Source organism: Phodopus roborovskii, unplaced genomic scaffold (genome assembly GCF_943737965.1).
Source record: "Phodopus roborovskii unplaced genomic scaffold, PHOROB, whole genome shotgun sequence".
In the NCBI taxonomy this organism is placed as follows: Eukaryota; Metazoa; Chordata; class Mammalia; order Rodentia; family Cricetidae; genus Phodopus; species Phodopus roborovskii.
The window spans coordinates 34107573-34161855 of NW_026126480.1; the positions used below are offsets into that span (position 1 = coordinate 34107573).

Sequence of the window (54283 nt, forward strand, 5' to 3'; positions counted from 1 at the left end):
TAAACATTGGAAGGATGAGCAAACAGCCGCGATCACAACGGGGCTGATCTGTTGGGCTAAGGCAAAGATTCGAATCCTGAAGTCCCTGGACTCATAAGCCAAAGCACCCGACCGCTGCGGACGCGTGAGGTGGGGCATGCAAATGGCTAGGCGACAAAGAGAGGTCCGGCGAACCGTGAGTGAAAATGAGAGGACGGAGGGGCGGGGTATGTAAATGACCTGCACGGGGCGGGGCATCACATGTAAATAAGGGGCGCCGGGCGGCGTAGGAAGCCGGGCGAGGTCCAGCGCGCAGGAAAGCCCCGCGCGGCGCGTGGAGCTTGAGCGCACAGGTAGGAACGGGCGGTGGGGAAGGCTCAGGACCCGCCAGAGGTGGGCGCGGAATAGAGCAGGGCTGGGATCAGGGTCCGCGGATCCTCGGGTGGCGTGGGGCGCCTGGGCTCCCTTTCCGGGCAGGGTCGCCTGCCGTCGGGCGCGGGTCTGAAGCAGGTGGACCGCCCGCCTGCCTGCTGGAGCCCAGGCAGCCTTGGCGGGCCCCACCAGGACGCTGAGGGGGATCTTCTAAAAGCTGAAACTGCCAGGCTCCACCCAGGTTCCGGTTCAGTAACCCAGGAACCTGAGTGTTTATTGTGGCAAACTGGACGTTGTATAAGCGAGCCAGCCAATCTGTGATCCAGATGCTGTCCCCAAACCAGCACTCCTGTTATCTGCCTTAACCCATCCCTCTGGGAGGTGTGGGGCCCACTGTGACCTTTTCCTCCACAGTTGGTTTTTGGGAGCCTGGGGGTGTTTGCTGGGGGCGTTCCATCGTAAGATCTGATGAGGGAAACTGAGGTGTGGGGATGTGTGTGACCAGATGAGAATAAAAAGATTCCACAGCCCTGGCAAGAGCTCTTAGGAATCAGCCAGAAGAGTCTTGGCCATATTGGGGGACACTGAGGCAGAGATGGGAGGTGACCATTGTGCCATCAGTTTGTTCTCCAGGTCATCCGTGCTCAGCTTGCTGTTTTAGGCTCTGCTAGCTGACTGAGGGAAGAACACACAAGACAGAGGGTTAGGGTATAATGGGCAAGGCACCTCTTCCTAGGGAAGTGCAGTTCCTGAGCCAGTTTGGGGTGTGGGAGAACACTTTGGCAGGTTGAGACTCAGAGGCAAGAGAAGGCATGCTGAGCTGTGGGTACAGCATGTGCGCAAAGGCTAGAAAGTAGGAAAGCTCACTCTACCGCCTAGCTTATGTAGAAGAGCTAGATAGGTAGACATCGCTGCAGGAGGTGCTAGGTGCCCTGCTGGAGGGTTTGGGTAAATAAGTCATGGGGCAGATTGCTGGGCCTGGTCCTGCTCTTAGATCTTCAGAGCAGGGATGGGGAAACCCGGGTGAGTTGCCCAAATGACCACACAGTGGTAATTGGGCAGGGTTGTGATCAGCTGATGGTTTTCAGTATCTGGGCTGTGCTGTGAAGTGCTGAGCTCTTCTACAGTGCCATCCCAGACTGAGGAAGCCAGGGAGGCTGTCCCTGAGGCAGACACAATGGCCTGCTGCTGCACTTGGAGATGAGTGAAAAGAATGCTTGTCCTCATCCATACTGCACACTACTTTGGGGCCTGGGGAGGGGACTCAGCTGGGGTACACGTTCACACTGGGCTTCACACTCGGCATGTGTAGTAAGAAGCTTGTCATTGTCTCCATGGCACAGGAGGTCTTCTTGGGCAATTGAGGCTTGGAGGTTGAAAGCCAGAGCTCCTGACCCAGCAAAGGCTTGATTTGTTTCTTGTGTGCTCCAAGCTCAGTCTCTGTTGTGATGTTCTGAGGACACTCTGGCCTTGTGGTGAGGGTACATGAGGTCATTTACACCCCATTCAAAAATGCACCTAGGGGCAGCAGGCACTCAGGGTTAAGTGAACAAATCTTTCACTTATTGTTACCCACAGGGATTCATTTAGCAAAGTGAGACCACTGGCATCCAGTTATGTGTGCAGTGACTTTGCTGTGGTCCCACATCAGACAGTGACAGAGACAGGGGCTGAAGGCTCCCTTTCTCCCCACCTGGCACTGCCCTGTGCCTGTGTCTGCTGTGACAGGACATTATTGAGTGTTCCTTGGTTGAGCCTCTTAGGTCTGTCTGGCTGTGTCTCACTGGATTTCCATTCTTGGCTGTTGAATCTACATGAGGCTTGCTTGGGTGGACACCCAATCCAGGTTCAGACATCCAGCATGGATCAGGGCATCTTGGAGTCCAACGTTCTGGTTCTCTGAGCCCGAGGCTGTGGGTGGGGGTAGAACTAAGGACAGGGGCCCAGCTTTAGCTCTGACCTTGCTGTGCCTACCTGTGTGAGCTCAAGAGAATCACTCCTCCTCCCTGAACCTCCCATTTGTCAGGGTATCCGGGATGAGAATGGTTATGAAATGGTGTTTTTAAACCGTCACTCATGGGAGAGCAAGGCAGGTGATTGCCTTCTCCCACTTAGGGTGACATTGCTTTTCCAAGCTGCTGCTGGCTCTTCTTTCCTCTAAGAGACCAGGTGTGCTAGGACAAAGATGGGATGTTTGACAAAGTCCTTGCAGTTTAGACTCCCTGAGAGGAACGACTCTCACACCAGATTCACACCCCTGCTCCACTGTTCCAAAGAGTCAGCAGGGTCACTCCCTAGCACCACGCTTGCAACTGATTGAGGGGTGATGCCAACCCTGTTGGGTCATGAGTGGCAGCTCATACAATGAGGAGAAATGGTTGTCTAAGCTCCTGGGGTTTCACAGGCACCTCCTGTCAGTGACAGTGCCAGGCAGGTGTCTGGCAGAAAGATGGGAGGAACGAAGATCAGTAGGAGTCTCTCGAGGGGCGGCACAGGGCTTCCTGTAGCCTGTGGGCTACGGGTGCAGTTCGGTCTCTTGAGCACAGCGTGTCTTTCTAAGAAGCGCTGATGTCAGGCAGTTCCAGGTGCTGCCACCACTGACTCATGCTCTGGGGCCCACAGCCTCTTGGAGGCAGCGAAGCCTCAAGTGGGGGGCCCCAGTTGAGGGATTCCTAGATGTGTGGGCATTGGGAAGGGAAGGAGTGGGTTTCATGGGGTTGGTGGGAAGATGGGGAAGGGGATGCTCTGGGACTGAGAGCCTCAGAAGTAGTTACAGAATGAAGGCCAGTACTCATGGGTGGGGTGTCAATCAGTAGGCCAGAGTCAAAACCCAGAATGACCCAGCAGTAGAGGCCCCCAGGAAGCTGACAGTCCTAAGAAGGTGGCTCTAAGGAGTTAGCTCTGGAGTTGAGATCCCAAGTAGAAAAGAGCTAGTGCAAAGGCTCTGTGCAGTGAGCAGGCTCCTTGAGTTTTGCCCATAGCAAGGAAGTGGTGGGATTGGGTGGGATTGAGGGAGCTGGGAGGGGCAGGAGTAGAAATCAGGGGAGGTGGGAGGAGCCAGACACCTGTATTATCTTACTCAGTTTGTTTAAGCCCCGGGAGGCAAGGGGCTGTAAGATACTCAAATTTTCCGGATGAAATGACAGAGGAGTTCAGTAGCTTATTTAGGGTCACACAGGAAGCCTCCCATCTTCACCACTGGTTACAAACAATGAAAACTAGTCACAAGATGAGCACCCCCACACCCAACATGCAGCTAAGGTCAGCTTTTTAACTTGGCAGTGCCCAATGGTCTTGTGAATGCTGCCAGGCCTCCATCCAATCAGTTTACAGATTATTGTTAAATGAGCCCTTTCCCCTCAGTCCCTTGGGGGATGGGGCGGGGAATGGGGGGGACAGGCTGGTGTGGAGACCTGGCAGGTGACACCAGTCACCCACAAACCTACATGCTTAACCTCTGTTCACGCTCCCTGACAGAGGAGGAGAGTTTAAAAGAACAAGATTGTCTTGGCTGGATCCGGGAAACATCGTTTACAGGTCCATTTTGGAGAACTTGGGCAGTCTGAGGTTTCCTAGGGCACCCAGAGCAGGTGTTCCGCCTTTTGAAATGAGGAAGTGAAACCCGGGGAGGACAGCTGTGGCCATAACCATGAGCTGGGTGTCCTTCAACCAGCAGTCACAATCTCCTGTCCACTTGCCTCTGGGACAGGGAGGTCCTACCGCATTGCTCTGGGGATGACCACTGAGATCAACTGTTTGGAAACCTCAAGTTCCTGGCTCTGGTTCAGCTCCCTTGGAGGTACCAGCCATTGCCCCTCTCCAGCCCAGGGTTCCTCTGGTACAGATTGTTCAGCTACAGTTATTCTAGGTGTTCCCTCTAAGACCTTTGGTGACTTTTAAGTTCATAGGGCTCGAGTTGGTTGGAGTCCTGCGTTAAAGCCTTTGTAGTCAGTGTTGAGGGAGACCATCACCTCTTTGATTCTGGAGCGCGTCCTATCATGCTGTCTGCGGTCATAGTTTACGAGAGCCTGCAGCCCTCTTGGAGTTTGTTATTGTTGGGCTGAGGGACCTGCACTCTTCAGTGTTTCTTCCCACCTGAAATGTATTGTTGGGGCTACAGTTGTTTTTGGTCTTTCTTGTTTTCCAGTATACTTTTGGCTAAATAAGTCTGAGCTGTCCGTCTGTCTGTCACCGCCAGAGAGGTGCTAATTTCTTCTTGTTTCTGCCGAGGGAGCTTGGAAGTGGTGTGTGCTTTTGGAGTGATTTGCGGCAGGTGGAGTTTTCTGTTGTCTCTGCTGCTGGATTTGTGGTTCTCCAGGCTGCTGTGGTAGACTCATGAGGCTTCTGTCTCAATGGTGGGGGATTGGTTGGTCTTTTAAAAGAGGATTTTTTCCTGACCATTTTTTTTTCTGGATGTTCTGATGTGTTTGAAAGGATGTGTGCATGTGTATTTTGCATATATACATGTACATGAAGTCCCGTGTCTTCCTGGATTGAGGTCCAACTTGTGTGCACAGCTGGGTTTACCTCCCAGAGTTTGCTGGTGGTGTTTGTCTCCCTTGACAGCTTGACTTGGGGATACCTGTCTCTGCTTTCCTAGTGTTGAGATTATCGGTGAGTCACTACACCCACCCAGCATTTACATGGGTTCTAGGGATCCGAACTCTGGTGCTCATATTTGCACGGCAATCACTTTAACCACTGAGCTACCCTCTCCACCCCCAATGATAGGTGTGTGAAGTTCACCACATACACCTGTAATCTCAGCAGTTGGTCTTCCGAGGCAGGAGAATCTTGAATTCAAGGTCAACCTGGATGACCTAGCAAGTAAAAAAAGATGTATGTTTTCTATTGAGAGCAAAGTCCTAGAAAACACCTCTGTCAGCATGGGCCCACTAACCATGCCAGCTGTTAATGTGGGCTCTGTTCCCCAGCTCAGGGCTGTCCTTCGGTTTCTGTTGGTCTTGGCCTAGCTTTTGAAGTGCAGTCAGATGCACATCAAGCAGGCACAACAGACTTTGGATGTTACCTTCTCCCTCCATGTGAATCAACCTGAGCTCTTCCCTGCCACATTTGAAGTGTCTTATTCTCTGGCAGTCACTCGGTGCCTGTCACCCTTGCTTTTCCTCTGGTGACTTCCTGCCAGTTTGCTTCCAGGGGCTAGACTAGCACTCCAGTCTGCTCAGGAGCCAGGATCCTAGCATATTGCTTTCCTGTTCATAGAGTGGGGTACGGCCTGCTGCCCAGCCTGTCTGTGGTGGGTGTGTAGCTCTGCGTGGTGGAACTCTTGCCTCAAATGTGTGCTTATGGGCCTGGGTTCGGTCCCTAGCACCTAGCATTGTGGGAAATTAAATGCAGTACTGAAGAAGTCAGGCATTGCAGCCCATCATATATGTGTTCATCCTCAGGCACAATCTCCTTGGCTGGCATCGAGGCGGGCACAGGCAAAGGCCCGTTAGTGGGAAAGCACCTGGCCAGGATGAATGTTGTGAGACAGCATATGACTCCAATCTGGCCACCTCATCTTTCATGGATGATGTGGACCTTGAGGGACTTTTAGTTGAGAATTGGCAAAGCTCAAAGACTGGAAAGGAAAGGGATGGTTAGACAGTGAAAAGTAAACCGAGGCTTGTCCAGGGTGGTGAAGGAGAGCAGTGCTGGGGAAGGAGGGGGAGTGAAGGAGACCATGTAGGTGACCTTTTGAGTGAGATTGCCCCGGGCATACTTGGGGACCTGCGTGGCAGAGTGGGTGTGGATTTCAAAGGAACATGGTAGTAGTGGGGGGCTCTAGAAGTTCTAGAATCTTCTCTGATAGCTTGATGAGCAGGTTAGGAGGCATCTTCAAGCCACCTCTCTTCCCATCACCATGGTGCCTAGTAATTTGGCACAGGAGTGGTCACAGAGACAGAAAGGGTGAACTTTCCCTGGTGCCAGTTTTGGTGGGCATGGGGTCCGCCTTTGCCATTCTTTTCCTCTTGCTGGGGTCTCTAGCGTCTCAGGTCAGCTTCTACCCACTGAACACCAGCTAATGATGGTGGCCACATGGGGACTACACGCTTAATTTAGTTATTTAGTAGTTATTCAATTATTGTTGGACACAGGGCCAGGCACAGGCTAGGCAGTGCTCTGTTCGCAGCTGCAGAGAGCCTACTACTGTTTTCTCCAGGCTCTTAGGTCTGCGTAGGGGTTTTCAGGCACAGTGGGGTGTAAGAGGCCTGTGCGAATGCTTGAGGGACCTAGACAGCACTAAAGGGTCCTAAGGACCCCACAAGCCGAGGTCTTTGTTGATCCCACAGTAGACTGACCCTAGAGACTCCTCTTTTTTCTTCACTTTGCCCATTTCTATGAGATAACTCTCACCAGATCAGGCTGGCCTTGAACTCCTGTCATGGGCTGTCCTCATGGCAAGCTACAGGGCACCCCCTCATGGTCTTTCTGTCTGCAAACAAAGCTCTGGCTAGTATCGTAGCCTGCACCTCCACAGCAGGCCCTCTGTGTGACTCCAGTCACCAATTTCCTGAGGACATGGTCCTGACTTCTCACCCTGAGATCCATGTCTGTCCATTGCGTCCTCCACCCCTACCCCATGCTGTGTGCAATGGAATTGGAGGCCTTGTGCTTCTGAGCCTGTATTCCACAGCTGGAAGGAAGCCTGTGGCTGTGAGACTCATCCCTGCCACAATGGCAAGGGTCACTTTTTTAGGTATCAGGCTTTTCTCAGTGGATAGAGGTGTAAGCCTTTCCCTCTTCCCTGTAAGTCCTGTCCCAGGCCATGGCCACCATCTTTGCTTCTTTGAACCTGCCCACTGAGGCAAGTGAACCTGTTCCTATTTCCTAGGGTAGGAGACTGCATTCTGACCTCAGCCTGCATGTCTTGGGCGGTCAGGGTGGAGTTGTACTTTGTCCCAGAGTCTTGACCTGTATCTTAGGTGCTCTGGGGTCCCTGCTCATGTGAGAGGTCCTCTGTGCCAGGGCTCAGAACAGTGCAGGGTTGAGACAGCAGGAAGAGTGCAGACAAGTGCCCCTTGCCCTCACCACACCTGTCTGCAGCTGGCACACAGGGATTTACCTGCTTCTAGTGTCTCTTGCTGTGGGTGTGGGGGAAGGGCACAAAGTCCTACTCACCACTAGACAAGTTTTCTATGGAAGGCTGTGAAAAAATGGAAAATCCTGGGCCAAGAATTACTTAGTCAGGGTTCAAATCCCGGCCATAGTAGTCACCAACTATGCACCTTAGGCAGATTCAGAACCTCTCTGGGCCCAGGTTGCTCCATCTCTAAAATGGGGCTGATACTCCTGGATTGCCAGTCTTCTTAGTTGGTGTCAGGGTTCAGTGGGTCCCTAAGAGGGAGGGAAGCATCAGGGGTAATGGTGCTGGCTTCTGCAGATCTCTGGGAGTGGCCTAGTAGAGGCCAGACTGCACTAGACAGAGTTTAATCAGTGTTCAGGAGCCAGGCATCCTGTTTCTGGGGGCAGTAAGTAATGAATGACATAATGGAGCTTGATCATAGCTCTGGCCACAGCCCAGAGATGGAAAATTTTAGCATAGGAGGGCCATCATGTGTCAACATGTCTCCATGGAAGCCCTCTGTACCAACCGCAGATGTCCTCACAGGGTGTTGGAGATGCTGCACAGCTCTGGCTGCTGTGGAGCTGCCGTGCAGCATGCCACCAGAGTTCTTGAGGAAAGGTTTGCACAGGGAGAGTCAGCCTGAGTGGATGCTGAAAGGAGCTGGACCTAGGTGCTGCCTCTGGCTTCCAGAATTTTCCATAAGATGGGTTTTCAGGGATCCTGGGCCGAGTTTCCTGAAGGCCTCCCCAAGGACACTGTTGGCCTTGTGTGTTTACAACTGTCAAATAACACTTAGAATTTGATGAATATGATAGTTCCCCTTTGCAAGGGCTTAGGGCTGCGGTCCACAAAGGGAACCCAGGATGCCAAGCCACACCTGCCCCTTCTGGAGGAGGTTCTAGTCATTATGTAGCCTCCTGGGCTTTAGCACCTATCTCCTCGGGACTCTCCAGCTGTCTCCAAGCCACTGAAACATCCTGCCCCGGGACCAGTGGCTCCTTGGACTAGTGTCCACAGTTCATGCTGTCCCTGTAGGCTCTTCCATGGCAGAGTGTATGAGCACATGTTCCTCTGCAGTAGTCATCAGATGTCACTAGCCCTGCCCTTTCTGCAGCTCCAATAAGGCCTACTTCTCCCACTTCTTTAGAGTCCTCAGTGGCTCCCTATTGCCCCCAGACAGTCCTTGTCTCTCTGGCCTGGTAGACAGTGCTGCTGACCACACCTACAACTCACTCCAGCCAAGAGCTCAGCTGTAGGCAGGAAGTTCGGGCTCTCACTAGTACTAGTATCAGGTGGGTTAGTCACCTTCCTCTCCTGCAGGCCTCCTTGAGAATTTTCAGAATCTGTGCAATGGGCTTAGGAATTGTTCTGTCCTCATAGGAACTTTGGAAGTTCTCAGCTCATAGACATCTGCCTGCTTCTGCCCTCCGATGCTGGGATTAAGGCGTTTGCCACCTTTGTGTTAGCAATTCATGATGGTGAGGTCCTAAGTCCTTCCACCATCATCCCCCCTCCCCCCGACCCTGGTGAGAGCCTTGGGACCTCTTTCTGGCACTGACCTGGCCTGCACACCACCAGCCATAGAATCATTCCTAAAATCTCATGTTTGCTTAAAACTCCCCAGTATCTTCTCATGGCACTCTAGTACTTGTTAAAAGAATAAGAGTGAGGCCAACTGGTGGTGCATGCTTCCAGCTGCTCAAGAGGTAGAGACAAAAGGATCACAAGTTCAAAGCCTTCCTGGTCACTCACAAGGGCAGACACACACACACAGCTGGGCATTAGCTCAGCATGCATTGGACCTTGGTTGGGTTCAGTTCCCTGTACTAAGAAAGCAATAAAGCAGTTGAACAGCGATATCTACACTGTAGGAAGTGGTACATGGTAGATGCTATGAAGTACTTGCGACCAGAAAGGGTACACAGGGAGGCAGGTGGCATCTATGGGCTTTTTGGCTGCTTCTTGCTTCAATGACAGCAGGAGCACGCTGTGCCAGCCCCTCCCTGGACTGAGCCGGAACAGATAGAAGCCCTTGCCTGCATTGCCTCCTTGTCTGAGGTGGGGCTGCTGACGTGGCCACCATTTCTGGGAACCCCAGTGGCTGCTGCCTGGGAGCTGTGTGTCCTTGGCTCCCAGCCAGACCAGCCCAGCCGCCTTGAAATCGGGAGGAAGCTGCAGGCCTACTTAGACTGGAATCTTGGGTCAGTAGCTCCAGAATCCACTACAGCCCCTTGAGCTTGCTTCCTTTGTATGTGCAACTTATTCTATTGGCCCCTGCCCCACATTTGCACTGTATTTCGAGAGGCACCAAGGTGGTCTGGCTCTGGGACCACAGCAGGCATCTTACCAACTCTGTTTCAGTGCCCTTGCCAGGGGATGAGATGCTAACGGCACCTGCCTCATAGGGTATCTAAGAAGTAAACAGTCAGGATCACATACACCTATCTGGGCAGAGGCTTGGCCCAAGGTCTGTGTTCAGACTGCTGAATTTGTTCTTGCCTAATTTCTACCACTCACCCTCTAACAGGCAGTTAGTTACTGAACACACACTACATAATATGCCAAGCAGTATTTTGGGTACTAGGGACAAATTAATGATAAGGGCAGACGCAAATGTCTAGCATTCATGAAGACATACACCTAGTAGCTCTGGTGACAAATACACGATTTAAATGACAAGTTTCCTTTCCTTATCAGGGAGGGGTTGAGAGTCTCATGTTGTACTGACTGGCCTTGAATTTAGAATCTCCCTCTGCCTCCCAGATGCTGGGATTACAGGCATTCGCTGTCATTGCCTGGCCACAGGTTACCCCATACACTTCTATTTCTCAAACTGGGAGCATTCTAAGGGGGTTCCACATCTTCCTCCTGCCCCAGCTTCTTTGGTAAACCTTTTGTATGTTTTGTCTGATTTCTCAATGAAGTATCATACTCACTTGTAGGATCTTTGTATATTAAAGACTCTTTGTATGTTGCTTCCTCTTGTCTTTTTCTTGTTTTTGTGTTTCCCTTTTGCATGACTGAGGATGGAATTTAGGGCCCTCTGCAGGCTTCAGCATGAGCTTTACCACCAAGCCACATCCTCAGCATCCTTCTTTTTCCAGTCAGATTTCTCCACCATCCGTGTGCTGGGCCAGAGATAATTTTGCTTAGCCTCCCTTGTTGGGGTAGAGGTTGTGCCAGGCTGAGGCAGGGATGACTGCTCTGTGGTGACAGAGCAGGGAGAGCCCTCAGCACAGGGGAAGGGCCAGATGAGGCTCATAGGAGTGTATCTGGGCCTGTCAGTAGGAAGGGAGCTAGTGGTCACTGTCCAGAGGGCCCTAGAGGTTTGTGGGGAGGGTGAGTAGAGTCTTTGAAGTCATGTCACGAGAGACTTGGAGTTTATTTTTTCTACTTTCTTAAATTTAAACTTTATTTTCAGATAATTGAAGATTTAATGCAGTTTTAAAAATAACAGAGACACATTAAGGGCCCCTAAGCCCTCAATGTCCCCCAGTATTGAGCTTGTACAAACGTGCATGTGTGCGTGCGTGCGTGCGTGCGTGCGTGCGTGTGTGTGTGTGTGTGTGTGTGTGTGTGTGTGTGTATGTGCTGCATGTATGTACATGAAAGTGTGTAGAGGCCAAAGGTTGCTGTTGAATGTCTTTCTGTATCACTTTTATCTTACTTTTAATGATCTATTTATGTGTATTTTTATATTGCCTGACTATATGTCTGTGTGCTTCATGATATATAGGCCAGTGCCCCTTCTGGAGGAGGTTCTAGTCCTTGGAGGCCAATGAGGGTACTGAGCTCCTTGAAACCAGAGTCACAAAAGGCTATAAGTTGACATGTGGATGCCGAAGTTCTCTGTGCTCTTAGATGCTGAGCCATCTTTCCAGCCCCCTCCCCATACACACCACACTTTTTTTTTTTTCCGAGACAAGATTTCTCTGTGTAATAGTCTTGGCTGTCCAGGAACTCACTCTGTAGACCAGACTGACCTTGAACTCACAGAGATCAGCCTGCCTCTGCCTCCCTAGTGCTGGGATTAAAGGCAGGAGCCACCACCAATTGCAGCCCATCATTTTTTTGAGACAGGATCTATAATAACAGTAATAGCTTGGAGCTCACACATTAAACTGGACTGTGGCCAGTGAGCTCCAGGGAGGAACTGTCCCCTCTCCCTGAGAACCAGGGTTGCAGACACACACTGCTAGATCTTACATGGGTCCTGGAGACCTGGGTCCCTATTACTGTGCAGCAAGTGCTTTCCTCCGAGCCATCTCCTCAGCTCCTCCCTGTGTTGCTTTCTTACACATCCATATACAGAGTCATAGCCCGAGCACTGTCCGCATTGATTCCTAGAGCTCCTCCTAGCATCGCCATGTCGTTAGGCACTCACTCATATTTAGGCTGTGTGACGATCACACAAACATATGGGCCACGGTGAAGACCCAGGACATCGCTCAGTACAGGAGCTCACATTGAGTCCTTCAGCAGCAGTTTTGGGCCCCCTTCCAAGCCTCGGGCCCGAGCTCCTACTCCTAAGTATGTGATTTCAGCAGTGGTGTGTCTGGGTCTCCTGTCACCCTCCTGTCACAGGAGCCTGAACTTGACTCTTCCTTAGACAAGCTGCTATGGGGTGCCCTGGTCTGTGGCCCAGATGGAGCTGGGCAGGTCTGGGCTTGTTCCTCATTTAGGAATGACTATCCAGTGTGTGGAGGGCAACCACATTCACATCAACAGCCAACTGCTCCAGATATCTTGCAGCCCCAGAATGAGTTTTCAAAAACCCTGTCTATCAAAGACCATTGATGTCATTACCTAACAGCATTGCCTTTGCTACTGAGTCCACACTTGGGGCTCCAGGGGCCCCTAAAATGGAATGAAAGGTGTATGTACCTTGAGTATGACTTGCACCCACGCTCACAGAGTCAGCCATCCCTCAAGCCAGAAATTAGACTTCTAGAAAGTGGCTATTAGCAGTACCTTCACCATAAGAGAGAGGCAAATTCAAATCCCAGGGCTCCTATAGCTGTCTGACCTCAGGCAAGTCACTCAACATCCCTGTGCCTTTGTTCCTTCATCTGAACATGAGGGGACTGATAGTACCTCCTTGATAATGCTGTTTTGAGTGGGAGAGAGATGGGGGGGGGGTAGAAGAAAATTTAGCCTGGAGCAAAGAGCTGCTTAAGTGAGTGCAGAAGGAGACTGCAGGAGGCCAGAGCTTCACAGGCCCCCCTCCAGGACATCAGGTCCTCCTAGTGTTCCTCTCCAGTGCTGTCACCTCCCTTGTCCTGTGTCTCAGACTCTGTTAATAGGGACCCATGAAGAATGTGGTTCCTAAACAGCTGCTGCACCATGGTCCAGTTATGAAGCCCTTGACATTTCCACAGCTAACCTAGGTGCCAATTCTTCCCCAGGGCTGTTCATATTTGAAGTTGGCAGGTGTGAGGATCACTTTTCTTGGCTCATTTTTATTTCATTGTCAGGCTCTGGCTGTCCTTGGAGTTTGAAGCAGATGGCTTCTGGTTTGGATCTGCCTCCTTGTGGGTTCTGGGGCCTGGTAGCCCAGGTTGGCCTTGAAGTCATGATCCTCCTGCTTCGGGCTGCTAGGTGCTGGCATCTGGTGCTCTTCAGGCTGGGCTTCCTGTATCTTGCCCTGTCCATGCATTCTTTGACCACTCCCTTAAGCTCATCTGTTGTTCACCTTCCTGAAATTGTCCATTTCTCTGTGGAGCTCCAGGCCCCTCAGTGTGGAAGTGCAGACTCCCGTGTAATGAGAGTCACGGTATGATGGACTGGTGTGAGTGCAGTCCCTAGGGTTGTAGTGGGGCTGGAGAAGTCTAGTGCCTAGGGACATGGTAGCTGCCATGCTGTCACAGTGTAGCATTGCCTGCAGGCTGTGTCACACCCTGAGTGCTTCAGATCCAAGTATGTGGAGCACAGTGACATTAGGGATTCTCAGTTGGTGACAATGTGGACATCTCTGCCTCGAGTGTTCACTGCACCACCAAAACAGTGTGGCATAAGCCTTTGGTGGCTGGAACTGCATGTGTGTGTGGCTGGGTGTCCACCCTGTGTCTTGCTTCCTCCGTGTGGCTCTGCCAGGCCCAGCCTGCCAGGTCCATGCAGCAGAGGGCAGAACCCAGAGGCTAAAGAACCTGCTGCAGGCTCATAGCTGCTCAGGGGCAAATGGGCCTGGGGCTGCAAATTTAGATATGACCCTAAGATAGAGAGACCCAAGCAGGGGGGGACACTGTGATTAACCCACTGCTGCTCAGAGGAAAGTGGCACAAAGCACACTCTTCTACTTCCTCTTTCCCCTCGCATCTCCTCTCCTCTTTTCTCTCTGCCATGCCTTTATATTTCCTTTTGCTTTGAGCCTCCCTTCCCCCCCCCCAACTCCCACCATGCTGGAGGTGGAACCCAGGGCCTGGCACTTGCTAGGCAATCTCTAAGCTGTCCTCTAGCTCCTGAGCACTTCTGGACCTGGGATCTTCATGTCCTTTCCCTCCCTGTGACCTCCCAGCCTGGGTTGTCTTTATCACTGAGCCAGTTGAAGCACTTCCAGACTGTTCCAGCAGGTAGTGTGGGCCCTGCTGGTTATGTCTGTTCCTTTAAGCTGTCAGTAGCCCCTAAGATGGGGCTGTCAGTAGTTGGCCACTTAGCAGATAGGGATGCTTGAGTGTAGCTTGCTCAGGTTCCCAGCTGGTTTGGGAGGGAGCCAGGATTTGAACTTCAGAAAGTTGTGAATGTATGCTACTGCTCTTCTGGGACAGTTGAACAGTGGCATGGTCTCTGGCTCTGTGTGGACAGGGCACAGAGACGTGGGGGCGAGAGGCAATGTCACAAGGGAAATGAGTTCCACTGCACCCAGGTCAGCACTCACCCACTCTTTCTTCTGCAGGCACCTTTCATCCCCAATGGGGTGGCTTCATACCAAGTTCCTGACCTCTGTGAGCTGCCTGATTTTGCTGTGGGTGGCTGACTCCGGTAAGCACCACCTCTCTGTCATTCATTCATCAACCGGTAATGACACGTCAGAGTTCTGAGGTTCATCGATGAACATGACAAAGCCCTTGTAGAGACTGTGTGGTATTGGAAGGGGACAGCTGATGACAAATGTCCTGAATAGTTAATTTGCAGTGACACTAATTAACAATGAAAATTGAGGTTGTCCTGGAAATGAGAGCTGAGTAGGGATGGGGTGGAGGGGGGGGGGATTGCAGGTTATATAAAGCAAGGTGCTCAAGGATGCTGTCTCAAGGGACAGTGGGTTCAACCTGAAGGAAAGCAGGGGCGGGCATGCCAGTGTGTGAAGCTGTGTTCTTGGTGAGGCCCCCCGGGACAGAGCCTGCCTAGCATGGGGGGGATGGGGGAGGGTGACACACATGTCACGGGGCCACTGAGTCAGAGGACCTTGGAGAGTCTGAACTGAGGACCTGGTGAATGAGTGAGACCAGGTGGAGTGGAGGCCTGGGAAGAAAAGAGGTTTCTGGATCAATCTAGAAGGTCAGCATGAGGACACATGGGAATTGACTTCAAGGTTGCTCATCCATGTGGCCAGGTGTGGCTTTTACCTATCAGCTCAGCACTTGGGAGACTGAGGCTGGAGGACTGTGAGTTTGAGGCCAGCCCGACATAACTATGGAGACACTGTAAAAAACAAAAACCGGATCTCAAATTCTACCCCAAACCCAGACGAGGGCAGACTGTTCTGTGTGATGGGGAAGGCCAGAGCAGCTGTTGGAGGAGTGGGTCAGGAGGTCAGACTTTTGTTTACTGTGTGAACACTTAACTGCTTGGCGGGCCACACCCACTGGCATGTCTAGCGTGACTTTGTCTGGAACATGGCCATGCAGGGCTTGGGTCAGAAAGCTCCCAAGGGCCCCAAATAGCAGTCAGAGCACCCAACAGTTAGCAGACCCCCACAGTCACTGGCTGTCCCACAGGGCCTGGTCTCTGAATTGTCCGCAGAGAGCTGACATGTGAGTGTCTGTCCCCTCCTCCCCTCTCTTCTCTTGGCTGAGCCTCTTGTACACTAGAGGACAAGAGCCTGGACAGTACAGAGCAGGGTCAGCCCCTTGCCTTAGTGGATAAGGGGATGGGGGAGGGAGATGTGTGGAGTGGGCAACTCTACGGGGCTTCACCACTTCCTCTGTGCTTTAGGGTGGATGCTACTGGGATGGAGTGGCACCTTTGAGTGTGTGTGTGTGTGTGTGTGTGTGTGTGCGCACGCGCGCACACAGGAATGGGTCCTTGCCTTTTTGCACTAGCCTCCCTCTTAACCTTGGTGCTGGGAGACCCTTGCCATGATTCCCCTGCTCAGGCCCTCTTGTCTCTGCAGGGAGCATTGAGGTCCTGGGTGAGCCCACCTGCTTCTCTGACTACATCAGCAATTCCAGCTGTGAGTGGCAGCTGGGTGGCCCTATCGACTGCAGAGCTCAGCTCAACCTGTCCTACTGGCTGGACTTCGAGTTCTTTGAGTAAGTGGAGTAAGGACACAGTGCCCAGAGGTCTGTCCAAGCCTTTGCTGCTCCCAGCAGGCACCAGGATATGTTGTGCTATGTGGCTGTGGCAGCTTATTGGGTGGTGTTTGAAGTATCCTGTGTGATATTACAGTTGAGCCGAGCTTGGAGCTTAGTGGTGCAGACCTATAACCAAGCTGAGGTAAGAGGGCCAAAAGTTCAAGGCCCACCTGGGCAACTTAGTGAGATCCTGTTGCAAAATTAAGCAGGGGAAAGGCCTTGCAGCTCAGTGGTAGAGTACTTTCAGACGAATAACCTTGAGTTTAGTTGCCAGCACCCCACACCACCCCCCACAGGGTACAGAGGACACTGTAGGACTCTGGATCCACTATCACTGTATTCATATGGCTAGAATATTCAACTAAATCATCACTTTTCTAACTTCTTGTGCACCCAACATTTAGCAAGGGCTAGAACTAGATCTTGTCTCAAAAAAAAAAAAAAAATCACAAGTGAGGTTGGCAAGATGGCTCAGCTGATAAAGGCAAGTGCATGATGGTTTGGATTTAACCTCTAGGATCTTCATGCTAAGTCGAGAGAACGGTAGAAGTTTGACTGATGACCCCCAAACACACTTAGCCACGGGACAAGACTCTGTGGAGTTTGTTGTGTAGATGGGTGGTAGAGTGTGCAGGCATGGTGTTCAGGGCTTATGCTGTTCAATTCCCAGGCACCCAGGCACTCTGTGAACATTGTGCCTAGGACAAAACCAAGTCCATAGACCCAGTGCTCCAAAGACACACACAGACATGGCCCTAATGCCTTCGGGGTGAGCCTCCACCCTCCTATTGCCTTAAGGCAAGTGAACTGTGAATTTGCACATTGGCACAGTCCAGACACTAACAAACTGTGGACCTTAGGTTAATTGGCCACTACTCGTTTTTGTTTGTTTGTTTTTTGAGATAGGATCTCTCTATGTCTAGCTGTCCTAGAACTGGCTATATAGACATCCTGGGCTCAGACTCACAGAGATCTGCCTACCCTGCCTGTGTTGGAATTAAGGGCATGTGCTATCCCAGCAGGCAGACTATTGTTTTTATTAATAAAGTTTTAGTGGCAGGTACTGTCTCATTAATTTTCATCTTGTCTGTGGCTGTGGCTTTAGGGCTACATCAGAAGTTTGTTGTGGTGACAGAAACTATATTGTCTTCAAAAGCCTTTGATGTCATATCTGACCTTTTACAGAAAATGAGTTTTGGGCCCTGGTCTATGAGATGTAGGTGGCCTATCTAGGTGGCCCATTGGCAGGATTACACTGGTGTGTACAGGACAGGAGCCTGTGGGAGGTGTGCTGGGCTTATCTGAGGGATGCTAGGACACCATGAATTTCTTAATGCTCTTGAGCTAAGTCCTGGGACTGAGTTCTACAGCCAGATCAACACAGGAGTGTCCAGAATGGGGTGAGTCAGGGCTGTGGCCAGCAAGATGCTAACCCAAGTCAGATGCCCCCCCCCCTGGTCCTGGTTGCTTTGGTCTTCCTATCAGGCAGTTGGGAAGCTGGTAACCATGGGAAGTTCCCTAATCCAGCCTGTGTCTGCAGAAACCTCACGTGCAAGTTCCCTAATCCAGCCTGTGTCTGCAGAAACCTCACATGCATCCCAGAGAACAGTGCCAGCTCCAAATGTGTGTGCCACATGAACACAGATGCAGTGATCCAGGCAGACACCTACCAGCTGATCCTGTGGGCTAAGGAGCAATTGCTGTGGCAGGGCTCCTTCAGGCCCAGTGACAATGGTAAGCCCTGATTGGCAGGGTGCTCCAGCACAGGGAGGTGGGGTGCATGCTAGCTTAGGTCAGCTGCTGGCTTGTCACGTGGCCTTGACCATGGAAGGCTGGTTCTGCTCCGGCACTAGTCCTTATCCGGAGTTCCTGCAGCGGTCTCTAGCAAGAACTTGCTCCTAAGTAGTTAATTTATTTATATTACCAAGGACAGAACCCAGGACTTCACAGATGCTAGGCAAATGCTTTGCCACTGAGCTATACATATCCATGCCAGTGTAGTTACAATAGGAATCCAAAGCAAGAATTTGTTGCTGGGTGACCCGGGGCAAATCAAATTACTTAACTTGTACCTCAACTTGAAAAAGAGATTGATTGCCCTCATTTTGTAGACCAGAGAAGCCAGGCAGCTTGCCCAAGGTCACGCAGCTCTCAGTACCAGAGACAGAATAGAAGACCACATCTCTCCAAGATCTCAGGGTTTTGCATCCATGATTAGAACTGCTGCTCAGGCTACTGGGAACCTATGAGTTATTAGGATTAACCCATGAATGAGTTTAAGGTCATTTTCATATTGACTTTAATGTGCATGCTACAGTTGTGATTTTATGGATATGATTACATAAGAAGTGATGAAGCTGGGTAAGGTAGCAAACTCCTGTAATCCCACAATTAGGAGTCAGGAAGGAGGCTCAGGAGTTAAAGGCCAGCCTTCCCTAAAACAGAAGATGAGATGAAGTTGTTAATCAGGACATCAAAACAAAATAGATTTCAGGGCTCAAGGCCCTCATATAGGCTTCCTTCCTCCCCAGTGAAGCCCCCGGCTCCGGGCAACCTCACGGTCCACTCCAATGTCTCCAACGCATGGCTGTTGACATGGAGCAACCCGTACCCCATGAAGAACACACTGTACAATGAACTCATCTACATGGTCAACATCTCCAGAGTGGACAACCCTGAGGAAGTGAGTGGGCACCATGGGTCCCTGCCATTGACTGGGAATGGGGCTGGGAAGGATGGCTCCATCTTTGGAGTAGGGAGCTTGGGAGGTGCTGTGGGGTAGGACAGTGAACTAGAGAGCTTACTCCTCACTGGGCTCTGCCACAAGCACATCCTTCCCCTTCCTGGCCCTCCATTTTCAGTGTGTGGCAGTGTTGGCCAGTTTTCTATCACTAAGATAAAGCACTGAGATAATCAACTTTAAGAGGCAAGGTTTACTTAAGTGTGTGAGTTCCTAGAGACCAGTCCCTGGTTATGTGGTCCCTTCTTCATTCCAGGCTAGTGTTGCAGCACCATGACAGGAATGGAGCAGAGCCATTCACCTCTTGGTGGCCAGAGACAGAAAGAGAGGGACACACACAAGCACGCACCCTCTGTCCTAATATCTCCTAAGAGCATGCCCTTGTGACCCACTCTCATACTAGGCACCACCATCTCACAGTAGTTCCATCCAGGGACCAAGCCTCTATCATGTGGCCCCTAGGGAACTTTCTGGATCCAGACCATAGCCTCAGGAAGAGGACCTATCCCCGCCATCTTAACTCTTAGTGAAGGGTTTGAGGCCATACCTGCTTCCCAGAAGGGGATGCATGCATGAGGTTATGGGTGGCAGAGTGCTCACTTCAGGCTAGGCACATTCCTGGACACTTTTGCTTTTGTCATTCATGGTGACCTGTCTTCTGTGCATGGGTCTCAGCTTCTTGCTGAACACATATTCATGCCTAAAAGTAGAGTTGAGCTAGGTGTGGTGGCACATGCCTGTAACCACAGCCCTCAGGATGCAGAGAAGGATGGAAAGTTCTAGAATAGTCTGGGCTACATAGACCTTTCAAACAACAAACAAACAAACAGAATCCCCAAAATTTGCTACACAGGGATGTGTCATCAGACAGACAAAGGCAGGTTTTCTGCTGTGGCTGCTTGGGCCCCTGCAGGTAGGGGTCATTTCCTGCCACCCATGTCCTCCTATGTAGCATTCCCAGTGATGAGATGACCTCCAGAAACCAAGGGATTTCCCTACTGAGGCCACTTACCCAAGATCCTACAGTTTAGCCTTAGTGTACAGTGTGTCCAATCCAGTTTCATCCATTGTCCAGATAATAGCCGATATCCCATGGCTAAGCATGGGAGGCGTCGGGAGGGCTGACACCTCTATGTCATTCTGTCAGCAGTGACAGGGAGGTGGGAATGACCACATGCCCAGCAGGAAGGGACCACTCGTGACAGCAGCCAGGCTGGGAACCAACGCACACATCCCTGGCAGCTGTGCTCTCATACCTTCTCTTCTGACAGTTCATAGTCTATAATGTGACCTACATGGAACCCAAGCTGCAACTCCCAACCAATACCCTCAAGTCGGGGGTGCAATACATGGCACGGGTGAGGGCCTTGGCCCAGAGCTTCAGTGGCACGTGGAGTGAGTGGAGCCCCGGCGTCATGATATACAACAGTGAGTATCAGGGCCCCGGGCCGTGAGGGTCTCTAACCATGTGCACTCTCTAGTCAGGAATTTCCTTTGGCTGAACCTCAGGGTTTTCAGTCCTGGAATGCCTCTAGCAGTACACCCCTGTGGACGTGGTATGGTAGTCAGAGGCTGCGGTAATGAACAGGCCCACAATTCCGTGGTGGTCAGTGTTCAGTCCATTGTGAAACAACGCTGGTCTGAGTGCCTCAGACCATGTCTGAGTCCTTGTATTTAGCACAGTGTAGCTGCACAGGCAGGGCTAGGGAAGGCTGTGTGATTGGTTCAGTGGTACTTCTGGGGGCGGGGCTTGTACAGAGTGGGCACAATATATGGCACACTTTTTTTTTTTCCAGCAAATAGTGACAAGCTGTGATTGAATGACCTTGGGGCTCCTGCAGTGAGTCAAGCACATGGGGATCTGGGAGCATTGGGGCTGACATAGTCAAAAACAGAAATGCAGGGTTCAGGAGATGGTCTGTGCCATGCAAGCGTAAGGACCTGAGTTTGAATCCCCACAACCCATGTAAAAGCCTGGTGCAGGAGCATGCATCTGTAACCCTGACAGAAGCAGGAGACTCCTGAAGCTGGTGGCCAGCTAGCCTGTGTAGACAGTGGTGAACACAGACCCATCTCAAGCAATGTGAAAGGCAGGGACTGACATACGTGTGCTGCAGTCCTGCACTCAGACCCTAACGCGTCACAAACAAGAGATTAAAACCTGATTTAAAAACAAAAACAAACAAAAAACAGGTCGATCCAGATGAAGGCCAGTGCCAGGAAGGAAGGGAGGCAGAGTGAGGGTGGAGGAGACAGATATCCTTAATCAGTGAACAAGGGATGCCTATGCTCACGCTGGATGTGTGACCTTTTTAATCCTGTGGTCCTCACAGCCTGTGAGAAAGATGTTTCTAGCCCCACTGAACAGATGAGAGTCTCAGGGAGTTACCAACTTGCCCCAGACTGTTCAGCAAGGACTTGATAGAGGAGGCTTTGAACTCGGGCCCTCCCACTTGTCAGAGCACCTGACCTCAGAACTTCAGAAAGTAGGAGCAACAGCTTCGAGCTGTTGTGATCTGGACTTGGACCAAGGGCAGTAAGGATGCAGGTGTGATCAACCCTTGGTGCATGAGAGGAAGAGTTAGGGAGACAGGTGGGGGCCTGTGTGCAGCCAAGTAACCAAGGGTCCCAGGGGAACCCGGAGTGAGTGGAGGCAGACTGCACATGGCACAGGGCGGGCTTCCAGTTCATGGCTGTCCTTCACCTTGCAGACTTCCCACTGCCCCTGGTGCAGCGCCTCCCCCTGGGGGTTGGCATCTCCTGCTTCTGCATCCTGTTGTTTTGCCTGTCATGCTACATCGGCATCATCAAGTGAGTTTCTGCTTTGGCCGGTGCCTCAAGCAGGCCCTTCTGCAGTGCTAGGTGTGGATACCCTGGTTATCTGTCCTGGCTGCCATAATATTCAGTTGCTGAATGGCCACTGTGCTGGCTGAGACAAGGATGGCAGGGTCCCTAGTCCAAAGTCTGGAGCGTTTTCCACAGTGGCTATGCTTTGGAGAAGAGAGCAGGTGGTCAGGGATGGGAGGGTAATGATGGTGGGTACTCTGGAGGGAAGGAACTGGGGAGGGCTGGGGAGGGATCTTTCTTTGGCACAAAGGAAATGGAGTTGTCCCTGTGTCCCTCTCAGTGTCCATGATGTGGTCCAGGCATTGGTTATGCTGTGGGAACAGGAGTTTGGGCAGATGGTGTGAATATAGTAGGATATGACTGAGGCCTATTGGAGGTGCTCGCTAGTAGATGGCTGGCAAGCTGCCCATAACCTGACTCTTCTGTAGGCTCAGTGTGACTGTGAGACCAAGACCTCCAAGGGAGCCTGGGCAGGGCTGGTAGACGGGGAAGGTCTGTTTCTGAGTTCCATCTTGGAATCCGGGCCCTGGGCCATATTCTTTGTGAAATGAGATTAATAGTAACTGAGGATTGATGCTATGTGGTGTCCACACTTGGCTGAGTCTGCTGGGAATGCCAGGTCCTCTCTGGGGTTTGCCTTTCAGGCCCAAGTCACCCTGAACTAGGCTCTGTTGCCCTGAGCCTCAGTTTCTCTGCTTTGTTGCCCTTCCCTTGACCCACCCTATGTCCCTGCACCTAGCAGCCTGCAGTTCTCAAAGCCACATGGCATGTTCTTGGCCATGTCCCCACCTGGGCCTTTTTGGGCTATTCCCTAGTACTCTCAGCCCTGCTTCTCCTGCCCGCCTTCCTCTCTACACTTGTACATTGATGTCTTTTTATTTTTTAAATTGTTTGGAAGCCAGGGCCTCACACATCCCACTGTATCCCTGATCTCCACCCTAGTCTTCTACTTTGCTTTTGCCTCAAGACAGGTCTTGCCAAGTTGACCTGGCTGGCCTCAAACTCACTTCAGCTCAGGAAGAAAGGTTGACTCTTCCTGCCCAGACTCCTGAGTGGCTAGGATGATACCCACTCAACTGTGCCTGGCTGTGGTCTTGCTCATGGTGAAAGAGTACCACATGACCATGTCTGCCTGTGCTTCTTGTTTCTCTTGAAGCCTACCCACCCACAGGCACTTTGCTGGCCTCTTTGTCTGCCTGAGGCCCTGGCCTGGCACAGTGATTGATGCATAGTAGGTATTCAGCAAATCCTGTGAGAAGTCAGACACAGGAGCCAGGCAGTCCAGGAAGAGAGGGGGAGCCTTCTTCCCCATGGTTCTTGGCCTCTCAGGCCTGTTAAAGCCAGCATGACAGAATGCTCCTGCTACTCCTAAGAAGAGTCTGTTGGGGGAGCAGCATCCTTGCTGTGTAGTTGAGTCTTTGCTGGGGCAGAGGCAGCCTCCCCAGACATTGTCATAGTGTGAGTGTGCGAAGCTGCTCTGCCAGCATCACACTCTGGGCCCCTCTCCCTATTTAGAATGGCTATGGTGATGGATAAAGTCATCCTCAGCAGGTTAGGACAAAGATTGTCGTTGCATATCCAAAATGGAGGTAGTGTGGGCTCAGTATCCCAGTAGGGGCACTGGTCAGGATGCTTGTAAGGGTATCTTGGCCACCTCACATTCAGAGACCAATGCACTTCCTTTACCCTCAGAATTAAGAAGACATGGTGGGACCAGATTCCCACCCCAGCACGAAGTCCCCTGGTGGCCATCATCATTCAGGACTCACAGGTAGGAAGATGCAAGTGTTCTGTAATGTAGCTCCCGGCCATGGGTGGGGTGGGGGCGAGGAACAAACCACTGGGACTCCAGAGCCAAGGAGGGTAGTGTGTGGGTGGTAAACTGCACAGTGGACAGTTGTGAAGCCCACACCCATGTCCATGTGAGCCCAATATTATTTCTGCCGTGTTCAGCGAGTCCTGTGGCCAGGTCAGAGTCAAGGATGGGACAGGGGAGCTGGAGTGTCTGGAGTCATTTGCCACCTCCAATGCACTTTCATTCGTGGGGAGCTAAGGCTCCAAACACAGCCACTGTCTGTGAAGACACTGAGCCTTCTGTAGCTGGTATGGACTGGCAGAACAACACCCCATTCTCTCATTGACTGTCTGTTTTAGGTGCCTCTCTGGGAAAAGCAGACCCGAAGCCAGGAGTCAACCAAGTGCCCGTACGTATCTGAACATGAAGTTGGGTTGTAGATTTTGTGGATTTGGGAAGTGTGAGAATGTGGTAGTTACTAGGCTGATGGCGGGGTCATTCACCTTCTCTGCACCCCATGCTCCGCAGACAGCTGCCTTCTCTCTTCCTGGTGGCAGGAAGCAATTATGGGTTGCTGCATCCCATTCTACAGTGAGAACAGACTGGGTATTGATAATAAAGTCAGAAATCATGTCTGTAACACCCCAATATTAAAACACGGTGATGTTCTGGAGGATGGAAAAGGAATTTTTCAGTGGTGGTGAAACTGAACCCTAAATCTTATTTCTGCAGACGCTGGAAGACTTGTCTGACCAAACTCCTGCCCTGCTTGCTAGAGCATGGCCTGAAGAAAGAGGCAGAGTCCCCAAAGGCTGCCAAAACCGGGCCTCTCCAGAGTCTTGAAAAGGCAGCCTGGCATCCTGTGGCGGTCAGCAGGACGGTCCTTTGGCCAGAGAATGTCAGTGTCAGTGTGGTACGCTGTATGGAGCTGTTTGAGGCCCCAGTAGAGAGTGAGGAGGAAGAAGAGGAGATGGTCAAAGGGGACTTGAGCCTGTTACCTGAGAACAGTGCAGGTGGCTTGCAGGAGGGTCAGGCAGACATCATGGCCCGGCTCACTGAAAACCTGTTTTCAGACTTGCTGAAGGCTGAGGATGGGGGCATTGGCCAGTCAAGTCTGGGGGAGTTGTGCTCCCCTCTGCCTTCAGAAAGTGGGCAGGCTTCTGTGGCCTGGCCCTGCTTCCCCATGGGGCCTGAGGAGGCCACATGCAAGGCCACAGAGCAGCCTTCACACCCGGGCCCTCCTTCAGGCACGCCAACCCACAGTGCAACTGACCCAACGTGCACACAGGTGCCACTTGTCGTCACAGATAACCCTGCCTACCGTAGTTTTAGTGACTTCGGAAGCCCATCCTCGCATCCTGGAGAGCTGGCCTCAGAACAGCAGCAGGTTGCACACCTGCAAGAAGAGGACCCTCCAAGCCCAGCTGACCCCCACTCTTCAGGTCCACCTATGCAGCAGGTGGAAAGCTGGGAACAAATCCTTCACCTCAGTATCTTGCAGCATGGGGCAGCTGGCCATGCCTCAGCCCCTATTAGTGGCTATCGGGAGTTTGTGCAGGCAGTAAAACAGGGTGCCATCCAGGACCCCAGGGTGCCTTGCTTTGGGCCCAGTGCAGATGCTGGTTACAAGGCTTTCTCTAGCTTGCTCAGCCACAGCTGCACGGACACAGCAGGACCGGGGACTGTCAGTGGGAATGGAGGTTACAAGCCCTTCCAGAACCCTGTTCCTAACCAGTCCCCTAGCTCAATGCCCTTATTCACCTTCGGACTGGACATGGAGTCACCACCCAGTTCTCTGAACTCAGTCCCACCCAGCAGCACCCCAGAATGCCTTGGTCTGGAGCTAGAACTCAAAGGCGGTGACAGACTAAAGGCCCCTCCTCCTGCAGATCAAGTGACCAAGCCCTCTGGGGACGACCTGGGCCTTGGCATTGTCTACTCTTCCCTCACCTGTCACCTGTGTGGCCACCTGAAGCAGCACCACAGCCAGGAGGAAGGTGGCCAGATCCACGTGGTTGCTAGCCCCTGCTGTGGCTGCTGTTGTGGGGACAGGTCACCATCCCCAGGGAGCCTCTCAGGAGCCTTGGAAAGCTGCCCTGGGAAGATGCCACCAGAAGCCAGCCTCACCTCAGCACCCAGGACACCTTCAAACTTGTCAGTGGAGGGTAAGACCACTGGTCATGCTATTTCCAGCCATATCACCAAGGTGCCTGCAGGCACCCTGAGCATGGCGGTTTCTTAGGTGAGTGAGCGTGCTGTTGTTGAGGTCTGTAATGAGACCAGGGTTCATCCAAGCCAGGAACGTACCTCCTAGGAGATGATAGCCCAGCTGGCAGGCTTCCCTGAAATCCAGAGAATGGTGAATTGAAGATGAGAACTTAGCCTGACCCTGGAGCTTGGAGCCTGGCTGCCTTCCCACCACTGCCCTGGGCTCTCCTCACAAGGGGTTTGAGGGCTCCGTGTTCTGTATCTCACAACAGTACTGAGGGTCCTAAGCCCCCTGCTCTCCCAGTTGTTGGTACCCTACCTGCTCAGGCCTATTTTTCCCCCACCAAATAGATCTGTTGCCTAAGGTCCATAGCAGTCCTGGCACAGCTGCTTGACTCTCATTGAGCTGAAAGTTGAGCCTAGACACTCAGAGCTGGCAGGAGGCTGCCAGTGGCTTGGGAGGCACTAAAAATGGGTAGAAACAGTAGGTTCAAGAAGGTCAGCTATTGGAAAACTGCTGTGGGTTGAGGCTGGAGGCAGAATATGCTGTCACAGCTAACTCGGTTGTGGAGAGCAGCAAAGCTACAAGAAAGTTTTGATTGCCTAAAGTAACCACAGTCACTGCCAGTTGCTGATATGCTACCTGCAGCCAGGGCTCCTGAAATGTGGAGGTGGGGATGCCAAAAACCAGACGCAGCTGCCCAGGGGACGGTCCCAGTGTACACCGCTGCTGGCCGTCAAGATGAGACCACAAAGGAATGGGGCTGGTTGTGGTTGGTGGCCAGGTGGTAGCAGAGAACAGACTGAAGTCTGACTGCTTTCTGGAAAGATGGGGCCAGATTGAGCAGTGTCCGTATGTCTTTGCCTTTGCTACAACAAATATGTTTGCAAGGAGGGCAGGCCAGGCCACGTGGAGCTTAACGTCAATAAAGACTCTTTATCTTGTCAGTTCCTCTTTATCACACACACACACATGGACACACACACACACACACACACACACACACACACGTGCGCGCGCAACAGGCCTGCAGTTTTACAACTCATTGAGGCCTCCTGGCAGCCTATACAAAACGGCTGAAATGTAGTAGTCTGAGAGTGCATGAGACAAGGTTCCAGCAGTTGGTTTTGGGGGTGACTTGGGAATGGGACAGGGCCATAGCTGTTCCATCCTGCACCCTCCAGCTCCAGCTGCCACAGTTAGGCAGAGGTGTAGGGTGGAAACCTGGCAGGCCAGCAGAGAACCTTCATAGTCTGTGTCTTGACAAACACAGGAAAGACAAGAGAGGTCACTGAATGAGGCTTAGAGAAAACCATATTTGAGGTAAGCCATGGTACCTGCAAAAAGCCAGGGAGAACTCAGAACATGCTGGGTAGCAGATGGCTTATATCCAAAGTTTGCAGCACAAAGATCTCGTGTGGTCAAAGCATCAGAGATTGGGGTCTTGGCTCTGACTGCTAAGAGGAGAAGCCAACCTCAGTCATTCACATCTCAGCACAATGTTTTTGAAGACAAGCCTCATGATGGCTCAGACTGACCTCCAACTCACATCATTGTCTCCTGAGGCTGGGATTATAGTACTACTACACACGACGCCCCAGAATAATCTTACCACACTCCTAAGCAGGAGCTGAGAGCCTCCTAAGGTATACCTCCTGTGGGGTTCCCTCCCACCTTGCAGAAGCAGAAGTCTGAAGTTAAAATCCCCTGAGGTTCATATTTGCATCCTGCAGGGAAATGACTGCCACAGGGATAAGCTGTCTGTCCTAGACAATTGTTACCAGCCCACCCTTAGAACTTCCTCTGCATTGTGCCTCTTATAAACTCCCTTCAGCTGGGTGTGATGGTCTGTGTCTTTAATCCCAGCAGTGTTTGAGCCTAGCCTAGGCTTTGTTGTGAGATCCTGTCTCAAAGCAGCCTCGTGGTCTGGCATTTGACCTTCAAGCTCTAGTCTCTGGTCCTCTGCCCCCCCCCCCCCATACTGCCTGCATCAGCTCTCCTCACTTGCAAATCCGGGAAGCTGCAAAGGTCTATGCAACAATGCTGGCTCTGTCAGCACCCTCTTCCCATCTCTTGGGTGCCCTCTGATAATTTAGGTGCCAGGTATGTGCTTTTGGCACTTGGGTTCTCTGTCCGGCTGTTTCCTGGACTCCTCGAGATCATCTTTCCTACAGTCGTTTAACATAGAGAGTGCCAGCCCGTGCCCTCCTGGCTCCCATGCCCAACTAGCTAAGGCCTACCCTTTGTGAGTTCCAACTGTCACCAGTCTTGGTTCTTCATACTATTATCCAATTTATCATTATCCATACTATTATCATTATCAGACAACTTCTCCGTGACAGGCAGTTGTTAAGTTTTCTCAGATCATGCTCACAAATCTGAATTTTATTTTAAGCTTCCAGGAAGAGCTTGCTTCATTTCTCACCGACAAGCTCCAGAGAAATAGCCTACAGGAGAGGCCAGTCTTGGCTCATGTTTCTGGGTGTTCAGTCCACAATGGTGGAGAAGGCATGGTGGCCGCAGCGACTCAGGCTGCAGTGGGGTTTGTGTGCACCTTAGTGACAGGAACTGGAGGTAGCTATCGCCTTTAAGGCCCACTGGTGACCCGTTTCTGCTAGAAAGGCCCAGTATCCAAGACTCTGCCATCTCGCAAAAACAGCCACCAGCTGGGACCAAGTGTTCAAACAGAAGCCTGAGGGAGTACATTTTACATCCAGTAGTAATAGGACACTGGCTCAGTTTCACCTCAAGAAGGGATTTTGTAAACAAGTGAGTGTGTACGATGGCTCTACCTCACAGCTGTGTGCTGAGATGGAAACGGAGACTGTTTCCTGTGCTATCACCCAATCCCACACACCAAGTGAGTTATAAAGAAAAGCGGTTTATTTTCAAGGGCAGGATCTATCCAGGGAGGGAGGAAGAGGGGGAAGAGAGGGAGAGAGGGAAAGAGTGTGTGTGTGTGTGTGCGCGCGCGCGTGCGTGCGTGCGTGCGTGCGTGCGTGCGTGCGTGCGTGTGTGTGTGTGTGTGTGTGTGTTCGTTCGTGTGTCTGGTTTCTGTATACAGCCACTATGATTCATTCAGTCATGGCCTACTTTAATGAGTTTACCTAACCTTGATCCCCTACTAAATATCACAGTGAGTCATTTCCTCCTTTTACTCCATCTCCAAAGGCATTCAACTCCAGTGGAGCTTCCCAGAGGGGGACACACCACATTCAAACCACACAGGAAATGCTTCCCGTTGCTTGGTCGGTGCCTAGAAATGTGGCTGGTTTGATTGAGGAGCTGAAATTGTCGCTTAGAAAAAAAGAAAAAAAAAATGAACACGGTTGTTTATTAGCATCTAACTTTTGTGTCTGTTTTTATCAACGGCCTCCACCTAGAGGGGATAGGGAAAGAGCTAGAAAAGTTGGTATGGCATGGCGGGGTGGGGTGGGGGTGCCTGCAGGCGGTGGGCGCGGTCAGCCCGGTACTGCAGGCTGGGATTTTCCCAGCAGCCCGGCTGCCTAGGAAACACGATGAACTCCATGGAAGAAAACGCTGCTTTGGCCTTATTCTGGTTCTAGCCTCGTGGGCGGCCGCGGATCGCGCGTGTCCTGTTCAACCTTTCTGACATGGATTCCACATAAAGATCATTAAATAAAAAACGAAAAAAAAAAAAATCAAACCACCCCAAATCACAGCAAGTTTCTGCCCTACCAAGGCTGTGCTGAACTCTGTGGATTCGCAACACATGTGACGTCTCGGACTAGCGTCACCCCTGAGCTCGGGTGACGTTAATGTTCGTAGGACCGTAGGCATAGTGCGGTCACCACTCGGGTGCAACGAAAGAAAAAATGGGGGTAAGAGCAAGTGACACCCAGTGGTTCCTAGGTCAAGAGGGCCCAAAGTGGAAGAGGGGTCAAGGGAAGGGCCGTGCCCTGGTCCCTGCTGCCCCCTGGTGGCCCGCATTGTCCCAGCACTGGCCTGCGTCCCCAGGGCTCCCCAAGTGCAGTCCAAATAGTTGCAGCCCAGTTTACCTGAGTTGGAATCATCTTCCTCAGCTTTTCTCTCACAAATTGTCGTGCGCTGGTGAACAGCACAAGCATTCAGTGTACCCTGAACCCCGCTGTGTGGCGCCGGGCCAGACTGCCACCTCTCTGGAGATCACATCCTCGTCTGTAAATGGTACCTGTCTCATGAGACCGTGGTGAGAATGAAATGCATTACTTTGTGACCCCCTGGAATGGTTCTTGCACACTTAACGCTTTAAAAGCGTTCTCTAAGTTTACTCTTGATGTCGAGTGTGTCTGAATGATGTGGGAGTAGGGCTGTAAATCACGGTCAAGGAAAATGACATCCTTGGGATCAAGGACAGAACAAGTCAAGTCTAGAATAAAATGTGCCCCACTGTCACCGTGCTGTGTCTGTGCATGTCCCATCTCTCCACAGGGTATGTGCAGAGTGACTGCGCTGTTATTCCTTTGCAGGGCTGGGGATGGTGAACACAGAGGCCGAGCCACCCCACACCCTTTTGCCCCTGCACAGCACCAACTTTACAAAGGTTCAGTTCTGTCACCCCAGATCCTGCCATGCAGACCCAGACCAAGTCCCTCCTAGAAAGCCCCTCCATAATGTTATTAATTTGTGATGTGGGCTGCAAACAGCTGTATTGCAACTGTCTCTGGAGCCTGTCCCCTTGGTCCTCTTTGATGAACTGTGGTCCTGGCCACTCTGTGTTGTATACCCATCTTGGCATGGCCCAGCCTTTATTTCTAGTTGGGCATCTCAGTTCAACTCATTCTACACAGTTTTCCTTGGCTGTCATGGGACCACAGGTCACACTGACAGTTCTTCCTAACCAGAAAGCATGAGATGGTCCTTTTCCACCTTCCTTCCACTCTGTATGTGATGTACAGTGCTTTGCAGTCATATTGTGATCATGAAGAGACAAGTGTGGAGATGGAGACAATGGCAAAGGTAGCACAGTGGAGAAGGAAAGGTCCTTGAACACATCCTTGAATCAAAAACCTGCCTCTCCATTCTTAAGCTGTGTGCTTTTGTTTAAACCAAAGCCTCTTTTGCAATGGTTAAGCACAGGGCAGAACAGGGAACTCTGAAGATAGGCATGCCCTAATTCCTGGAACCCATGATCATGATTCTGCTGGCAGGGAGGCAACGGATGTTATAGTCAGAATAAACATTGCAATACCAAGCCAGGGGCCTCCTTGCTGCCTTCAGCCACTGGGGGAGGGGCTGATGTCCATCTCAGCCTCCCCATACCTCCTCCTATCCCTTCTACTCCTCCTTTTTGCTTTCTTTTTTCTCCCTCTTTCTTCTTTTACTCCCTTCATCCTCTTTCCCTGTCCTCTTCTCCTTCTTCCCCCGCTAAGTTAATTACAATCTTTTCTAAATCTGGTCTGGCAGAAACGGCGCTACCAGCAGGGCACCTGTGACTTGTAAGAGAATAAGGGAGCCAGTGATGTTCCCTGCTGCCTCTTTCCAGTGCCAGTGTGTTCCAGAGCCACCAGCAGCATCTGTTGGCCATTTTCACAGCTAGTGTTCAGACATGTCAGTGGCCTAGCTGGCATTTTCCGTTATCTTATGATTCACGTGTGACCACGTATTATGGACCCTCCCTCAGGTGGGCTGCATTGCTAAGATTTTTAACTATGGCCATACTGCTGCATCCCAAGTCCAGAATCACAGTGCCGGACATATTGTAGTTGCTTACCAAAACTGCCTTGACTCAATGCTGGGTGTATGGTAGATGTTTCCTAGTGCCACACTCAGTGTGACACTCAGTGTGGCACTCTGACCTTCTATCCCTGAGCCCTCTCTCAATTCTCCTTCTTCTCTGCTGATCGCCCACCAGGGCGGGACAGCAACCCACGGCAGTGAGTGTGGGTTTCTGTTTCGGTGTCTGCACTTCCCCCCTGCTTATGGTAAAGACTGCTTTCCATCTTGAGGAGACAAGGTTCCTTTTGAAAATAAAGTTAGTTAAATAAACCATTTTTTAAAAAAACACTCTAGTGACTAATTACAGGAAAAGTGTAACTGGAGGTTGGAGACAACTGAGTGGGGAAGTGTTTGCTAAACAAGTCAGAGGACCTGAGTTCAATCCTCAGGACCCATATAAAAAGCACCTGCGACCCCAGAAGGAAGGAAGCAGCTGTGGGAAGATCCTAAGGCTGCTGGCAGCCAGTTTAGGAGAGCCAGAGAACACCAGGTTCAGTGAGAGACCCTGTCTCAAAAGCCTAGTGCAGAGCCATTGAAAGACACTCAGTGTTGACCCACACATGTAAGTAAGCATACACAAGGACACAGTGTGTGGCCATGCACACAGGAAGCAATCCACAGCCAGGTCTCCTCACACCCACACCCACACCCACACCTCACTGCTCACCACTTCCCACTCCGAAACCTGTTAACTCTTAGCAAGTGTGACCTTGCCACATTCTGCAGTTTGAGGCTCCTGGCCTTCCTAGTAGACCTCCTCTGCCCAGCATTCCCACTCCTCCAGAGCCCTCCTGCTTCACAGGACCCCACAGTATCAGGTCAGAGTTTGTTCTCTTCATGACAAAGTGGCCTCTTTGGGGATCGGCTTGTGACTCCAGTTCACAAGGCTTCTGTGGACCAGATCTCACCCTCAACTCTCCATCACAGCATGTGACTCATGTGCAGCCAATCAGAGAACGCCTTCACCACCTGGTGAGTCATGTGGGGAAACACTGACCATTGAGAGCTTTCCCAGAACTCACTAGGTGCTTTCTTTGGGCTCCACCGGCTAGTAGGCAACAAACTCAGTCTTCTGATTATCTCATCACCCCTACTTTCTGTTCCCATGGAGACTTAACTGCTTGAGAAACTGAAGCGCATCCCAGAACACACACCTTCCACTCTAAAGAAATTACTTCATCGCCTTGGCCCACCCATGTGTGAAACTACTCCTTAAACATTTAAAACAGTGAGCTAGTAAATACACTTTATTTTATCTTGATTGGTTCAAGGTCTTGCTATGGAGCCCAGGTTGTGCTGGAAATAGCCTCTTGCTTCTGCCTCCCAAGTCCTGGGACTGTAGATGTGCATCACAACTCAACTTGAAAAGCCAGTTCTGGGCCTGGGAAAGTGGCGCAGTGGGTCAGAAGCTTGCTTGGTAAGTGTGAGGACTGCATGAGTCCTAGAACTGTGTAATCCAGGTATGGTAGCATATTACTGACACCTCAGCATGGGGATAGGGGTGGGAGCTGTGACAGGCAGATAGAGTCGTGGGGCTCGCTGGCTAGTCAGCTCCAGGTTATGTGAGAGACACTGCCAAAAAAAAAAAAAAAAAGTGGAGAGTGATTGAGGAGGAGGACACTTGCTATTGATCTCTGTTCTCTGACATGTGTGCACACATGTATGCATTTGTGCACACACACTTGAACACCAGCATAAACCTACACACATGCACACAAAAATAATTCTGTTCTTTGCAACCACAAGACTGCTGATTGAAAGAGAGATTAGCCTTTTCTTTCTTTTCCTCTCTCTCTCTCTCTCTATTTTTTTTGGGGGGGGCGTTGTGGGGGGTGGGGATTGGGGGTGGGGACATAGAAGCCTCAAGCTTCCTATGTAGCCAAGGATAACCTTGAACTTCTGTTCTGGTGCCTTCACCTCCTGTATGCTGAGAATATGGACATATACCAACCACCATGTGGGTTTATGAGGTACTGGGAATCTGTGCTGGTTCTCTGTGATAAAACACTGGCCAAAAGTAACTTGGAGAGGAAAAGGCTGTTTGGCTTATACTTCCACATCACAGTTCATCACCAGGGAAGCCAAGGCAGGAGCTTAGGGCAGGAACCTGGAGGCAGAAACTGAAGCATAAGCTATAGGATTGCTTTTATTAGCTTGTTCCTCATAGCTTACTTAGCCTGCTTTCATTTGCAAGCTGGGACCATCTGCTGTGGGCTGGCACCACCCACAGTAGGCTGGGCCTTCCCACATCCATCATTAATCAAGAAAATGCTGCACACACATGCTACAGGACAGTCTGATGGAGACAATTCCTCAGGTGAGGCTCCCTTTTACCCAGTAACTCTAGTTTGTATCACATTGATGAGAAACAAACAAACAAAAACAAAAACCCTGACCACCACAGGATGGAACCCAGGGCCTCATGAAGTTATCATTAATTAAGACTGAATGCATGGACCAGACATTGGTGGCTCACACCTTTAGTCCCAGCACTCAGGAGGCAGAGGCAGGTGGATCTCTGTGAGCTTGAGGCCAACCTGATCTACAGAGCAAGTTCCAGGACAGGCTCCAAAGCAATACAGAGAAACCCTGTCTTGAAAAACAAAACAAAAACAAACAAAGACTGAATGCATATAGCTGAAAATGTATAATTTTAACTATTAAAAATATATACTCTAGGGCTGGGGACATGGCTCAGTCAGTACAGTGCTAGCTGGAGGAACCTGAGGCCTGAGGTCTGTCCCCAGCACCCATGCAGGCATCTGTAAACCCAGCTCCCGGGAGGCAGAGGCAGGAAGCTTCCTGCTGCTTGCTGGCCAGCCAGTTTAGCTGAACTGGGGAGTCCCAGGTTCAGTGAGAGTCTCTCTTAAAATATACCATGGAGAGTGATGATGAAGACACTCAACATTGGCCTTAGGCTTCCATATGCACATGCATGCATACAGGTACATTCATAGACATACATGCATACACAGACATGCATGCATGCGCACATGCACAAATGAAGGAACATCCATACACATAAACTCACATGCACATGCACATATACAGACACACATGCATACACAGACATACATGCATGCACACATGCAAAAATGAAGGAACATCCACACACATAAACTCACATTCACAAATACACACACACTTGCATACACACATGTGTGCACACACATGTAGCCCAGTGGTCTTTAGTACATTTACCATTAACTTTCTATCACTGTGCAACTCCAGGACAATACCATCAACGGCTAGAAGCACCACCATCTACCCACTCCCAGCAAATCAAAACATCATCTTACAGGCTCAGCCTTCAATATTTCTCCCTCTGAGACTTTGAAAACTGAACTGAGTATTCTGTCCAAGTGCATACTCCTCATTTATCACTTAGTAATCATAATCATGTTTGCTACTTTGCTAAAACAAGATCTTGCTATGCAGCCTAGACTGGCCTGTAGGTTTTTCTTTTTCTTTTTCCTTTTTATTTTCTTTTTCTTATTTTACATATCGATCGCAGTTCCCTCTCCCTCCCACCCTCCCCCACGACACCCCCCCTAGTCCCATTCCGCATCCACTCCCCAGGGAGGGTAAGGCCTTCCAGGAGGGATCATCAAAATCTGTCAAGTCATTTGGGGTAGGGCCTAGGCCCTCCCTCCTGTCTCTAGGTTAAGGGAGTATCCCTCCATGGGGAATGTGTTCCCAAAGTCATTTTGTGCACCAGGGACACATCCTGGTTTCACTGTCAGAGGTCCTATAGACTGCCCAGGCCTTCTAACTAAGACCCACGTTCAGGGGGTCTGGGTCGGTTCTATGCTTTCCCAGCTATCAGTCTGGGAAGCTGTTTCTATGGGTTTCTCCAGCCTGGTCTTGACCCCTTTGCTCATCACTTCTCCCTCTCTGCAACTGGATTCCAGGAGTTCTGCTTAGTGTTTAGCTGTGGGTGTCTGTTTCTGTTTCCATCAGCTACTGGATGAAAGCTCTAGAATGGCATATAAGGTAGTCATCAATCTCATTATCAGCGAAGGTCATTTAAGGTAGCCTCTCCACTATTGTTTAGATTGTTAGTTGGGGTCATCCTTGTAGGTCTCTGGACATTTTCCTAGTGCCAGATTTCTCTTTAAAACTATAATGGCTCCCTCTATTATGGTATCTCTTTTTTGGCTCACCTTTATTCCTCCCCTGACTCAATCTCTCCACTCACTGCCCCTCTTCCAATATGCTCAGGAAATCTTGTCCCTTTCCCCTTCTGTGAGGGACCATGTATGTCTCTCTTAGAGTCCTTGCATCCTAGTTTCTCTGGCAGTGTGAATTATAGGCTGGTGATCCTTTGCTCTATGTTTAAAATCCATATATGAGTGAGTACATACCATGTTCCTCTTTTTGTGACTGGGTTATCTCACTCAGGATGATTTCTTCTAGTTCCATCCATTTGCCTGGGAATTTCAAGATTCCATTGTTTTTAACTCAGAGTAGTACTCCATTGTGTGAATGTACCACATTTTCTCTACTCATTTTTCAGTTGTAGAGTATCTAGGTTGTTTCCAGGTTCCAGCTATTACAAGTAATGTTGCTATGAACATAGTTGAACAGATGTCTTTGTTGCATGGATGGGCATCTTTTGGGTATATGCCTAAGAGTAGAATTGCTGGATCCTGTGGTAGACTGATTCCCATTTTCCTGAGGGACTGCCATACTGATCTCCAAAATGGCTCTACAAATTTACACTCCCACCAGCAGTGGAGGAGTGTTTCCCTCTCTCCACATCCTCTCCAGCATAAACTGTCATTGGTGTTTCAGATTTTGGCCATTCTGACAGGAGTAAGATAGTATCTCAGAGTTGCCTTGATTTGCATTTCCCTGATGGCTGAAGATATTGAGCACTTTCTTAAGTGTCTTTCAGCCATTTTGGATTCCTCTATTGAGAATTCTCTATTCAGTTCTGTACCCCACTTTTTAATTGGATTATTTGGTGTTTTGGTGACTAGCTTTTTGAGTTCTTTGTATATTTTGGATATCAGCTCTCTGTCAGATGTGGGGTTGGTAAAGATCTTTTCCCAGTCTGTGGGCTGCCGTTTTGACTTGTTGACTTGTGTTCTCTGCCTTACAGTTAATCTCATTGTCTGTGCCACTGGTGTTATATTCAGGAAGTGGTCAGTCTCCTGTACCAATTTGTTCATGGGTACCTCTCACTTTCTCTTCTAAGAGGTTCAGTGTGGCTGGATTTATGTTGGGGTCTTTGATCCATTTGGACTTAAGTTTTATGCATGGCGATAGACATGGATCTATCTTCAGTATTCTACACACCAGCATCCAGTTATGCCAGCACCATTTGTTGGAGATGCTTTCCATTGTATAATTTTAGCCTTTTTGTCAAAAATCAGGTGTTCATAGGTGTGGGGGTTAATATCAGGATTGGTTTACCTGTCTATTTTTGTGCCAATACCAAGCTGTTTTCAGGACTATAGCTCTATAGCTTGAAGTCAGGAATGGTGATACCTCCTTAAGTTCCTTTATTGTACAGGATTGTTTTGGCTATCCTGGGTCTTTTGTTTTTTCATAAAAAGTTGAATATTGTCCTATCAATGTCTGTAAAAAAATTGTGCTGGGATTTTGATGGGGATTGCAATGAATCTATAGATTGCTTTTGGCAAGATTGCCATTTTTACTGTGTTGATCCTACCTATTTAAGAGCATTGGAGATCTTTCCATTTTTCTGGTATCTTCTTTAATTTCTTCTTCTTTCACTTGTTTGGCTAGCATTACCCCAAGATATTTTATGTTGTTTGTGGCTATTGTAAAGGGTGATGTTTCTCTGATTTCTTTCTCAGCCCCTTTATTGTCTGTATATAGTAGGGCTATTGATTTATTTATTAATATTGTATTCTTCCAGTTTGCTGAAGGTGTTTATCAGCTGTAGGAGTTCCCTGGTAGAGTTTTTCGGGTCACTTATATAAACTGTCATATCATCTGCAAATAGTGAAAGTTTGCCTTCTCCCTTTCCAATTTGTATCCTCTTGATCTCCTTTTGTTGTCTTATTGCTCTAGCTAGAACTTCAAGTACCATATTGAAGAGATATGGAGAGAGTGGACAGCCTTGTCTTGTTCCCGATTTTAGAGGAATCGCCTTAAGCTTCTCTCCATTTAGTTTGATGTTGGCTGTTGATTTACTGTATATTGCTTTTATTATATTTAGGTATGTTCCTGTTATCTCTGATTTCTCCAAGCCCTTTATCATGAAGGGGTGTTGGATTTTGTCAAAGGCTTTTTCAGCATCTAGTGAGAAGATAAAATGGTTTTTCTTGTTTCTTTTTTTTTAATATAACATTCATATTAATTTTTGAGGCTAGCATACAGGCATACTTCCAGTGCATTTCGATCATATTCATCCTCAACCCCTTCCCCTAACTCCCCTCACTCCTACTCAACTTCATGCTTGCTCTCTCTCTCTTTCTCTCTCTCTCTCTCTCACACACACACACACACATACACACACACACACACATACACACACAATCCACTTTAGGCTGCCCATACATTGGTGGGTGTAGGGTTATCTCCTGGAGCATGGCTGACTTACCAGAGGCCACACCCTTAAAGAAAACTGACCTTCCTCCCTCAGATGCCATCCGTAGCTCCTCAGCTAGGGATGGGGGCTCATAAACTCCTTTCTGCTCCATGCTGGATTGTTGACTGGCCTGGGCTTGTGCAGTCTTGTGCAGGCAACTACAGCCTATGTGAGCTCACGAGAATGGCAGTCCTGTCATGCTGGAAAGACATGCTTCACTCCAGTTCTCCCCAGCCTCTGCCTCTTAGGCTCTTTCCTCATCATCATTCTCAATGGTCCCTGATGTCCCATTCTTGGATGAGCACTCCACTGACCACCTCTGCCCTTAGATCAGTTGTAAATTGTTGCATTAACCACTGTCCATTGTAACACAAAGAAACATCCCTGATGAGTAGAGATAAGAGTTCAGAGGTCAGATGATACCATATCCATTTAGCAAAATAATAGTAGTAGGTTCACTCCAGAGGCCTGGAGCTCTGGGTCTCCTGGCTTAGCCTCACAGATGTGCACTCCCACACAGGGCTCACTCATCGCTGTAATAATGGAATATTTTTTAACAAATAGAAAGTATGATTTCTATTCATCTCTTAGTAACCCTTGACCCTAGGACTAGGGTTCATTCTTTCTTCTGTCCCAGCCACTAGGCCAGGACCAGGCTAGCACAGGTGCTCAGTAAAACAAAATAAAATAGAAACAAGGACCTCTTCAGCTGCTCATCCTTGGGGCAGATAGAGACATAAAATGTTCACCAATGTTGACTGGCTGGCTGACATTGTTGGTAACCCAGACAACATTTGGATTACATGAAGGTCTGTGATGGGGAGGAGTGGAAACAACTTTAGCAGAACTGATCACTTTCCACATGGACAACTCATTAAATCCAGAACTAAGCTGACAGTTACTTGCCATGGTTGGGTACCCACTAAAACCACCTCCAGGCTGCATCTGCTCTACTTCAGACACTTCGAGGTAAAGGAGTAGGCAAGCAGAACAGAGTGGGTATCTTAGGCATGCTGACTTTCTCATGGAGCTAACAGTATTCATGACATGTCCAGAAGATCATCTGGGGGTTTCCATAAATGGGTCTTTGCAGAGTCTGGAGATTAGCATGGGTTCCTCTAGGAACTTCGCTAACTGAGGCTGGTGAGGCAGCTCAGTGGGTAAAGGTACTTGCTACCCAGCCTGCATGGTGGAAGGAGAGAGCCAACTCCAGAAAGCTGGTCTCTGGCTTCTTGCATATGCCCCATGACACATGATGGACACACACACACTCTCTCGTAATTGGAGATGGTTCATGTGGGGCACTTGCTTCTTCCTGGGGCTGGGAGAATGATCTCATCACCTTTCAGCTCAAATGTCACCAGCTTCAGGAGGCTCCTTGGCTTTGGTCAAATGTCTCCCTTCTGGGTCCTGGGTTTCTTTATCAGCCCCAGAAGGAGCCCAGCACAATGTGGGTGCTCCTTCAGTAAAACGAAAGTCACATTACCACCCCATCCAACTGGGTGCCATCCTGTCCCAGGCCCCAAAACTCTGGCCTTGTCACCATGTGCCTCCGGGTCCCCTGACTCCCCTTGATGTTGACTGTGATGGAGAGTTAGTCACAACATCACAGAGTCAGCTTCTTTCTTGTCAATTACAGCACATTCCAGTTGTGACCAAGAACTTGGTTGTTTCGGTTTCCTGATGGCATGCTCTCCTGCTGCCATCCTGGTCCCTCTCCTGGTTAGCTCTGTCCTTGCACTAACCTCCTGTAGGACCCGGCCTGGGCTTGTTCACTCTGCTCCCTTCCCAGTGTGTGAGCAACAACTATCAGTAATTGCTTGTTGGATGACTGACAGTTCTCAGTAAATATTCTTGTGAGAGTTTGACCTTTTTGATGTGGGGAAACCACGGTAGCCAGTGCTTTCAGTAAAGCAGGGCCTCTGTGAGGAAGGGAGTCTCTGCTGAAACTCACCACAGCTGCCTGGAAGCAGAGTCATCACATCCCCGCCTCCCTGTGGGCACCCATTCTCAGGAGACCCAGTGGCTGTGAACCATGGCAGATTGTAGGGAGAGGAGGAGGCCCTGGGGCAGAGGGGTGATGCTGAGCAGCTCACACACTTGTGCACATGTGGGCATGGACCTATTTGTAATATACTTGGCACTCATTCCTAGGAACATTGTATGCTCTTAGGGGATTGAGAGAGGCTCAGGGTCTTTGGGTAACACGGGGAGCTCAAAACGGTTCTGGTCTCTGTATAGTACAAGCCACCACGCACTCCTGCCCAGGGCCCAATTGTGTTACGTAGCTTCTGAGGTAGGCCTGTGCATGCTCATGTGTGTGCATGTGACATGGGTGGGGTTGACATAGTCACTTGATATACAGAAAAGTCAGATCTGCGTATAGAGGAAGCATGTGGAAGTGTGGGCTCTCTTAGATTTGGCCACTGTCTGGACATCTTTTTCTAGGCAAGATGATGCAGGCTAGACCACTATTTCTTTCTTTGCTTTGTTCTCAGCTCCTAGCACAGCATAGTGCACATAGCAGGTGCTTCATAAATATCTGTTCATATGCAAAAATGTGCACACATGTCCCTCTGCACATTGCCACTTTCTTGTACATATGTGAGCTGGGATGAATGGAGGTTCCACATTTTTTTAGGTAGGAATATGGATGAGGACAAGTGAACCTATGTGTCTCTTCTGGCTGGATAATCATATATGATGAAACTCATGCTATATAGGGATCCATGTCTGTGGACTCTGGGTATATACACACATACATACATGACACATGAGCAAGCAGGGGCAGTGTTCACATGTGAACTGGCTCATGATGTCTTTCAGATATGTTCTTTCTATGCAGGGGGCTTGCATGAGCATTTGTGAGTCAGGCTGAAGGAAAGCTCCAGTCCCTGGCCTGATGAACTCCAGCTTGTCCCTTTCAAGCTTGGTGTCTGACTCCTTCACTTTTCTTCCTGAGTCTCTCTCTCCGGAGTCACTTGGACTCCAGGAACAAGAGGACTGATAAACATTCTCATATCATGAAACTGAAACTACCCCAAAGGAGGGACAAAACCACCCCAGGTGATGCAGTTGTCTATGACAAGAGTCTGCACCTGAGTAGCAGTGAGCATCCCAGGGGGATCACAGCGGCCCTTGAGAGATGACAGCAATACTCTTTACAAGACCATCTTGCAGGACCGGAACTGAGGCCACAGCTGCCCAGGCCACCTGCCCAGGGTGACTATCACACAAGGCTCCTGCCCTGCCCCAGCTATTAAACATAAATCTCATACCAGTGTCCCAAAGACAAAGATGGACTTGGGGTCCTTATTTCTTCCTCCTCTGCACAGATGAATCTCCCTTCTCTGCTTTTCATCATTGTTTGTTTCTTTGTTGCGGAAGAATCCATTGGCATTGGTAGGGCCAAGGAAGCTGACTGTTGACAAGGACATGGAATGCCAGGAAGGGGCGAGTGGCGACATGGTGCTGGGAACTAGAAAGGTCTTGTCACTTGAAGGCCAGCCTGACTCAAGTCTGTAGGAGCAGCTGTGGCCTGGGTGAGTCCTAAGTGGGAGTACAGCAGGGCAGAAAGCCTTAGACAACTGTGCTCATTCTGTAAGTGTTTAGTGAGCACCTCTAGGTGCCAGTCCCTGTTCATATGAAGCAGGGTCAAGTGCAGGAAGTAGATAGTCAGGGAATGCCACAGGGACACATGGTATAGCTTGGATGACCTTAGCACTGGGTAGGACCTGCAGAAGAGGAGTTGGAGAAACCTAGATCTCAGTGGGCAGCTAGGAAGACCATGATGACAAAGGGACATTTAACCATGGGGTGAATGAAGCAAAGGAACAAGCCACACAAACACCTAGTGTCAGGGCAATGGCCTTGCGAAGGAATCTAGAGCAGCATGGACAAGGAGAGAGAAGAGGAAGTGAGGGGGCCAGGGACTCCAGGAGGGATGCAGGCTCAGTGAGCAGATGCAGAGCAGGCCTTGGAAACTCAGCCACAGACACGTACTGACCCCATCTCTATTGTAGGATGATGGCACTAGCTGCAATGAGAACATTTTGGTAAAGGGGGCCCAGAGATCAAAGAGAGTCCACGTCTGTCACTTGGGCAGGGGCACTAGTGGCTTAGAGCAGGTGGCAGCTATGGTTTGGATAGCTGTAGATAATAGAACCAGCAATACTTTTTTGGGGGGGGGGTGGAGACAGTGTTTCTCTGTGTAGCTTTGGAGACTCTCCTGGCACTTGCTCTTTAGACCAGGCTGGCCTCGAACTCACAGAGATCCGCCTGCCTCTGCCTCCCAGGTGCTGGGATTAAAGGTGTGCACCACCACCTGCAAAACCAGCAGTAATCCTTAGCTAGTAAGGCTATAGTGGTGAGAGCAGGCAGGCATCAACAACAGTATGCCATGGGTAGTCTGGGGCCAGCGCCACACAGTTGTGGAATATTCCTTTACACTGTGTGAAGGTGTGTCACTATGATCTGTTCAGCAAAACGTTAAACAGCCAACAGCAAGGCAGGAGGTATAGCAGGGACTTCTGGACAGAGAGAGCTCTGGGGGGGGGGGGGAGAAAGGCGGAGTGACCAGCCAGACGTAGAGGAAACAGGAGGGGCAGAACAGACTGAGCCACATAAAAGAACATAGATTAAAAGATACGGGCTGATTTAAGTTATAAGAACTAGTTAGGGACAAGCTTAAGCTAAGGCCGAGCTTTCATAATCAACAATAGTCTCTGTGTCATTTTTTTCTTTTTGAGAGCTGGCGGCCCCCAAATAAAAGTCTGTCTATACCTCACCCTCCAGTCCCCACCTTTAGCCTGGCCCAGGAATAGGTAACATACTGGTCCTGGGCATGCAATCCTACCCGCCCTCTCCACTGTTCCTCCAGCCTTCCATTTGTCCTAGCACCATCGACAGAGCTGACAATGTCCAGGGTAGCTTCATAGTGAAGGTTGACTATACAGCTGCCCCAGCGGACTGGCCTGTCCACATGGCACCACAAGGGTACAGCCTCCAGCAGGTCCTCTCAGGGACCACCGAGGACCCCAGCGCTTCTAAAAAGGAAGCAAACCTGTGCCCAGGAAGCAGTGTAGCAACTGTAGCGAGAGTTTTGCCCCACAGCACAGACTGGTTTCTGGAAAACTGAGTTTGGCATTTCCTGTGGCTCCTGTCCCTTCCATCAGCCGTGGCCCTCTTTGGCTGATGGCCTTCAGGGCCTCGGGTCCTCAGCCCAGTGCTCTTTCCTCACTCTAGAATCATCATCCATGCCTACTGAGGCCCTCCCTGTGGGAGACCCCTCCCAGCTCCAGCCTCACCACTTCCTCTCCTTCTCAGAGCCACGGGGCCTCTCCACCCACACCAGGACCTCATCATTCCCAGAATTAGCCACTGCAGTCACACACTCATGCCCGTGGCTCATCCAGGCACTGAATCTGGGTTGGGCCGCTGCCCTGTGGCCCTCTGTACTCTTCGTCCCTGGTAGTCCCCCAGCCCCAACCACGCCACCTTCCTTCTCTTTCACCTCAGTGGGTTTGTTGTTAACTCCCATCTGTACCCACAGCCCCCACACTTTCCCATCAGCAGCCCAGGTCCCCCTTTCTCCTTGCAAGTCTTATCACTCCTCACTTAGACGTGGAAAGTTTGGTTCCACGCTTGGGGATGTTTTGGGGTGCCCTCCTGTGTTGTGAAAGAATCTTTTTGTACACTGTGAAGATGTGTCACTCTGATTGGTTTAATAAAAAGCTGAGCGGCCAATAGCTAGGCAGGATTTCCAGGCACGGAAGATACCGGGAAGAAGAAGGGCAGAGATGGTAGGAGTTGTCAGCTCATCTGATAGACAAAATGGTGTGCTGAGGAACACTGCTAAGAAAGAATAGGGGACACTTTACAGGACAAGCCACAGGAAGTAGATCGAGGGACCCAGAAGGAAGGCTGGGCTGAGCATCATGGAACTAATATTGGGAACTCTCTCCTCACTCATTCAGTTACCATATGTTTGTTTTATGGACATATTCATCAGTGGTCAAATAGAAAGGAAAACCAGTAAACCACAGTACACTATGTTATGTAGCAGAGAGCAGAGGGGACACAGTCACCCTGCTGTCATCCCCTGCCCCTTGGTTTATAGCAGACTCTGAAATCACATCATCAGGTTATGATTTGAGAACATGATACAAGTGCCTCAGGATTTTGAAAATCTCTTCCCACACTAGTCTCTCCATCTAGGAGTGGGCCAGCACTCCTAAATGCCAACTCATTTGATAAATGTTTGCCAAATTCATCCAGAATAGCAGCAAGACAGGCATAACTTGTCACACTGGTCTAGAACTCACTACGTTACCCAGGCTGTCTTTGAACGTTGGACAGTCCTTCTGCCTCAGCTTCCCAAATGCTAGGGCTGCAGGTGTGAGGCACTACAGCTGACTTTGTAGTTTTTATTTCTTGTCACTCTTTGTTTCCCATATGACTCAAAAAAAAAAAAAAACAAATGCATAAGTCAGGTCTAGTAGTGCACACCTTGATTCCTATCACTCAGGAGGCAGAGTAGACAGATCTGAGTTCGAGGCCAGTTTGGTCTATGAAGAGAATTCCAGGACAGCCAGGGCTACACAAAGAAACCCTGTCTCAACAACCTCCCCAAAATTAAAACTGCATAGACAATAACTATAGACCTGCTAATGGGTGTTAAATAAAGGTGTACTTTGTGACAATAATAATATAAAGAGAGAAGCTGTAGAATTCTAGAACTCTCCTCTCCTCCTCTCGCTCCTCTGTGTGTGTGTGTGTGTGTGTGTGTGTGCTCTGTGAATGTGTTTACTTTCTCTCTCTCTCTCTCTCTCTCTCTCTCTCTCTCTCTCTCTCTCTCTCTCTCTGCCCCTCCCTCTGTCTCTCTCCCTCTCTCCTTCTCCCCTCTCTGGTAGAGTCTCATTGTGTAGCTCTTGCTGCCCTTGGATTTGTAACCCTCCAGTTCAGGCTGGATCACAGGCTGACCACACCCAACAGAAGTAGACTTTTGAATGTCATTAATACCAAATTAAACTAAACTCAAATTACATTTTTTCTTTTTTCATAAAATTTTTAAATTTATTTTACATGCCAATCACAGTTTCCCCTCCCTCATCTCCTCTGTTCACTCTCCCACCTCCTTTCTGCCCCCACCCCCATCTACTTCTCAGAAAGGGTAAGTCCTCTTATGGGGAGCCAACGAAGCATGGCACGTCAAGTAGAGACAGGGCCAAATGCTTCCTCCCTGCATCAAGACTGAGTGAGACACCTCACCATAGAGAATAAGTTCCCAAAAGCCAGCTCATGCTCCAGGGATGGATCCTGGTCCCATTGCTAAGGGCCCTACAAATAGACCAAGCCACACAACTCTCACCCACATGCTGAGGGCCTAGGTTGGTACCATGCAGGCTCCCTAACTGTCAGTCTAGAATCTGTGAGCTCCCATGAGCTCTGGTCAGCTGTCTCTGTGGGTTTCCCTGTCATTCAAATTATGCCTTTATAAATTCACTGTGTTGAATGCAAACTCAAAGATAATCATTAAAAATAATTTTAAGAAACAGACAGACATGAGAAGCATTTATAAATGATACTGTAGGAGAAAAATCAATCAAATACTAAAAATGAAGGTACTGAGGGAACTGGGTGACAGCCAAAACAAACAGCAAAACGCAGAGCAATCCCTAATAATAACTGCTTCAGACTTAACAGAGTAAAGAGTGCTTAAGACACACCTTGGCAGAATGGATTGAAAGGCATTACCCAGCTACATGCTTTCTACAAGACACAAATAAGTTTAAAATGAAAAGAGTTAAGGGGACATTTCATGCAAAGAAAAACCAAGAGCGCTGAGTAATTACACTGTGAACAATAGACCCAGTTTAAGGAAAACCATTTCAAAAGCTAAACAAGATTATATGCTAACAACATGTAAACTCATGGAGAATATATAATAGCTGTATGCATATGCATCCAATATTGGAGCCCAAGAATAGATGAAGCAAACAGTGACAGAACAGGAACACAGGTGTTATAACATAATAGTTGGCAGCTTCAGTGCCACACTTTCAATAATGGGGAGATCAGCTCAGCAGAAGGCATTGAGGGGGAAAAAAGTGGAATGACAGGGGGAAAACAATAGAAAAGCATAGCATCCCATCAAAATCAGCTATGGCAGAACAGACAGAGCATCCTACAAGGCACATCATGTGTTAAGCCACAAAAGAAGTCTTTATGAATGTGGTGGTTTGAATGAAAAACAACCCCAGTAGACTCACATATTTGAATATTTAGTCATCAGGGAGTAGAACTAGGAGGCATGGCCTTGTTGGAGGAATTGTGTCTCTTCAGGTTGGACTGCAGGTTTCAAAGCCCACACTATTCCCGGTCAGTTCTCTTTTTGGTGTTGTACTTGTGGATCAGCTGTGAGCTGTCAGGTACTGCTCCTGCGCCATGCCTGCCTGCCCACCTACTGCCACTCCGCCACTGATGTAGTATGGACTCACCATCTGGAACTGTGAGCTCTTATAAGCTCTTCCATAAGTTGCCTTGGCAGTCATGCCTCTTTACAGCAATAGAAAAGTAACTAAGACAGTAAACTTTAAAAAGATTGAAATTGAAATTAAAATGTGGTGGTGCAACATTTTAATTCCAGGCGCCATTTCCATTTCTGATCTTATTTTGATTTTCTGTCTTTTTTGCTTAGTCTAGCTAAAGGTTTCTTAAACTTTTTCCAATTTCTGTTCCAAGATACAACTTTTGTTTTTGCTGATGCTCTCTTCTGTTTTTCTAGTTTTTTATTTATCTCCACCCTAACATGTATTACTGAATCTCTTCTGCAAGCATTGGGTTTCATTTTCTCTTTCTAGTTCCTTAAGGAGTACAGTTGAGGGTCTGGAAAGATGATTCAGCAGTTAGGAGTGCAACCCTCTTGCAGAGGATTTGAGTTCACTTCCCCATGTCCGTGTTAGACAGCTAGTAACCACCTATAATTAATCTGACAGCTGTGGCCTCTCCTGGCAGCTGCACATGTGCACACACACAATTAAACATTAAAAAATAAATACAGGCCAGGAGTTCAGAGTTTGTGACCCCTGACAACCATTTAAAGAGTATAGTTTGGTTACTGATCTATGCTCTTACTTTAATGAATGTATCTGCAGCTATAACTCTTGGCTTTCAATACATCCCCCATATGTTTTGGTGTGCTGATGTTTTGGCTTTCCATCACTGTGACAAAACACCTGAGAACTCAGTTTAAAAAGAGGAAAGATTGATTTTGGTTCGAGGTTTCAGAATGTTCACAATCCATGGTTGCTTTTGAACCATGTAGCGATCACCCATCAGTAAAATTGAGTCAAAAAGAAAAAGAAACTCTTGATAGACATAACATGTAGGAAGTTGAACTGTTAACCCACAAAACTCCCAGCAAAGACAAATCCAGCCTTTGTTGGTGAATTCTGCCAAGAACTGAAAGGATTAACTTTATTCCTTTTCATCCTCTTCCACAAAATAGAAGAGGAGAAAATAATTCCTAATTCATTATGATGCTAACTCCAGACAAGGACACCAGAGAGATGGGGGGAGGGAACTACAGAACAACAGTTCTTATGAACATAGACACAAAAATCCACAAGGGTGCTGGAAAAAAATTAGTACCCAGGTAAACAGACTGTAATTCATGACCCCTTGTTTTGCGTACGTGTTAACATCTTGGTTGCAAGCTGTCCAGCTTTGTGAAATGATTAAATCGTGAGCTCTCTGACCTCATCAATAGGGCATCGATTCAGGGACTCATAATCTGGTGGCACTGTTGGGAAGTGAGGCCTGCTTGGAGGAAGTAAATCACTAGGTATCCCTTGAAGAGCATGTCTATTCCCTCATCTGTCTCTCGATGCTTCCTGGTTCATGTGAGGTGAGCAGCCCCTGTCCATTGAGATGATCTGTCTTGCCATGGCCCAGAAGTAACAGACCAAGTGGGCTGAAGCCAGTGCAACCTCAGCCCTCCCAAACTTTCCCCCCTTTTCCATTGTCCTATCAAGAACTTGTCAGTGAAGAAAATTCAGACCAAGTAGAGTTACCTCAGGAGTGCAAGGGTGGTTCAACATAATGTGAACCACCATTAACGATCATAGAAATTAAGGGGGGAAAACACCACATGGGTGTCTATTCTAATGTACACTAGGAATGAAAGGGACTTCCCTCAGCCCATTGAAGGACACCAGCCAAAGGTTCTTAGCTAACATCATACTACCCCTAAAACCTGAAACTTTCCCCTAAGATTGCCCACTTTACCATCATATTCGACCTTTCATCAAAAGTGTTAACCTGAATATTCAGCAGGAAAAAGAAATTAACAAACAAACAAACAAAAACTTACAAAGGTAAGACTATCTTTGTAAATGATGGCATGATCCTAAATACATGAAGTCAGGAAGACCATGGAGCAATCACTAGACATGATCAAGGGCTTTAGCAAAGCCTTGGTGTGCACACGCCAGCCAGACTGTGCTTCTGTCCATGTGAGCCCATCTGAGCAAGGAAGGCCAGAGCCTCAAAGGTAAAATTCTTAGCAAGAGAGAACCATAGCAATGCAAGGTGTGTTTAAGGAACAGTGCAGAATACCCTGAAAAGAATTTAAGAATGTAAGTTGTAAGACACCCCATGCCCATGGAATGAAACACTTAACGTTGCTAAAATGGCAACATTTCTAGAAACAATCTGTGGGCTGAATGTAATCCCTGTCAAATCTCAAAGCTGGCTTTTACCTTTAGTGGAGAAACTGTGTTTGCAAGTGGGTAGGGATGGTTGAAACCTCTCAGAAAACAATGAGGTTGGAGAACAGAAACTCTCAATTTCAGAACCTACCATAGGTCTGCAGTGTTAACCGAGTGCCGCCAGGACAAGATGGACCAGCAGAAATAGGACATATCTGGGAACAGTTGGAAGACTAGAAGTGAACCTCATGCCCGTGGGCAGCTCAGTTTCAATCCAAACACCTGGGAAAGAGTGAGGGGAGGGGCTGTGGGATATTCAGCCTTGGCCCTGGAAAGTCATCAAAAGCTGATGAAACCTGGGGCCTAATGATTTAACTAACATGGCATACTTTGGAGGAAGACTTGGAGCTGTTTGTTCATAACCTGAGACTTGGCAATGCGTAATTTTTTTCCATGGGCACAAAAATCAGAGTGAAGAGGAGGAAAGGGGAAGGGATATACCATCCTTCAAGAAATTTAAAATATTTTTGCATGAAGTGGTACTACCTCCACAGTTGGGGTGATGCTCCTTCATAATCTCAGCTCTCGGGAGGCTGCGACAGGAGGACTGCAGTGGGTTTGAGGCCTGCCTCTTCTGCATAGTGAATTCAGGTCAGCCAGGGCTACATAACAAAACCATAAGACAGTTACAGGAGAGCATGACCCAGGGACGGGGTATTCGTTCGTGTACATCATGTGTGTGATCAATAGACAGAGCACCCAGAGGGCAGGAAGAATAAACCCTCACAGCCCGACAAAGGACAAGTAACCCAACTTACACACTGGCAGCGAACTCAAACCGACATTCCTCTGAAGGAAGTATACAAAGCTGGGCAGGGTCCTGCATGCTCCCAGTCTCACCAATGGGGAAATGGGGGCAGGAAGGTTGCAAGTTTGAGGGCTATCTGATGTACACAGTGAGGCCCCATATCAAAAGCAAACGGACAGCGGCTGGAGAAATGGGTCAGTGAGTTGCTAAGAGTGCTTATTGCTCTTCCACGTGGGCACAAACTCACAGGCACACACACATACGCATAAAGAGAGTAATATACAAATGACTATGAAGCTCATGGAAAGGTGTCAGACATCTTTAGTCATTAGGCAGATGCAAAGCAAGCCCAGGGTGAGAGATTGCCTCACCCCACTAGGAACGCTATCATTCAAAACCTCAGGACCAGGGTCTAGGGATATGGCTCAGCCATTAGAATACTTGCTATGTACGCAAGAGGATTAGGGTTCAGCTCCCTAGACCTGTGTGAATGCCATATGGGCATGGAGGCCCATCTGTAATTCCAGCCTTAGACATGAAAGGCAGAGGATCCCAGAATAAGCTGGCATGTCCAAAGCCACAGAGGCAAGCCATGGGTTTGACTGCAACCCTGCCTTGATGAATAAGGTGGAGTGGTTGAGAAAGAGTTTTGACACCACTCAGGCCTTTACACATCTATATACACATGACACATACACCTGAAATGAAGGGAAAGGATACAGAGAAAAAGTCAGGAACAGCAAGGGTAGAGAGAGCGAGCTGTAGTGAGATTTCCACTCTGAATACACTTGTTGCACTGACCACGCTTATTGGGGCATGGGGACAGGTGCAGGCCTGACCTGGGGTCCTGGACCCCAGATCTCTCTCTTATTTCCTGGTGGGAGACAGAGAGCATCCGGAGGCATCCTTGGGGTGGGAACCTGCAGCGGTCACCTGTTTCTGGTGTAAGTGATTTCTCCCTGAATAAACATCCATCAGCCAATATTGTGTCCTGGAATCTTAATTCCCACTCAGTAGTGGGCCCTCCTAGATTGCTGATGGGTAAGTAACACAATGCAGCCACTATGGACAAAAGCTGGCCAGTTCTCTAAGTTAAACACAGCAGTTAAACCCCAGGTATACACCTAGGAGGCCTGAGGATTCTTGTTAAACAAAGGTTGGTATCATCCAAACTCAAGAAAGAAAGGAAGAAAGAAAGAAAGAAAGAAAGAAAGAAAGAAAGAAAGAAAGAAAGAAAGAAAGAAAGGTCACCACCCATCCATCCAAATGCTCATTAGAGTCTGGAAGCACACTTGGAAGAGTCCTTCCATGCCATGGGATATTTTTCAACAAGGAAAATGAGTGTAGTGTCATTTAGGCTACAACTCAGCCAAGTTAAACTCCATTCTGAGTGAAAGAGGCTACCTATAAAAGATATACTGTTGTCAACATATGTGACATTCCCAGAAAAGAAGTGAAGTCAGAGATCCAGGCAAGCATGTCAGGTGCACCTTTGAGTGCAGATGGGGCTGACATCACACATGAGAGCTCTGTTTAGGTGATGGAATGTTCCACCAAGTTAGCTGCAATCATGGGTGTCCAATTCACCAAGCTGACAAAAAAAAAAAAAAAAAAAAAATCATTGAATTGTACACTTACAGTTCCCAAAATATATGTTAAGCAAATCTCTTTTCAAAGAAGTGATTTTTAAAAATTAAAAAGAGGAAGTAGATTAGGGAGGGCTTATCCTGTTATTTCTTCTCAGAAGACCCCTGGGCAGCATAACAGAGTGACCACTTTCTCCCCTTGGCCATCTCTACTATTTGGAGTTCTGGGGAGGGGTGTGAGAGCTTCTGAAATCTCTCCAGGGCTAACAACTACACACTGATGACTTTTACAGAGTCAGAGGGTCCCTCCCCTGAGTATAATTCTACTTCAGAGGTCAATCCTCATTCACCCAGCTGAACATGACCAGCTCTCGACCAGGGGACTAAGCAGCCTTGACTGTATCACCCACATACCTACTTCATGCTTGGAGCACTGCCCTCCTGCCTTGAGAATGTAGCCAGGCTAGTCTTAAACCCGCTGTCCTCCTGCATCAGTGTCCTGAGTGCTGAGATTCTTCCGTGAATTGAAATTGGATAGTGTTGCTCCTCTGCAAACTCTATGGGAAATCTCATTTCCATCTGAACTGAATCTTCCTTCCTGGCTCCACCTGCAAAGAGCCCAGGTGTGAGTGTCCTATGTGGCTCTGGTCCTCCACTCTGTGTTCTTTCCCATCTTAGTGTCTTTGCCCTTGTACATCCGGCCTCACATGATACCCTCACGCTGTCAGTCTGTCTTCTCTACTAGAAACGGGCTCCACAAGGGCTGTTAGTATGCACCTTACTGTAGAATTTCCTCAGGACATACTCAAGAACCCATTGATAAAAAGGGATGGAGGGATAGAAGGGAGGGAGGAAGGGAGGGAGGAAAGAGGGAGGGAGGCAGGCAGGGAGGGAAGAGGGAGGGAGGGAGGGAGAGAAAGAGGGAGGGAGGCAGGGAGGGAAGAGGGAGGGAGGGAGGGAGAGAGAGAGGGAGGGAGGCAGGCAGGGAAGAGGGAGGGAGGGAGGCAGGCAGGGAGGGAGGCAGGCAGGGAGGGAGGCAGGCAGGGAGGGAGGCAGGGAGGGAGAGTGAGCTGGCTGAGTTGGCAGAGGAGTGAAGAGGGGTGGGGAAGGGGGGAAGGTGGCAGAGAAGGGGTAGAGCACTGACTGCCTCCTGCTCACACTCACATTTAGAAGCAGTTTGGTGAGTTGGATGGAGGGTGACTGTGGGGTTCAAATCCAAGCTCTGTCACTCCCTGGGTATGATCTTGAGCAAGTTCCTTGACTCATCTGTAACACAGGAAAAGTGAAAATTCAGACTGCAAGGCCATCTTCAGTGTCTAGCCCTCTGCTTAGGGGAAGGGAGTGTGTCCCCGGACAGCGTGTGACTGTGTAGTTCAGCCCCCTGCTCGACACCAGAAACTTGCAGACAGTAACTCCTCTACCATCCTGCCTTTGAGTTTTCTCAAACTCCAGGCTAACCCTCAGAAGATTCTCTGTAAAGATCAAAAGAAAGGAAAAAGAAAGAAAATCAGAAAAGCAAGAAAGAAAAGCTAGTCCCCTTCCCCAGACACACTCTCCCCAGACATGAGGTTCAGGACTCAGGGAAGCCTGGAGCAGACACCAACCATGGGGGACCCTGTAGGAAGTTCCTCAAACACAGCTATGGAAAGATCAAGACAGACACAAAAAGTGGAACACTCTCTCTTAATCTGGTCAGTCACATGGGCTGCTGTCAGTCCTTTTGCAAACACTAGTCAGTGTGAAGATGGTGGTGTGTGCTTCTGAGCTAGATGGGGCCATGGAGGCAGCTCAAAGCAGCTCCCACCCCTCCTGCAAACCTCTGTCTGGCTGTACCCCTTTTAGATTCAAATGAGCTAGGTTCAAATACCAGCTTTAATGCCTCAAAGGTTGGGGGATGGTTTCCTCTCCTGTGTTGTGGAATAATTGTTGAAGATATGTTACATTCCCTTATGCCCTGGAACATTTGTCTAATGAGGCAAAGAGATGCCGCATTCTTTTATGTTGCATTTATGTTAAACTCTGTGAAACTGTGATACTGCCTGTCTAAAACATATGATTGGTCTAATAAAGAGCTGAATGTCCAATAGAAAGGCAGGAGAAAGGATAGGCAGGGTTGTCAGGCAGAGAGAATAAAGAGAAGGTTCAAGAAGAAGAAACAAGGAGAAAGGACATCAGAGGCCAACCACACAGCCACACAGCAAGCCACAGAATAAGTAAAGAAGGGTATATAGAATAGGAAAAGGTAAAAGCCCAGAGGCAAATGTTAGATGGGATAATTTAAGTTAAGAAAAGCTGGCAAGAAATAAGTCAAGCTAAGGCCAGGCATTCATAAGTAAGAATAAGTCTCTGTGCTGTGTAGTTATTTGGGAGCTGGGTGGTGGCCCCCACAAAAAGTAAAGAATTAAAAAAAAAAAAAGCCATCAACACTCCTGAGCCTCAGTCTCTTCATCTGTGAAATGGGAGCAGGTCTGTCTACCTCCTATGGTCTGTGAAGGCGGTGGTGCTCTGTTTGGCTCCCCCTCTGTGTAGCTGCTGGGTAGGAGCTGCCTGACTTCTATCTTCTGGATTCCAAATATCTTCTCATCACCCCTCTTCTCCTGGACTTCTCCCTTGCTTCAAGACAAGAAGAAACTTCTTTTCTACTCCACCTGTCAGAGAGAGCTGCCAGCTCCACTGTATCTCTGGTATGAGTGAGCTCAGTGTCTGCACACTTCACCGATAGCCAAGAGTGGCTATGGATCCCGATCAGCCAGTGCCCAGGCCAGAAGACCCTGAGGACCACAGAGGGAAGGCCTCTCCTTGGGTCCCCAGCTGGGAAGTGTACAGATCCTGCTGGAGACTACGGCAGTCATGATAGGAACGGGACTGAAGACATGCTGTTTTCAGAAGTGCAAAGTGAGAGATCTGATTATTGAAGGAACTCATGGGTCCGGCCCTCTCTGTGCTGGACAAGAATGAGTGCTTATTGTGCATGTTGTACTTAAATCATTTGGAAACATAGATCTTGATTCCCACGGCTGTGTGAGTATCTTGAGGGGCTAGAGCTGCAGCTGGGTGAGACCTTAGGAGCTGCCTTGAGAGTGACCAAAGGCGGGTGCTGGGTTCAGATCACAGCCCCTTTCATCTGTGGTGTTCTGAACAAATCATCTCCCTTCAAAGGCTGAGTAAGTGCTGGCCTGCTGGGTGCAGGTGCAGGGACTGAGTGAGGACCAGAGTTTCAGTCTGCCCAGGACAGATATCGTCTTCTAAACCAGCTTGTGCACTCTGAAGGGGTGAGAGGATTTGGAGGCAAGTCTTCGAGGATCCTAAAAACTGCTGTGAAGTTACAGGAGACACTCTTGGACTGATAAGGGAAGAGGTTATCTATGGTGCC

General features: G+C 49.3%; 1 protein-coding gene across 1 annotated transcript; it reads left to right on the forward strand.

Moving 5' to 3' along the window:
• The first annotated feature begins 277 nt into the window (after positions 1-277).
• Il4r (interleukin 4 receptor) lies at positions 278-26474 on the forward strand. Its single transcript, XM_051192903.1, has 10 exons — positions 278-332; positions 14316-14401; positions 15756-15894; positions 17519-17670; positions 18468-18619; positions 19948-20104; positions 21388-21487; positions 23216-23294; positions 23678-23727; positions 24051-26474. Exons 2-10 carry the CDS (start codon positions 14332-14334, stop codon positions 25558-25560), a joined length of 2409 nt encoding a protein of 802 aa, XP_051048860.1. The 5' UTR covers positions 278-332; positions 14316-14331; the 3' UTR covers positions 25561-26474.
• The last annotated feature ends 27809 nt before the right edge of the window (positions 26475-54283 follow it).

Bases quoted from the DNA above. Each gene is read 5' to 3' on its own strand.
- Il4r (XM_051192903.1), top strand. From the start codon at position 14,332: ATGGGGTGGCTTCATACCAAGTTCCTGACCTCTGTGAGCTGCCTGATT. The intron at 21,488-23,215 runs GTGAGTTTCTGC...CTTTACCCTCAG, and splicing joins TGCTACATCGGCATCATCAA to AATTAAGAAGACATGGTGGG. The intron at 23,295-23,677 runs GTAGGAAGATGC...TGTCTGTTTTAG, and splicing joins TCATCATTCAGGACTCACAG to GTGCCTCTCTGGGAAAAGCA.